The following is a 72,089-nucleotide window of genomic DNA, read 5'->3' as shown; positions in this document are numbered from 1 at the left end:
GAATAATTTCTTCGTCTAAATGGCATGTTTGGAGGCAAGAAAAACTCTCGTTGGGGAAGAAAATTTTGCCTATGAGACGTATTGATATGATATATTTTGTAAAATAAATTTTTTTCACTTGTTTGGGTAGCATGAGAAAAAAAATGAAAAATCTCAAAAAAATGATTTTTGCGGTTGGGTGGAGTTTTTGCGGCATAATTTTTTGAGAGGTGGTGAGATGGATGGTAGTGTTGGAAAATCATCGTGGGGTGATGGTGGGGTTTAGATGGTGGTGATGGATGATAAAAGGGGTGTTTTTTCAGGAGGTGGGTGGTCAAGGTGGAGGTGAGATGGATGGTGCTGAAAAATCATGGGGTGGTGGTGGTGGAGGAGCTTCTCTAGTGCATTTTTTGGGGAGGTGGGTGATGGTGTGAGGTAGCGGTGGTGGTGAGATGGATGGTGAAAAATTGTGGGGAGGGCATTTTTTTGGGGATGTGTGATGGTGGGTGGTGGTGAGATGGAGAGAGGGCCCACATATTTTCTATAAAAAATATATTTTTTAGAAAAACTCTCTCAGAGAAAAAGTATCTCGTTTGGAAGAGTTGAAAAAATTGTACGGATTTTTTCATTTTGTATCAATTTGACATCTTTCCTGCTTTCAAACTACCCACATATTTTCTATAAAAAATGTACTTTTTAGAAAAACTCTCTCATATAGAAAGTATCTCGTTTGGAAGAGTTGAAAAAATTGTCTTATTTTTTTTTTCATTTTGTATCACTTTTACATCTTTCCTACTTTCAAATTACCCAAAAGATCTGAAGAATTTTCTACATCAAAAGTTTTTTTTTTTTGCATTAGATCAACTAGATTCTATTGTCACTTTGCTGCCTTCTTTCTTCATCTTCTTTCAGTGCACTTTCTTTCTCTCTCTACCAGTGTGAATAGGTGTTTTCTGGTTATTTTTTTTACAAATCTGATCTTGTAGATGTGTTTGATTTACTAAGAAATGACACTTTGATCATGTTGTTTCGATAAAAAAAATAAGCATTAAATATTTTTAAAATTATAAAATATAAAATTTTAAATTTTATAAAAATCTAACTGTAAAATATATATATATATATATATATATATATACACACACACACACACACGTGTGTGTGAAGGGGGTCTGATGGATTCTCTTCTCCTTATCTTCCAATTAAACGAATAGTCTTTAATTTTAAATTTTTTTACACACAACAAACAAAAAAAAATTGTCTAAAAAAGTTTTCACATTAAAACTTCTTATAAGCATTTTTTTTCTTAATGAGTTTTTTTTTACGAAAAACGATAATACTATAAGACTAATTTGATATTTTTTTCTAAAAAATTTATAATTTTTGTTATTCTTCTGATGTTCAAAATCGTAAATACCCAACCTCGTTAGGACCTTTTTATCCTTCACACTTGTGAATTGATGGGATATTGCAATAAAATTGTATCGCCCGTCGATTAGTGCAAAGTCCCACTTAAATTCAGAATCACACATTTTTTTTATGTGGACCTCACGAACTCACATAAATTTATATGTGAACATTCTGTGAAATTAAAACCCATTAAAATCACAAATATTTTACGTATTCACATATTCTTCATGAATTCACATCAATATATTTGTGTAATATCTACGCACATCTAATTATACTGAAACTACTAAAATCATAAATATCTTACTTATTTCTATATACTTCATGAATTCACATAAATATTTTTGTGAACTTCCACTTAAACTGAACGTCACAACATTGTAAATATCCATAATAAATATTTACAAATTTATTACATATACGTGAGTTTTCTTATTATTTATGGAGTTCGTGAATCATATATAAAATATTTTTTTTTACCTAGGGTTCCTTATTTTTGTTTGTGTTTGTAAAGATCTTTCCTATAGAACCCTTTGCATTGTTTCTTTCTCCTTTCAATAATTCTTGTGTAATTTAGCAATACATTCCGAGGAGGTTGCGGTATCATCCTTGTCATCGACTTTCCTGTTTTTTACTTTGAACTTTCTTTTATAGATATAATCATTTAATAGCCCTACATGTATTTTTGTTTGGTTGTTGTTATAGATATTTTTTGTATGTTTTCATGTATTATCATCGACTTTCCTAACCACCGGATTTACCATTTAGGGTTTACTATGTTTAAGTTATATATATATATGTGTGTGTGTGTGTGTGTGTGTGTGTGTGTTTGTTATAGAAGATTTATATTTAGTTTTTTGTCCTTGAGTTAATATTCGATGTTTGTGTGTTGGTGTAATAGAGATAGGGTTTAATGTACACAAGAGTTTATTGTTGATAGTAGAGTGGTTGTGTAGTTATATTAATTGAATATATGAAGTGTATATGAATGATCTTTTCTCACATATTATTTTAATTAAATAAATGATATATTTTGTGCTTGGTGTAGGCAACTAATGATGAACTTTTAAATGATTAGAGTACATTATCGTAGCATTGATTATCCTACTTAGTGATCTATCATCTTAAAAAGTAGTAGTTATATGAAATTTATGGATTTGATGACTCATAAAATTGAATATATGGAAGAGTCAGTGATCCTTCGATATGGTTTTTCTTTGAACCTAGATATCCAACATATATGGATGGTTGTGTTGGACGATAATGATGTGAAATTGATATTTTCTGATGATGTTTACTTAGTTGCTCACAAAGATAAAGAAGAAATGAAGAATGTGTCTCCATCTATCGAGTTGAGTCATTTGTTGATCATCCAGTTGTCTCAAACAGTGAATGCTATTGATATTGTACATGATCAAAGGTTGACTGCGAGGGATTTGAAACCACATGGGCAAACCAATGCTAGTGATCTTTATGGCAACAATTTGGATGACATGCAACCTTTTTTAGCATACAACAAAGCTAGGTACAAGTTATAAATTTTATGTAATTTATAGTTGAGATATATGTGTAATCATGATGGTTAATCTTGAATGGTGAAAATACATGAATGTTGCATGCATGAAAGCAAATGAAGCAATATATACAATGAATTTTGATTTAGTATACAACCAAACAGTTAATTAGTTGTAGCAATGATCATGTTGACAATGAAGAATTAAATGATATCGATGATGATGAATATACCATGTCGATAGGAGAGGACGAAGACAATGATGACATGGGATACATAATGGCAGGTGAAAAAAATGCCTTATAGTTTTAGATCATCTGATGAAGGCTAACCGATGAGTATTTGAAAGAATGCTTTATAGTTTTTATGGTAGATGGCATGTTTCTAAAATAAAGATATGCAGATATATTATTTTCGGCCCATAGTTTTATTGATCCTTGTGGTGAGATGTTTTTGGTAGCATTTGAAGTTGTTTATAAGGAGCTCAATGAGTTATTGACATGATTTTTAGAGAGTCTAAAGCACGAATTGATACACTTTGATGAGTTTAGAGAGAAGTATTAATAGTTATCTCATATAAGCATAAATGTTTAAGATATATTGTCTGTCACACATAGTCTACATATCATGTTGGATTTTGCATGATGCATTTGATAGAAAACTTTTTGAAAGAAATTGGTTCACCACTCAGTGCACTTTGGTGGAGAGTAGCTTGAGCAGCTAGGAAAGAACAATGCACTTATTTTATTCAAAAAATTGATGAACAAAACAAAGATGTATACAATTATACTACTAGTAACATAAAACCAAAACATTAGGCTAATAATCACTTTTCTGTGCAATGAAGTATTTGACACATGACATGTGAGGACCTACCAATCTTTTATCATGGCCCTCTTCGCTGCATGACCGACTCAACACTGTAACACATAGAAATTCATAGACAAAGTCATGCATTTGAAATCTTTTAATGGATATGTACTCCCATATTCAAACCTGCAAGGACTAATACAATGATTAACAAAACTTTAAGATTAATACATAATATGCAAGTACAATGTTAAATAATATATGAGTATAAATAAAAAAAAATTGTACAATAAAAAAATAAATACTTCCAACAACACCAACATCCCCAAAATATTTTTTTTCACTCATCGCGTTACTCAAACTTGCATATAGGTGTGCAAGTGAGGTTGCTTCCCATGCATATTGACCAACGCGATCTAGGTCCACCAACAGTTCGATATACGATGCATGGACTGACTTTCTACTAGTGTCGATGAATAAGCATGAACCAAAGAAGTATAACAAGAATGCTTTCACCACCTTGTTCACCCTACTACTTCCCTTCCCTCTAACATATGGTAGTTTTTCCTTTATTTTTCTCTCCCTACTGGGGTCATTGTAGCTCCTAAGCCATGAGTACGTGATCTTTTTGCCTTTGAACACATCATCATTTGCTTGCGAGTAAATATCACACAAGTGCTTGAAATCTCTACATCGTTGTCAACTCACTGGCTTCTCATAGCACTCCAGTCCATTGATTCATGCCATGTCTTCCAACTTGATGGTCATCTCAAGATCTCTAAACTAGAATGTGTTGGTTTTCAGATTCTAAAACTAAACAATGGCCTCTAAGAGGGGGGCAACTGATGTTTCATAGTGTGATCTCTAAGAATTTTCCAAAATGCATCTAATCCAACAACTCTTTCACTTCTTCTGTTAGTGTTATGAACCATTAGTGTGCTTGGTTCCAGTAGAACTAATACATGCAGGATGTTGGCTCTTCTGAATCAATTAGTGGCGAAACCTGCAATTAAAATTAATTTTACTAGAATCAATCAAATTAATCATTGAATTGCATATACATACAAATATATATTTTTACATGTTTCACACATACATGAAAAAAAATCAATTGCATCTATTTATAATCGCAACATTAAACTAATCAATGATTGAATGTGTATATATATATATATATGATAATTTAATAAATGATTGAATATAAAATTAACAATGATTATAAAATAATAAATGAACAAAGTACTTATTCATGACTTATACTTTCTCTTCCACGACATCGACCTCAAATTCTTGAAGAAGGTCTATATTAACCTTAGTCTTAAGGTTCACATCTGATTCAGCCACATGACCCTCACTCACATCCACTTTCTGAGAAGGGACCACATTAACCTCAATCCCTTGTTATAGAGATGGCAGTGGACTGGAGGAAAACGAGCCCTCGCCTTGTCTCACCCCATTTGGACCGGGGATGGAGGACATGAAACAGGGATGGAGGTTAAAATCGAAACTCATGTGGGGATGGAGGTGGGGATGGACTTACATTTTCCCCTATCCCACCTTGCCTCATCCCTCCCGTCCCCGATCCCCGTTAGTAAAAATGCTAAAATACTCTTTAGGGATGACAGTGGACCGAGGAAAAATGGGGCCCTACCCTGCCTCACCCTGTTTGGATCGGGGATGGAGGACATGAAATGGGGATGGAGGTGGGGATGAAGGTTAAAATTAAAACTTGTGCAGTGATGGACTTACGCTTTCTCCCACCCTGCCTTGCTCTGCCCCACCCTGTCCCTGATCCCCATTAGTAAAATGCTAAAATACTTTTTAGGGATGACAGCGGACCGAGGAAAAACAGGGCCTACCTTGCCCCGTTTGGACCAGGGATGAAGGACTTGAAATGGGGATGGAGGTTAAAATAAAAACTCGTGCAGGGATAGAGGCCAGAGTTTTGAAATGGGGTGGGGGTGGAGACTTTGTCCCCCGCCCTGGTCCACTGTCATCCCTACCTTAGTGTGGTACCTCCTTTACCATCTTCATCTTCATCTCGCCACTACCACTGCAGATGGCCGCATATGCAGCTTCATCTATCTGAGCATTAAGGTTAGTAATAACCTTAGTGCAAGCCAATGGGTCGCCTTCTCCCTCCTTAGATGCTTTCGAGATGGGTGATAAGAATGTGCACACAAATTGATCAACCTTTTATAAACATGTTGCCTTAGATGTGGGTCACTTTGAAATTTGTAACTATTGTTTGTATGATATTGAAGTTTTTTCTTGCTCGTTTAAGTGCAACTTTCTGTGTTTATCGAGCATGCATTTTTTTGTGAAAACGTCAGACACCTACATTTTTGGCTTTAGATGTGGCTCCCTCTCTGTCCACTTGTGAACAATAAGTCGTGCCTACAAATGATCGGGATGACTCAATTCGTAATTCTTCTTGGATTTTGATATTGTGCTCCAACACTAGAAGATGATGTGGGTGTGGACCCTTCATCACAGTCTTCTTAATGATCATATTGTATTAAATAAATTTAAAATTTTCTACAATAACAAGAAAGAGAATAATGAAAAGAATTGCAAAAAATAAATAAACTAATTGTGAGGATGAGTAAATCTCCTAATAAAATAGTGGTCTTTTAATACAAGCTATACAACATATAAACAAATGAAGAACCGAAGGTAAGTAGGTTGAGGACCACTGGTCGGGAAGCATCGTTAATGATATGCTTTTCAGAAAAAAAAGTCATCGATAGTTCAACCATGATGAAGTGCCACCTATGAATAATTGCCGAAAATAGCCCCAAAGGGAAGCAAGTTGAGCACCACTGGTTGAGGACCACAAAGAACCTTAGTTTAAGCAAAAGTAGCCCTGGGTGTAGACAATGAGTTTATATAGAATTCACGACTTCACAAAAAATAAAAACACACACATATAAGTAGGATATTTGCGATGTTGCGATATTTAGTTTAAATTTAAGTAGAGTTTCACGCATATGTTTATGCGAATTCATGGACTATATGTGAACAAGTAAGATATTTGCAATGTTTCGAGTTTAATTTTCTCAAAAATATTTATATAAATTCATGAAGTATATGCGAATAAGTAGGATATTTGTGATTTTAGTGGTTTTAGTGGAACTGGATGTGCACAAATATATTTATTCAAATTTGTAAAGTATGAAATTCCACTAGAGGGGGGGGTGAATAGTGAAATACGATGCAAGTTGATATAATAAAAAATAAAGCAATAAGGCACAACACAATAAACACAGGATTTATACTGGTTCAGTCAAAACCCTGACCTACATCCAGTCCCCAAGCAAACCACTTGAGCTTTCCACTATAACATCCGAGTCACCAGATAAATAGTACAACACCCTCTTCCTCAGAGGTCTTCTTCTCTCAACAGAGAAGGGGCACACCCTCTTACACAGAGGTCTTCTTCTCTCAACAGAGAAGGACAACACCCTCTTTCACAGAGGTCTTCTTCTCTCAACAGAGAAGGGGCACACCCTCTTTCACAGAGGTCTACTTCTTTCAACAAAGAAGGATTACAGTGAATAACAGAAAGTTACAATACTTCCTATATAACCTTCAGGATGATATGAATGCACGAATGAAGGATTCTCAGAATGTTCTGTTTGTCACTCAGAAGATACTCTTTGTCAAAGAGTTATTTTTGACTTTTTCTCTTTCTTTTTCTCTTTCTTTTTCTCTTTCTTTTTCTCTTTCTTTTTCTAGGCTCTCTTTCAATTATCGAATAGGTATTTTTCTCGTTGTAAGCTCACTTGTCTATTCCATTCCCTTCTGTTTTGAATAGTTCATTTGAGTGTATTTTTATAGCTTAAAAAATAGTCGTTGGCTTTTTGAAATCGTAGCCTTTTTGAGATGTGAAATGTCATGTCATTTCAAAAAACATCTTTAGAGAAATTCGAGAAAGTCTTCTTTCCATAAAAGTAAAATATAGGGTACACTAGTCGTTGTAATATTTTAGGTAATACATATTTTATGAAAAAACTCTATTTCTTACAATAGTATATTGAACGTTGGATTGTAGGCTATTATGTAGTTTTGTCTTTATTCTAATTAATGATTTGAGATACATAAGTACTTCTTTACTTTAAATGAATGTAAGTACGATGAGTGCTTTGAGATATTTATTTGTGCATAGTCATGTCAAGTGTTTTCTTTATGTTGTGTTTTTCAAAGTCTACAAAGAGAATGAAGACTACAAGTAAGTCGACATTCTTGAGAAGGATATTTAACAAGGATTCTTTACAGAAGGTATTTAATGCTATACAAAGAGAATGATGACTTTAAGTAAGTCGACATTCTATGAGTTTGTAAAAAGGTAACTAGAGTCTTTTCAAAACCAATATTATATTTGTTTTCTTTGTGTAGCCGATTTCATGTTTTGTCTTTTTCCTATCTTTGAAATCCTTTCTTAAAGAAGGTAACTAGAGTCTTTTCAAAACCAATATTATATTTGTTTTCTTTGTGTAGCCGATTTCATGTTTTGTCTTTTTCCTATATTTGAAATCATTTCTTTAAAGAAGGTAACTAGAGTCTTTTCAAAACATATTATATTTGTTTTCTTTGTGTAGCCGATTTCATGTTTTGTCTTTTTCCTATATTTCTTTTCATGTTGTCTTGTATATGATATAAGGTACAATTATTACATTTTGAAATCATGTCAAAATACCTTTTTCATAAAGGGTTGTAAGAAGGTACAATCATTTATTTTCAAAAAGGAGCTTTTTGAAACTATCGTATACTTTTATGAAATAACTTTTATGAGTGAGTATGTAATATGCAATATGCAATATGCATCCTTCTGAAGATCCTGTTACAAATGACTCTAAAGAAGAAAAAATCTTCAACTTGAGAAAGCCGATCTCTTTAGATGGTCTTTAGGAGTGCATGGTTCAACAAGCTTTTTCTTCAAGGAGTATGATTGCATCATAGTTGTACTTGAACAAGAGGTCTCCATCCTTTTTGAGTGAGATATCCTTGCATCAAATACTCGTTAGATATATGGCAAAACATATCCAGTCATTATATAACATTTTTCAAGAAGACATATTATCATATCATATGAACTCAAATAAGACAGTGTATCATATTATGTGACATCAAAACAGAGTTTCTCAACAAAGTATATGCAAATACATAGAATATTTGCTATTTTAGTGGTTTCAATTTCACCGAATATTCATAAATAAATTTATGCAAGATCGTGAGGTTCGTGCAATTTTGAATTTAAGTAGGACCTTGCACTAGCCGAGGTATAATTTTATCATAATATTTCATCAATTTCTGATTGCAAAGGTTAAAAAAGTCCTAACAAAATTGGGTATTTACTATTTTAGACATCGAGATAATAGCAGAAATTGTAGAGTTTTTAAGAAAAACGTATCAAATTAGTTATAAAGTACAGTTATTTTTCTTTTTTTTTTCTTGCTTCCAAATGTTGCTAAAATGTAATGGTGAATCGAGGAAGACATGGCCTTTTACCATTTCTATGATGATGATGGGTACTTATGTGTTGGAGATGGATGGAATGGTAGATCGTTGGATGGTTGTTGCCTTTCAAAGAAAAAAAAGTTGTCTGTCCCATAAATTGGTGCACATGTTTGACTAAAATTTCAGCCTCACCCTTCATTCAAAAAAGAATGCTGAACACAGAATTTTATATTTTCAAGTATTTTTAATGCAAAAAAAAATTATAGCCTCTCTCTCTAGGGTCCCAAGATTCAAATGATGATGTTGGTGAGCATATAAAGGTGATTTACCCACTCAATAAGGCTAGAGGATCAATTAAGAAGACACAAAGTTGGTATATTGATAAACACATATTCGACACACAATTTCATACAAACTAACGTGGCTCACAAAACCAGTTAAAGAATCAAAGGCCACTAAGTATTTGAGGTGTTTATGGGTGGGGGGTAGTAGCTTACAATGTTTAGAAGTGTGTCAAGGCGCACCACTTATTTTCCAAAATACCTCATTCATGGTGGACTTATACTTGATCTCAATGAAATGTGTTACATTGTTCTTTGTCATTTATACTTATTTTAAATAATAACTTTTAGTGTTTAAATAATTTAATTTTATTTTTTAATAATATTTTATAAATTTCACCTTTTTAAAAATAAGAAGATACCTACTTTTTTTTAAGGATTTGTTTCTTCTATTCTACTCCATCACCACCATCACTACCACCATTACCAACCACTTCTACTGCCATTACCAACTATCACCACCACCACCACCACCAACATTACATTCATCACGGTTGCAACCACCACCATCACTATTACTATCAATGTTACCACTACCACCATCACTATGTCATCACCACCACCATTGTAGGACATAAATTTTTGATAATTATTTAAATCAACAAAGGAGAATTTTGTTGTAATTTTCAGTTTTTAAACTTTTCTTAAATATAATTAGAAGCAAATGAGAATTCAAAATATAAAATTGAATGAATTTAAAGGTTCTAATTAATTTAACTTGACATTTAATTCCATGAGAAATTAGAATTCGAAGATAATTTAGAATTTAATTCAATTTAGTGTTGGATCCAATTAAATTAGTTTGGAACTAATATTTGAATTTGGATTTTGAATAAATCTGAAATCTGAATTAGATATAGATTTGAATCTAATTCAAATAGAATTGGATCCAATATGGATCCAGGATGCGAAAGGAAATCTAGTTTAGGGTTTTAATTAGAATTTTAAAATTAAATAATAACTAACTTAAATATAGTAGGTAGGATCCCAAGGGTGGCTCACTCCCCATGTAGGCCCTCCTACTATGACAAAACTTATCAAAAAAAAAATAAATAAAATATCTATTTACTAAATTTTTTAAAATTAAAAAAGTAGTTTTAATAACTTACCTAAACACAAAACCTAGCATTAAAGAAATTAGAATAAAACAAAATGGGCAAGTGAGGTGTACCCCTCTCAAGTGGAACGCTCCTACTTAATTAGGAGAATTCAAAATTGTGGAAAGCAAAGAAATATAAATGAAGAAGGGAGGGTCGACCCCCCTTCTCTCTATAGAAATGAAATAAAATAAAATAAAAAGGGAAAAGAAGATAAGATAAGAAAAAAGAGTTTTGAATACCTTGTGAGAGAAGGGGCACTGAAAAGAAAATGAGGTGTGCCCCTCTCTCCCCAATTTGTGTGAGCCCCCCACTCCAGCTCTCTATCCCTCTTCCTATATCAATCTTTGTCTATTGATTCCTTCTTTCTCTCACTTCTCTTCTCTCTCTCACACATACCTCCACAAGATAGGAGTGAAAGAACTCCATTAATGGAGTTTGAATAGGGTAAAGAAACATACATGCATTTGAGGGCTGACCAACTATGCTCAATGTTGCAAATCAATCGATCTGTTTATGAGGTAGGGTCATCGACCATATAAGATCATGGTGGAACACATATTGATATGTGTATCGATCTACTTTAAGTGGTAAGATCGATAGCATATCACATGTGGCTGGATCATGCTAATGTGTGTGTGATTTGGTTTGAATAAAAGAGAAAAAATATACCTACATATATGTGTGTTAACATATTAGATGCATACACTTATCGCATGATTCGTTGTGTGTAGATCAGATTAAAAAATATATGTATATATATTATAAGTTGAAATGTTAGATCTACCCACTTTAAAACATGAAATAGAATTCCATGCATGAGTAATAAGTTCATTCATTAGATCATGCATGTTTTAATGTTGTCCTTTCGTATGTAGCATCAAAAAATAAATAAACATGCATATATGATCTTATGTCTTCAAAGTTCCTATGTCGTTTTGTTTATACGATCACTTATTCACACTTTACATGATCCGATAAGGTTTTGCTTGTATTACTTATTAAAAAAAATAGATATGCATGTACTGCCATAGCCCATTTATTTTCTGTTAGAAAAAGTGTACTTGTGACGTGTATTGGTGTGAGCAGACAGGGGGGTCTGTTCGATCCCAGCCCACTCCCCCATGTGACTTTGGGTTGCTGTCAGTTAGACCAGGTCTGCCTGACCCGACATGACCAGGGTCTGCCTGACCCTGATATGGGCACAGTAGGGCGTGCCACACCCTGCTGAGCATTGTTGCTGCTCTTTGCACCAAGTTGAGAACGGTAAGCTGGGGTCTGCTCGACCCCTAGCCTGCAACTCTCCGGTGTGCACTGCAGGGCGTTGCCCTCGGCTGAACAAAGCAGACTGGGGTCTGACTGACCCCAGCCTGTTGCGCCAACCAACTTGCTTTTCTCTGACTAGGCAACCAGAAGGGTGTGTCACCCTTCTAGTGTGCCACAATCATGGAAAGTGACTGAGTTGTGGGTCTGTCAGAGGTCTGTCGCAGCCCTACTGCAGTTTAAAAATAAATAAATAATATATTTTAAATAAAATGTTCATTACACATATGGTTTGGTTGCACGATTAGATCATCAAAAGTGTTATCGTGCACTCAGTCAGGTGGTTGTTCATCTTGGAAATCCGGTAAAATAATAAAAGAATATTTATTTTATTATTGTGTCCATCATGTTATTGGAATGTGTGTGCATGTATATGTTTTTGCAAAAATGCAAATTTTATCTTATGCATGTGAAAAAAATGTTGTGCTATTATTGAGCTTTGTAAAAAAAAAAGATATCAATAATGCTATTTATTTTGCATGTAAATTTGGTATGTGATTCGGATATGAATGTCTTGACCATGTCCAGTGTATGGACTACCGGTTGATAGATGCATGTACTTGATAATTGTGCATAATAATAGAATTTACAGGGTCATGATTATGCAAAAGCTTGAAACTTAGCATTTGGTTTAGCAAAACCTTTGTGGTGCGAGCACTTATGAAATTTGTATTTATGACATGCCATGAATGTATTATGATGCTACGGTGTGATGCGTACACTTTCTTGTTTGCTCAAAATTGAGCATGTGGTTGAAAAAGACCAATGTGGCACAATGCATACACCCAAACTTATAAAATTAAAATAATTGCATGCACACATAACCTAAATTAATGCCCATTTGATTTAAAGGTATAAGAGATTTCTTTTGGCGCTCAACTGGTTTAAATGCACCATTTGTTTCACTGGGTTATCATAATGTACTAAAAAATAATAATAAATAATTTGACTACCACACTCGAGTAGTATGTTGCTCCTGCCATGGAGGCAGACATGTTGTGTACCTTAAGGAGGTACTTGGACTCTTGAAGCCCTAGATGCCCAATGAGGCAGGTACAAGTGAGATTTCACATAAAATTTATGAAATAACTTAAAAAGATAGATACTCATCTAGTCTTGGGCTACCTTAGAGAGGGTAAATAGTATAAACTCTATTGGGCTATTATGTTTTTGTGCTATAAGCGACAATGTCTCGATGGTCCCCAACCCACATAGTTAGGGGAGCCGAACTACAAAATTTTGTCCTAGGTGGGTATGTCTCATGCGTTCTATAAAAGTCATATGCTTCTTGTTTAGCTCAACCTTCAAGGATTTTCTCTCGGTCATTATGCTACCCTTTTAGGAATCTGATTAAGATAATCATTTAGGGTATTAAAACACTTAAGTATGATAAACTCCTAAATGGTCTCATTTGTCTTGATGTAATCGAATTGTGCGTACCCGCTGGGGGTTAATCAAGTGAAACATAAATCTTACGTATACAACTTTACTTTACTGTAATTGGTTGTTTATGCTTGATTAAGCATAAAGTGGCACTACTACTAATTCAAATATGCTTTGAGACAAGTTTCGTATTCAATTTCCAAATATTGATATTTATTTCATAAATGAATTTATGCAACATCACAAAACTTGTGTGTTGGCATATTGTTTGCATGCCTTGAAAAATGTTTCCTATTAAGACGAGTGAAGTCTGACCCATAGTTACTATAAATTTTATAGGTAAGAAATGATCAAGCAGGAGCAGTTATGGGATCTTACTCTTGGTGCCATGGGGTTTACATTTTCTTGAGATTTTGGGGCACTACTTAATTATTATTTAAACAACTTTTAAATTCAATTTGATAAACTCAGTGTAATGATTAATTTAAATTCATATATTGAGTGACATTTAATTTCCATAAATTAATGTTTATGTTGGATGCTAACACCTAACTCACTCAAGATTTTAACCTATTTAGTTTATATATTTCTGTTGTGCTTATTTTTTAAAAAATGTTAAAAGTTTAGGTAAAATTTTAGGGCATTACAATTTTGTTATTAGAGCCAAGTCCTAGAAAATGTGAATCATGGTCCATTAAAACAACACGAGAATGCTCTCTAAGTAGAAATTCTTGTTTATTTAATTTTCATGATAACATAGATTTTTTTTCTTATTGTTGTTAGTTAGTGTTGGAAGATAAATATAGTGAATCATTACGACCCTGCGCGATCTCACCGGGGCAATACAACATCAAGCAACTGCTATACAAGACTTGCAAATGACCGTATGGGAAAGTACCAACCCCAGATCTATAGTTGAGTCCTAGATACATGCAAGACCTGACTGTTGGTGGTGCTACCACCGTCTTGAGGGACAAAGATACCCTCATAATGTGGAGGGTTGTCTATATTATGGTGAGACAAACCATACCATCCAGGATTGTCAAATGAAGAGGGTTGTAGATAGGAAGAGTACCGCGATACAAGCGCTCGCCGATGATGCTTCAAGTCACTCAGTGGAACAACCCTTTTTGGACAACTCGACAAGGGAGACAGATAAGTCTCTGTGGAAGCAAAGTCACATGGGCAATACGGGAGAGTATCTCAAGTTATACTTGCAACACCCATAGGGAGTAATAATTACTATGTGTTTTGATATGAGTCGTCGAATAAATACTCTTAATAATAATATTCTCTTTTCATAGTAGCAAATTTTGAGAGCCTGGAAGAAATATTGTCCTAGAAATTTAAAAAAATAGCTACTAATATGATTAATAAAAGCCTTTGAACTTTATGATGATCATGATGTTTCAATTACTTATGATTTAATCTTTTACTCATTACGAAACCCTAATTAATATGACAAATGTGTCATAAAAAAACACGTACGTGAACATGAACACTACCAATGACTGGCAACCATAAAGAGGCTTTGTCATGCAGGCTCTCAACAATTTGGCTCAGACCATGAACACACATATACAAAACTAGGTTGGATAGACTACACCAGCCCAGGAAAACCCTAATCATGGTGAAGTGACACACGAGAAGTTCTTGAAGTTGGACCCATATACGTACTCGTGAAAGGTTGATCCTGAGGTGGCTGAGAATTAGCTCAAGAAGATCAAGAGAGCTTTTCATGTTCTGCCAGTGCTAGAGGATCGGCAGACTGACTTCAGCACCTATCACTTGAAGGAAGATGCTCGAAAGTGGTAGGACATGATCTGAAAGGTCCAATTTGAAGGAGTAAAACAAATTCTATAAGGAGAGTTTAGGAAAGTCTTCTTGGAGGCATACTTCTCTCAACATGCTTGAGAATAGAAGCAACATAAGTTCGTGGAATTCACACAGGAAACGTGAGCTTGGTGGACTATATACCACCAAAATTTGGAGCCTAAAGTGTTATTGCCTGAATCTGTTCGCAAATAACAAGGGTAGGACTACAAAGTTTGTCAGAGAGCTCAAAGATGACTTAAGATACTAGGTAATGACTAGCCGACCTTCCACATTTAATGATGTTATTGAAGTGATCACCACTCTGAGTGAAAAGTGAGAGAAATACAATAAGGACATTAACAAGACTAATGGCAAAAGTGGGGTCCACAGACCACAGTTCACTGGTGGAAAGGGGCAACCTCCCTTCAAGAAGAAAAAACAATTGGGAGGGAACCAACCAACCATAACTGAAGCGGAACCAACTGCCCACAACTGAAGTAGAACCAACCATGTTTGAAGTGCAATTGCTTCCACAACAGATAACCATGCCCTCATAATATGGGCACCTACTACTATTGCAGAAAGTGGGTCACTATACTGGAGACTGTCAGAAAAGGATAGTGGACATGCAAGGGCAGATGAATGGAGGGATGCAACAACAACTACAACAATAATAGCAACAAAAGTAGCAACATATCGCCCATAAGAAAGTGTAGGGATGAGTTTATGCCTCCACGATAGAGCAGTTGAAAAAGGGTGACCTGGAGCAAGGTACAATATATGTTGTTGGTCAAATGACCTTTGCTTTATTTGATTGCAGTGCAACACATTCCTTTATTACATTTAATTTTGCCAAACAACTAAGTGTCATATAAAACCATTGAATCATGCATTGGATGTATACAACTCAATATGATTTAATTTTATGTGCATAACATATGTAATTGATGTAATTATAGAATTAGAAGGGCATAGTTTACCTATCGATTTGATTATGCTCGATATGACCGAATATAATATAATCTTGGATATGGACTAGTTGTACAAGCACTATACGTGTGTCATGTGCTGAGAGAGGAAGGTCGTGTTGTCCCGACCTGATGATCCGAAGGTAGAGTTCATACTCTCTAGACATGTTCAAAAGAGTTGAGTCATCTTTACATTAAAGGCCTAGAAGTATGTAAAGAAAGGGTGTACCACTTTCTTAGTCAATGTGACAGTGGTGGATCTCAAGTCTACACCAATTTAAGGATTGAAGATTGTATCTGACTTCCTAGAAGAACAACCTAAACTTCCTCCATCTCATGAGATAGAGTTCAATATTAAGTTGGTACCGAAAACAACACCTATCTTCAAAGCACCTTATCGCATGGCACCAGCGAAGCTCGAGAAGCTAAAGAAGCAACTGCAAGAGTTGATGAAAGAGTTTTATATGGCCATGTGTATCACCCTAGGGTATGCTGGTACTGTTCGTGAATAAAAATGATGGGTCAATGAGGTTATGCATCAACTATATGATGCTTAATCAAGCCACCATCAAGAACAAGTATTCATTGTTACATATCGAGGACCCGTTCGATCAACTGCAAAAAGCGAAGGTATTCTCAAAGATCAACTTCAGGTCAGGTTATTATCAGCTCCGGGTTAAAGATGATGATATCCAGAAGATGGCCTTCAGGATGAGTGGACACTATGAGTTCGTTGTAATGTCATTCAGACTCACGAATGCTTTAACTGCATTCATGGATTTAATGAATCGGGTGTTTAGTCCATATCTGGACTCTTTCATGATATTGTTCATTAACGACATCCTGATATATTCTAAGAGAAGAGAACAATATTGAGATCACCTGAGGACTATGTTGAAAACACTTTGGGAACATCATATATATGCTAAGTTTTTCAAGTGTGAGTTCTGACTCGAGCAAGTCATATTTTTGGGCCACATGATCTCAAAAGATGGTGTTTTGGTAAACTCTGTGAAGGTAAATATGCATTAACAAATTACTTAATGCATAAATATAATGATAAATAAAATAGTAGGCAGGATCCCAAGGGTGGCTCCCCCCGGGCTCTCCTACCATGATAAAATTGATAAAAAATCAAATTAAATTAAATATCTATTTACTATATTTCCTAAAACTAAAAAAATAGTTTTAATAACTTACCTAAACACAAAACCTAGCATTAAAGAAATTAGAATCAAACAAAATGGGCAAGTGAGGAACCCCCTCCTACTTAATTAGGAGATTTCTAAATTTTAGAAAGCAAAAAAAGATAAACGAAGAAGGGAGGACCGACCCCCCTTCTGTCCATAGAAATGAAAAAAAAAAGATAAGATAAGAAAAAGGAGTTTTGAAGACTTACCTTGTGAGAGAAGGGGCACTGAAAGAGAAAGGAGGTGTGCCCTTCTATCCCTTCCAAATTCGTGTGAGGCCCTACTTAGTAGTGATCCTCACACATCACTCCCTCTCTCTATCCCTCTTCCTATCTCAATCTCTCTCCCCCTCTATCGATTATCTCTCTCTCACATACCTCCGCACAATACGAGTGAAAGGACTCCAATAACGGGGTTCAGATAGGCTAGAGAAATTTACACACGTCTGAGGGCTGACCAATCATACTCGGTGTTACAAATTAATCGATTCGTTTATGAGGTAGGGCCATCGACCATCATACATGAATAATGAGCCAACATATAAGATCATGCTGGGATGCATGTCGATATGTGTATCGATCTACTTTAAATTGTAAGATCGATAGCATATCACATGTGGTTGGATCACACTAATGTGTGTGTGATTTGGGTTGAATAAAAGAGAAAAAAAATATATACCTACATATATGTATGTGTTAACATATTAGATGCATACACTTATTGCATGATTCATTGTGTGTGGATGAGATTCAATATATATATATATATATATATATATATATATATATATATATATATATATATATATATATATATATATATATATATATATATATATAATAAGTTGAAGATATATGTGTGGATGAGATTAAAAAATCTATGGACTTTAAATCATGAAATAGAATTTCATGCATGAGTAACAAGTTCATTCATTAGATCATGCATGTTTTAATGTTGTCCTTTTTTATGTAGCATCAAAAAAATAATAAACATGCATACATGATCTCATGTCTTTGAAGTTCTTACGTCATTTTGATTATATGATCCCTTATTCACACTTTACATGATTTTGCTTGTATTAATTGTTAAAAAAAATAGATATGCATGTACTGCCATAGCCCATTTATATTCTGTTAGAAAAAAAATGTACTTGTGATGTGTGCGGGTGTGAGCAGACAGGGGTCTGTCCAATCCCAGGCCTCTACCCCGTGTGACTTTGGGGTGTTGTCAGTCAGACCAGACCTATCTGGTCGGCCTGAACTGACATAACTAGGGTCTGCCCAACCCCAATCTGGGCACAACAGGGTGCACCGCACCCTGTTGGGCGCTGCTGCTTCTCTTTGCACCAGGATGAGAACAACAGGTTGGGGTCTGCCCGACCCCCAGGCTGCAGATCTCCAATGTGCACTGCACGGTGTTGTGCCCTGCTAAGCGTAGCAGGCCGGGGTTTGACTAGCCCCAGCCTGCTGTGTTTTGGTGGTGCACAGCTGTTGCTGCACCCATATGGGTGCAACAGGTTGGGGTCAGCCCAACCCTAGCTTGCCTTTCTTTCACCAGGCAACCAAGAGGGTGTGCTACCTTGCTAGTGTCCCACAATCATGAGAAGATACCAGCTGTAGTTCAATATATATATATATATATATATATATATATATATATATATATATATATATATATATATATATATATATATATATATATATATATATATATATATATATATATATATAATGGAATGCTCATTATGGTATGGTTTGGTTTCACGATTAGATCCTCAAAAGTGCTAACGTGCACTCAATCAAGTGATTGTGCTTTTTGAAAATTAGGTAAAATGATAAAAGAATGTTTATTTTATTGTTGTGTTCCTCATGTTATTGTAATGAGTGTGCATGTATATGTTTTTGCAAAAATGCAAATTTTATTGTATGTACATGAAAAGAATATTGTGCCATGAGCTTTGCAAAAAAAAAAGATATCAACAACGCTAGTTGTTTCATATGTAAATTTGGTATGTGATTCACATACGAATGTCTTGAATTTGCAAGGTCATGACTATACAAAAGCTCAAAATTGAGCATGGTTCCATATAAACTTTTTTGGTGCCACACGAGCACTTGTGAAATTTTGTAGGTGTGACATACCATGAATGAATTATGATGCTACGTTGTAATGCGTACACTTGTTTGTTTGCCCGGTATTGGGCATGTGATTGAAAAAGATCAATGGGGTATGATGCATATACTCAAACTTATAAAATTGAATAATTTTATGCATGCATAACCTAAATTAATGCCCGTCTGTTAAAAAGTACCGAAGATTTCTTTCGGTACTCTATTGGTTTAAATGTACCATGAGTTTCACTGGATGGGTTATTGTAATGTACTAAAATAATAATAATAATAAAAATAAATGATTTGACTACCACACTCGAGTAGTTTGTTGCTCTTACCATAGAGGCAAACATATTGTGTATCTTGAGGAGGTATTTGGGCTCTCGGAGCCCTGGATGCCCAATAAGGTAAGTGCAAGTGAGATTTCACATAAAAATTTATGAAATAACATGAAAGGATGGCTTATCATCCAGTCTTGGGCTACCTTAAAGAGAGTAGATAATAAAAACTTTGTTGGGCTGTTATGTTTTTGTACTACAATCGACAATGGCTAGATTGTCTCCCGCCCATAGAGTTAGGAGACTCGGACTATGAAATTTTGCCAGATGCATTCTTTTTAACTCAGCTTTTAGGGGTTTTCTCTCAGTCATTATACCACCCTTTTATGAATCTGATTCAGATAGTCATTCAGGATATTAAAACACTTAAGTATAATAAACTTCCGAGTGGTCTCATCTGTTTCGCCGTAATCGAACTGTGCGTGCTCGCTAGGGCTTAATCAAGTGAAACATAAATCTTACCTGATTGTTTATGACGCACTACTGCTAATTCGGATATACTTTGAGACATGTTGTGTATTCAATTTTTAAATATTGACGAATGCTCAATATATAGTTTTGTAATATTGCATGAATTCATTTATGAAATAAATATAATGTCTTGAAAAATTATAATTCCAAATGTTGCGTACTCTTATGTGTTGGCACATTTTTTGCATGCTTTGAAAAATGTTTTTTATTGAGACGAGTGAAGTCTGAACCACAAATTTTACAGGTCAAGAATGATTAAGCAGTAGCAATTGCAGGATGCTACTTTTGGTACCATGGGGTCTACATTTTCTTCAGATGTTGGGACACTGCTTAATTATCATTTAAACAATTTTTAAATTCAATTTGATAAACTTCGTGTAATGATGAATTTAAATTTGCATATTGAGTGACATTTAATTTTCATAAATTAATGCTCATGTTGGATGCTACACCAGTAACTTGCCCAAGATTTTAACCTGTTTAGTTTAGATATTTTCGTTGTGCTTATTTAAAAAAAAAAATTTGCTGGAAATTTTGGTAAATTTTTGAGTAAAATTTAAATAGTTACTGATCCAAACATTCATTTAATTAAAATAATTCAAGTATATTCTTTATAAAATGTGCCTTAATTTATTTTTGTAAGCAATAAATAAAAACAAATCCAAGCATAACGTACGAGACTGCTGAACACCTAGCGGTACTTATATCTCTAGCCTATCCAAGTTCTGTTTATAAACCTCATACGTGAACTTTAAAAAGGTTGATATCGTCCTCTCAAACACTACTCCTATCTCTACCTAATTAATTAAGACCCCGTTTGGATAACAATAGACAAAATCAGGTTTTGCTTTTCCAACCTGGCTTATGGTTTTGCCAAAACCAGGTTTTATTGGTGTTTGGATGACCCAAAACTTAAAAAAGTAGGTTTTGAGTTTCTAAAATAAAAAAAAAAGATTAAAAAATAATTGTGGTCCATTTTCAAACAAAAGAACATAAAAAATGTTAAGAAACATAGAGAAATAAAAATTTTGATTGGTCTATTTTCTAGTCAAAAGATAAAATGATGTAAAATAACAAAAAAAAAATGGCCAGGCTAGTGCCACTCAGCAAGAGGCACCAATCGAGCTGGTGACTGGCTAGAAAATGGCCTGAAAGCTTAAAAAAAAACACTTTGAAAATGTCAAAAATCATAAAAAAAGGTTTGGGCTATTTTCCGGCCAACTACCGCCTGAGAAATGATTGGACTGGTGCCACTCGGCAAGGGAGGCACCAGTCTAGCTGGTGGATGGCTAGAGTCTTAAAAAAAAACTTTAAAAAATCATTCAAACAAGAAAAAATGGCTGGACCATTTTCTAGCCAGCCAGCAGGAGAAAATGGCCGGTTTACTGCCACCTGACAAGAGAGGCATCAGTCAGCCAGTGGCTGGCAAAAAAATGACCGAAAAGCCTAAAACCAAAAAATAAAATTAAAAATCATTAAAAAATACAAAAATGGTCCAACCATTTTCTGACTAGCCACTGATTGAAAAAAGGCCAGGCTGGTGCCACCCGGCGAAAAGGCATCAGTGCAGCCATTTTTTGGCTATTGGCCAGCTGAAAAATAGCCGTAAAGGCTAAAAGAAAAAATATAAAAATTTATTAGAAAAAAAGAAAATGGCTGGCTAGCTAGTACCACCCTAACTGGGCAGTATCGACCTAGTCATTTTCCAGCCAGTGACCAGCTGAAAATGGCTGGCCTAAAATACTTCAAAACTGATACCCAAGGGGTTTGACATAGTGGGATGGGGTCTAGCACGTTTGACCGACAGTCTAGGTTCAAATCCCCATGGCCCATGGGCATCAACCCCCCCCCCCCCGCGCGCCTTGTAAGCTGAAGTTTGGCGATTCCCTGGGGTCGAGGGGTAAGCCCTCAGAGTTTTACGCCAACATGGATAAAGACCTAAGTATGGCAGGTTGAGCCAGCACGGCTAGGTCTCTGCGCCTAGAGAGGTTTCTCCGAGTAAAAAAAAAATACTTTGAAAATAACTGCAAAATGAAGGGTTGGGAAGAGATAGGGCGCTAGGACGAGGTCAAGATGGGTAACCTGTTGCCTGTTGAAATACTGGGTAACCCCAGCTTTTTCAAAACCTGGTTTAAACCAGGTTTTATTCGGTTTTTACTAAATTCAGGTCTGGTGTCATTCAAACATGCACCAAACCTGGTTTTTAACTGAAAATCAAGTTTAAAACATGGTATTTGAAAACGGGCGGAGTCAACCCAGTGACTTGGCTCATATCATCCAAGTACTGGGTCAAAATCCAGTATAACTAATTGTTTGTGTACAAAACTAGGCCAACTCATGGGCCGAGTTTTAGCATAACTTGGCCGAGTGCGCCCATGACTCAGCCGGGTCATATGTATATATATAGTTTATACATGCATTAATAGTATTATAAAAAATATCATATGATGAATATATATAAACTTAACATGACCTGATCTAGTTGACCAGCCGAGTCAAGTCACTCAAGTATGAGCAGAGTGATGAGTCACCGGGTTTTAAAACCATGAGATTTTCATTTTTTTTTTTAAATTGAAAGAGAGAGACACTGTCTCTAGTTTCTTACGTGGTTTAAAAAAAGAAAACAAGCATCACGATGACAAAGTACTGTGTTGGCACTAGTGGACTTCAATACTTCAATTTTCCCATCAATGTCCCTTTTCATGTATAGTTCTTTTCATACCTCTCATGCGAAAAAACTTTCACGGGAAAGCTGAGTTGGCCGACTTCAATTTTCCCATCAAGGTCCCTTTTCATGTATAGTTCTTTTCATACCTCTCATACGAAAAAACTTTCACGGGAAATAAAAAAAAATTCATTCATCAGTTGGATTTGGATTGGTAGTTCCTACACTAATACTGGAGGTTGGCTTCCTCTTATTTTTCATAATTTTTGACGTCCGTAAAAAAGAAGGGAAAATAACTGGCAGTCTTTCTCGCTTCCATTATAAATTAAACCTTTTCTTGTTTGTTCGTTTTGACGTAAAGGAGCGGAGAGAGGTAGAGAGACAGAGCGGGCGAGGTCTCTGGCTCGACCCTCGGTTGGACCATCTATCTATCGTCGCCCTCTGCCCCTCACCCTCTTCCGGTGAACAATGGCTGCCCGAAGGCGCATGCTCCTCAAGGTCATCATCCTCGGCGACAGTGGGTGCGTTCCTCTCTCTCTTACCTTTTCTTCTCTCCGATCTCTCGTCCTCTTGTTCCTTAGTTTAGGTCCCTTATCCGGTTCCTTTCGTTTTCGTCGTGATCTTTCTGAGACAATCTTTGGATCGCGTTGCTTTTGTTGGTTTTGATCTCCTTGAAGAATAAAGCCCTGATTTTGTTTTTTTGTGATCTGTGGCAGGGTCGGGAAGACGTCTCTGATGAACCAGTATCCTTGAACTGATGATTTTTGATGTGGCTTTGTGTGATGAAATCGTTATAGCAGTTTTTTTTTCCCGTTTGTTTGATGGATCTGATCACATGATCTGGTATTGGATTTTGAAGAATTAGGGTTGCTCTGTTTTCTCATGGAGAAAGGGGTTTGGGGTATGATGAGTTTTTTAGTTTTTCTCCTTGAGATTGCTTCTTCAGATATGTGAATCGCAAATTCAGCAACCAGTACAAAGCAACCATCGGGGCGGATTTCTTGACGAAAGAAGTTCAATTTGAAGATAGGCTTTTCACCTTGCAGGTGACCCGCCTTTCAACGTTGAGTTTTTTTGGGGGGCTTATATATGCTGTGGACATCTTTTACCTATCCCCAATTACTTTGCTGCATCTTTCTTAATAGCGGTGCATCACTCTTTTCTTCTTCTTCTTCTTTTAAAATTTGTGAATGACTTAAAATCCTTGATCAGTTCTGTTTCTGCCCACACGATCCAGGTAGGCATCTGTATACTTTTCTTCATTCTCGCGGAAACTTGATTTTTGACAACAGTGCAGAATATTAGGTGTACTGGTTTGGGATTTCTGTTGGATGCTCTTAGATGTCAATGATGAGTTCTGCTCTTACTAGCATGAGATGGGAAATATGGGCCCATGTCACAGTTCAGGTGACATTCTTTATGGAAGCTGATCCTGTAGATTACATATGGCTGGGAACAGATAACAGCTAGAACAGTTATAAAAGTTCACGACTTTTAGGGGGCGTTTGCGTGTCCGTGTCACCCTCTTCCGCCCTTTCCTTTCTGGGGAAGCGGAATTGGGGCCACCCCCCACGGGAACCCTTTCTGCTGAAAGTGGGGGGTTCTTGTGGATTTTGGTTTCCTTTTCCGTGAGGAAAAGGAAAGCTCAGTTTTTTTGGTCATGGTGGGGCCCACTGAAACACACACCGTTGATGTGTTTCTACGGAAAAGCCCAGTTTACGCCCCCTTAGGATAAGTACCATGTACGTACTTAAGCGATACAAGTGTTTGATTAGGAGAGGAAGTGTTTTCTCCTAGAGAAAAGAACTTTCAGATGTTTGCAAATTTTACATTGCCAAAAGTTACACATACTGCATGCTGAAAATTGCATTACACTATTCACCATATGCATCATATGTAACATATGTTACTTGTTATATTACAATACAAAAAACAAGTTTCATGAATATGATCTTCGTTGAAGCATAAAGTTTGCCACCCTGGTGAACTAAATCTCAGAGAATAAAATTTATAATGGTCAACAAGCAATAAAGGCTCTATGCTTGATTTGCATGAATTCAGAGTTACTTAATCTTAGAATAAAAAAGTAGTGCAATGATATCCAATGTAGCTTATTGATGATTGACTGACATGTGATCTGGTACTAGTTGTCATTGCACTCATTTCTAACAGCACACACACTTGTTAATGCATGCCAACCTAATCTTGTGTGACATCTAGTTTAACTTTGACTTTTAGCTGTGTTAGCACTTAGCATCATTAGCAGGACTGTCACAGAAGTTCAATAGTTAGTAATATGTGGTGTTCTTAGGCACTTGTTAGAAAATGATGGACAAGGCAAGCTAGACAAGCAATATGAGCAAATACAATCAATCGTTCATTTTATGGATGTCCATGCTCACACACAATGGCTGAAACCACATTATTTACATGAGGAAACCAAAAGAATGCTTGATGAGCTCTGATCTTCAAAATGGGCCTCAAGGTGCATTGCTAAGAGAAATGATGCATGTGTGCTGCATAGAGCTATGTGCTATAAGAGAGGGGTATGTACATGGGGTATGTACATGTATACAAGTCATCTAGGCCATTCACAACATACACAACAACATTGTTGACCACAAGTATGGCAGGCCATCACTATTCCTCTTCTGTGTAATTTGTTAGTCTTTGACTATGCTGTACTTGTAGTATTCTTCTATCTTTGATTGGGTGTATCTTGAAGATTGTGAGGACTTCCAGCATGTTAGCAACTTCTTCTATATTTTTCATGAAAGGAATGGCCTTTGGTGTCTCTTGATGAGCCCTTCAGTAAACTGCATAATGCTCTATATTTTTGCTACTATTACTTGATATAACCAAGTCATCCATTTGGTACTCTTAGTTGGCCTATTTCTCATTTTCTTGACATTCTTGGTGAGGTATTCCTTTGCCATGCAATCTTCTTTTGCCAACCTCTAGCAAACTAATGTTTTGCAGGGCTCTTCAGTAGTAATTTGCTACTACCATGTGTTGTACAAGTGGCTACTATCCCATGACCACTTGATCTTGCTGTTGTTTGACGCTTCATCCTCTGCAAATTGTAGCGAAATTGGATGATGTCAAACAAGTAGATCTAGTTGTGTTGATTGGCACCGACAACGTGCCATTGGATATCCTTTGAGTATGACATTCAACCATTGAACTTGTTCATCTGTTTGGGGATGGAATCTACAGGCGAAGGGTAGCTTCTATCACAATGATAAAAATACTTTGATCCACAAACATCCTGTGAACCTTGGTTGTGATCACATTACTTGTCTTTGGGATGCCCCAATTCTTCACCACAATTTTAATGAGCAGTTGGGCCACAAGTTACATGCCTGTAGTTGGTGCTATTGTGAGTATTGCATACTTTGAGAACTTGTTCACTACCATTATAATAAAACTCTAAAGTTTGAACCCATTAGAAATGCACGTTTATGGTCAGTGTGGGATCAGTAGTGTCTCTAGCATTCCACTTGACTTTAAGTAGCTGGATTTTTCTTGTTGATAAATGAGAAAAGTCTATACATATTTCTTCACTTCCTTTAGTTGTTGAAAACATGAATATGCGAGCTTATGGTGGAGCAAAGACATAAGATGGTTGCTCATGTTTCAATCTAGGAGCTAGTTAATAAGGTAGGTGCTAGTGGCATTCTCAATTACTGTAAGAGTTTTATGTCTCATCATGGTGCACTTTGTTTTGAATTTGTTGAGATAATGAATCTTTAGAATCTTTCGAAGCTAGAAGTAAACAAACACAAGGAAGTTGAAAGACAGAGAGAGAGAAGATAAACGCTAGAAGAGGGAAACAAGAAGGCGAAGAACCATTAGAAGGGAGGAAAAAGGATTTGTAGTATGTCAAAGCTTGTACTTATGCTTGTCATTTTTGTAAAAAGTTGTTAGACATGATTTAGTGATACAGACTAAGTCTCGGGTAAGCTCAATCCAGCTCCAAAGCTCCAAATGATGCAAACGTGTCCAAGCATTGCCGATCCGGAATCGTTATCCGAGCTCCATATGGTGCAAGCCACCTCAACCACATCGGACCCATGCCAAGGAGATGCCACCCCATCCAGCAACCACCTCAGCTAACAACCACATTAGTCATGTGAGATCCGCCTTTGGGTGTTCCCTCATTTAAAACATGCAAGTGAGACCTACATGGGGGCATCCCCTCTAGAAGCCTCCATGGAAGGCGTGTGGGCCCCACCTAGTTGGCGCCATGCAAAGGCCATCAAGCCCCCTTTATGGAAGTCATGTAGACCCTTGGGCTCCCTCCTTATTGAGCCTTGGAAGCCCAAGTGACCTTTATGAGTTTGACCCTCGTTAAGTGGCTTAGGGGAGGTAGTACCTAAGTAGATGTTATTGTTTTTATTGTGCTTGGATAATTGTAATGCTTTTATGAGAGCTCCCTTGGCCTATAAAGGGGCTCATTTTGGACGTTGAAGATATGAAATGAAATTAGAACTCCTTTAACTCAAAAATGTCTAATTATCTCTCTCTAGTTAACGTCCTCTCTTGTGGACGTGTTTCTCTCTCCTTCCTTATCCCGACGAGTCCCTACTCCCTGACTCGTTCACCCTTCTCTAAGGGCTCATCTCTTCATCAACTTAAGGTGCTTTAGACCTTGCTTGGGTTTAGAATTGCCTAAGTACCAATTATGACCACTTCTACTTGGTATTCGTGTGCACTGCATCAACAACGTGGAGGAACTGACCCAACTTAGCCTTGTACGAAGAACCTTGGCCAACCCCGGATGGACTAGACCCTTCCTCAACCTTAGAACACTCACTCTAAATCGTGTAAGTCATTGAAACCCCTTCCCTAAGCCCCTCTCAAGCCTTAACTTATCTTAAATCCCAACTTGTCCAAAATATGTTTGCTGACAAAGCTGAATTTTTGTAAGACTTGCAAAAGTCACCCAACCCAAACCGTTAGTCATTTGGGGTCTGAAACTTTGATCCAAACACCCTTAAGATACCTATATCAAACCTTCAAAAAATCAGGATTTTATCGTATCTTGGTGCAAAGATATTGATTTTATAATCCAGGTTTGGTTTATCGTAACCCAGTCTAGTTCGCTCTGCAGAAAATCCTATCTCGACCTGCAACTTGTCAGAATTTTAATTCCTAAAATACAAATTCCTTGACCCTAAAATTTGGCACGTTAATTCCTTAAGGTGTCATCATCCTCTACTTTTTAAGATTTTTCCTACACCATTTGCGTTTTTTACCTGAATGGACTTTTTGACTTAATCCTGAACCTAACTTTGAATACTTAAACCATTGGTATCAGAGCAACATTCTTATGGCTCCAGAAAGCCCCAAGACAAAATCTTTGAATTGACCCTTGAAACCTTCAACCAATTCTCGTAAGACACCAACTCGAAACTTGGAGGTGTCAAAACCTGAATGACCACCTTAGAAACTAGAGTAGCCAACCTTACCCCAGATGGTGCAACAACTCCACACCACTGTTCATGATGCCATCTAGCTCCAGCATATCAACATCGAAGGCAGAGGCAACAAAAATCACGAAGAGCAAGATGATCGTGATGAAGATGTGCACAATTCCATCCTCAGTTGGTGCTCGGGAGATCATGGATTCGGTTCGAGGACTTCTAACCTTGGAGTCTCTCTTCCACGCTACATGAAGATTCTAATTCTTATTTTTTTGAGGAAAGACCCCTATGATTGGTTGTATAAGTTGAAGCAATACTATGTAAACTAAGGAATCTCCCACGAAAGTAGATTATGATGCACCATTGATCACTTGGAAGGTGAAGCAATTCAATGGTACCGTTGGCGCAACCAATGCTACGAAACACAAAGTTGAATAGAGTTCGAAAGAGAACTCTTGAAAAGGTTTGGACCCTCTCTATATAACAATCATAATGTGAATATGAAGAATTTGAGATAAAAAGGGTCTATCCAAGAATATCAAGCTGAGTTTAAGGACCTAAGCACGATATGTAGTGATTGGTCCGAACCCGCCTTGATATGCACATTTATGGGAGGTCTCAATGATGAAATCCGAATCGACCTTATGACTCTGGACCCCCAATCATTGGAAGTGCTTTGTAAAAGCACAAACAATAGAAAAAAGGTGAAAGAAGTCCAGCCACATAAGGAGGCCTACTTGACCCCCCGATAGGCTAGAATCACTCACCTAAGTCAAGGATATTGGTACTAAAAACAAATTCGGACCCCCCCCCCTCGTTAAGGCCGAGTTTGTTAGTAGATCCCAAATGGCGTGTTGACACAACAAGGGACTGTGCTATAAATATGTTAAGATGTGGAGCCTAGGGCATATATTCAAGGCCCTTAAAATATATGTTGTTTGTAAAAGTGAAGATGAGACAAGTGAGGACAAACCCGTCCACACTTTGGGTGAATCCGAGGAAATTGATCCAAGCCTTCCATACCCTCTTTGGAGTTCCTATTCCCAACTCCATGCGTGTGATCCCAACTACAAGTGGAGGTGTTGGTTGACATCAGATCTACCCACAACTTCATGAGGGACAATCTCATATCAAGTATTGGATGTGACATGAAGGAACAACCTATGTTCAAGGTTGTAGTAGGAGCTGACAACCGCCTCTAATGCGTGAGTGTATGCCCCAACACGGATCTCAAGATGCAAAGATCTAAGTTCAATGTTGATCTATACATGCTTCCCATAAAGGGAGTTGACGTAGTCCTAGGGATGAGTTGGCTCTGATCCCTAGGAGAGGTCCATTGAAACTGCAGCAAGATGAAAATGAGTTTCGAGAAGGGCGAAAGAAGTGTGCACCTCAAGGCTCATAGGCATAAGGGAAGGGAAGTGACAAGATAGGCTCGGAGGAGGCTTTTAAAATTTTCAGAGCAACTCGTGTAGCCTTATTGTGTATGGTGAAAATAACCGAGCAAGCGAAAAACAAAGAAGATGAAGAGGTCCCTCTGACGTATTCGCGAAACCGACGTCCCTACCTTTGGAACGGTCCCAAGATCATCATATCACCTTAATTCTGGGTGAGGGACCTGTGAGCATTAGACCCTATCGGTATGGTCATTCACAAACGGATGGAACAAAAAAAATGATTCGAGAAATGCTCGATAGTGGGGTAATTCAACCAAGTTTTAGCCCATACTCACCAGTCTTGTTGGTGAGAAAGAATGATCATACTTGGCGGTTTTGTGTCGATTACCATGCTCTCAATGCGGTGACCTCGAAAGACAAACACCTCATACCGGTCATTGATGAGTTATTGGACGAATTGCATGGGGGTGCGGGTGTTCACAAAGATTCATCTAAGAGCTCAATATCACCAAATCCGGATGGCAAAAGAGGGTATACCAAATACGGTGTTTAGGACTCATGACGACCAATTTGAGTTCCTAGTAATGCCTTTCGGATTGACAAATGCCTTAACCACCTTTCAAAGGGTGATGGACGATGTCTTCTGGCCAATGCTTAGAAAGTTGGTCCTTATATTCTTTGAAGACATACTTGTCTATAACCACACTTGGGAGGAACATCGGGAGCATGTTAGGGTCATCCTATGAACCCTAAAGGAGCATCAATTTGTGGCTAAACGAACCAAGTGTAACTTTGGACAACCCCGTGTGTCCTACCTTGGCCACATCATAGATGATAACGACGTTAGCGAGTACCCTAAGAAGGTTGAAACCGTGATCTCTTAGCCTAAATCAACTTCCATCAAAGCCTTCAGAGGGTTCTTCGTTCTCATTGGATACTATAGGAGGCGGAGATACAAAATCATTGCTTCCCTATTAATGAAAATGTTGAAGAATGCCTTTTCATGGTCAAACGGAGCCGAGCTTGCCTTCGAGAAGCTCAAGCAAGTCATTGCGAAGCCCCGGTTCTTGCCCCGACTTCTTGAAGGAATTTGTTGTGGAAACCGATGTGTGTGACATCGGTATTGAACCGGTGTTAATGCAAGAAGGCCAACCCTTGGCTTTCCTTAGCAATAGTCTCGCCAATAGAGCCAAGGCGCTATCAACATATGAGAAAGAGATGCTTGCGATCATCCTATCCCTCGAAAAATGGAGGTCTTATCTCCTTGGTTGGCATGTTTTGGTTTGCACCAACAAAAAAAGCTTGAAATACCTCATAGAGAAACACATCACGATTCCACTCCAGCATAAGTGGGTCGTTGAGATGATGTATGATTTCGAGATCCAATATAAGAAGGGGCTTGAAAATTGAGTTGTCGATGCTCTATCTTGGTGAATGGAGTCAAAACCGAAAACAAGAGAAAGATTTTTGCCTAAGCAACTAGGCAGATCTCAAGGGGGAGGGGATGATGCAGACCAAGTCTCGGGTAAGTTCGATCCAGCTCCAAAGGTCCAAATCATGCAAATGGGTCCAAGCATTGCCAATCCGAAATCGTTACCGGAGCTCCATATGATGCAAGCCACCTCAGCCACATGGGACCCATGCGAAGAAGACGCCACATCAGCTAATCAACCACATCAATCATGTGGGACCCGCCTTTGGGTGCCCTCTCATTTAAAGCATGCAAGTGGGACCTACATGGGGGTGTCTCCTCTAGAAGCCTCCATGGAAGGTGTGTGTGCCCCACCCGGTTGGCGCCATGCAAAGGCCATCGAGACCCCTTATGAAAGTCATTTTGATCCTTGGGCTCCCTCCTTATTGAGCCTTGGAAGCCCAAGTGACCTTTATGAGTTTGGCCCTCGTTAAGTGACTTGGGGGAGATAGTACGCAAGTAGATGTTATTGTTTTTATTGTGCTTGGATAATTGTAATGCTTTTATGAGAGCTCCCTTGGCCTATAAATGGCGCTCATTTTGGATGTTGAAAATATGAAATGAAATTAGAAATCCTTTATCTTAAAAACATCTAACTCTCTTTCTCTCTAGTTAACGTCCTTCTCTCTTGTGGATGTCTCTTTCTCTCTCCTTTTCTTTATCCCGGCGAGTCCCTACCCCTTGTCTTGTTCACCCTTCTCTAAGAGCTCATCTCTTCATCAGCTTAAGGCATAATTGGCAAACCCGGCGAGTTGACTCGGGAATCGCTCGAGTCGTCCCGAATCGGACCCCAACTGAGTCACGATTCAGGACTGCCGATCCAACCCATTAAATATATATTTTTTATCATGTATTTTATTATTTTAATGCATAATTCTTATATAAAGTCACTTGTTACAAAGAATCTAATATTGTTCAATGAAAAAAGTTAATAATCATGTATAATTATATGACTTTGTAACTTATCTATTGACATATTAGCTTGAAGTTTAGTTATTTCCATGTCTTAGACATGTGCTTACACTATAAAATAGAGTCTTGACTCGTCCGAGTCATGGAGTCAACCTGCTGACTCGGTGACCCAGTAGGGGTCCGATTCGAGCCCGAGTCATGAGTTTCCCAACTATGGCTTAAGGTGCTTCAGACCCTACTTGGGTCTGGAATTGCCTAAGTACCAATTATGACTGCTTCTACTTGGTGTTCATGTGCACCACATCAACAATGTGGAGGAACCGACCCAACCCAGCCTTGTATGAAGAACCTTGGCCAACCCTAGATGGACTAGACCCTTCCTCAGCCTTAGGACACTCACCCTAAAGCGTGTAAGTCATTGAAACCCCTTCCCTAAGCCTCTCTCAAGCTTTAATCTCTCCTAAATCCCAACCTGTCCAAAATAAGTTTGCTGACGAAGCTGAATCTTTGTCAGACTTCCAGAAGTTGCTCGACCTAAACCGTTAGTCATTTGGGTCTGAAACTTTGACCCAAACACCCTTAGGATACCTATATCAGACCCTCAAAAAATCAGGATTTTATCGTATCTCTGTACGGAGATATTGATTTTATAATCCAGGTTTGTTTTACCCAAACCCAGTCCAGCCTGCAGAAAATCCAATCTCGACGTGCAACTTGTCAGTTTTTTAATTCCTAAAATAATAATCCCCTGACCTAGAAATTTGGCACGTTCATTCCTTAAGGTATATAGAATCATTCCCTAATTTTGGGATTTTCTGTCACACCATTTGGGCATACCATATTTTTTTACAGAACCATATCAGAACCAGCCTATCTTGTCACCCGAATTGACTTTTTGACTTGACCATGAACCTAACCTAGCCTACCTAAACCATTAAATCTAACGCCGGCCCACCGAAACACATCTCTTTAGTATTTTGAACTTGAATGGTTTTCCTCAATCATTGAGTTTTTCCAACTATTTTAGAGTTTGCTATAGTATTTATTCAAGAGGATGCCTATTTTCCGGAACTAGAAGTTTGGAACAACAATATATATATATATATATATATATATATATATATATATATATATATATATATATATATATATATATATATATATATATATATATATATATATATATGAGTCTGTAGGCATTTTTTTCCACAAGTCATCGCTTTACTTGTTCATTTTTCTGTTTTATAATATATACTGCTTTGCATTGAACATGGATTGGTATAGTAAGGAAGAGTTTCCCCTGCCACCATATATTCATTAACTTACTCTATTGATGCGTGGAATATTTATAGATATGGGATACGGCAGGTCAAGAACGATTTCAGAGTCTTGGTGTGGCTTTCTACCGGGGAGCAGATTGTTGTGTTCTTGTCTATGATGTAAATGTGATGAAGTCATTTGATAATCTGAATAATTGGCGCGAAGAGTTTCTTATTCAGGTAGTATTAGATACTCTCCATTATTCTAGGGCTGAGGCTTGGATGAATCAATCGTTGCACTTAACTGCTTGCAGGCCAGTCCATCAGACCCAGAAAATTTTCCCTTTGTGGTATTGGGGAACAAGATAGATGTGGATGGTGGGAACAGCCGAGTGGTAACTATTTTGGTGTCTGAGCAATGATTTTTACCATCCTTGTGTTTTGCATGTATTTAACATCTGGGTTTTCAATATATCAAGCTTGTACACTCACACGTGTCTGTCTTAGGTATCTGAGAAAAAGGCAAAAGCATGGTGTGCTTCCAAGGGAAACATCCCCTATTTTGAAACCTCTGCAAAGGAAGGTTTCAATGTAGAGGCTGCTTTCCAGTGTATAGCAAAGAATGCACTGAAAAATGAGCCGGAAGAAGAAATGTGAGTAATGTATCATAATTTATTATTTTATTTCTCTTGAATCCACCAGAATTATGATTGGATCACGTTTTGTTGAAGACACCACTTTCATGTTTTCCAGCTGAGTTCAACATACTTGCTAGGATATTCGGACTTTATGTTTTGTGCTTCTAGTTATTGGTATTAAGTTTTACATAGAATTGATCAAATCCCCACTACGATTATCGTTTTCCTGTTGGCTTCAGCTTGTTTCTTAAAACATTTTCGACTTTAACATGTTTTTCACTGCTAAGTTTTTGGACCTGCAATGCAACATGTTTTCTGCTGCTAGTTGTCATTGTGTTGTGAAAACCCTTTTCTAATGAGACTAGCAATGATGGGTTATCATCCATGGGATTTGAAGTTTCAAAGGGTTTTCTTGATTTTTTCTTTGTGGTACTGATGACTATGTTACTGAGTTGCTTGAGCCCTTGTTCATTTCTTCTCTGATGCGTCACTGAATTTTTTCATACTCATTTTCCTTTTGGTTTCTGCAATCATGAAGATATCTTCCGGACACTATTGATGTTGCTGGAGGGAGGCAGCAAAGATCATCTGGATGCGAATGTTAAATCAAATGAGGGGATAGAAGTGCAATTGCATTGTTATTTTATTTATTGGAGTAATAACGTGTGGAATATTGTGATGGGATTTATGTATGTGGGATATAAAACTGGGTATGGTGTATATTATGTCTTCTAAAAACTGAATAGTTCCTGCCTACTGTTTGTTTTCATTCAGTTTTAGTCCTTGATCTTCTCCAGACTTTCTTTTTAGTAAACTTAAATTCCCTACTTCTGTTTGAGATCCGGATCTGTTACTCTCTGAAATTTGCCTTTTTCTTTTTTTCCTTCTTTTTTGCCTTCAACTTGATTAGTGAATTGTGTTCTTGCTAAAGCTTAAAGAAGTTGCAACTTTTAGATATTCATGTCTATTCAACAGGAAGGATTCAAAAGGCTTTATCTATGATGTAACTCCAGAAATATATATATATATATATATATATATATATATATATATATATATATATATATATATATATATATATATATATATATTGCAGCTGGTGAAACACATTTAGGCTCTTTTTGGGAGCCCTTGCATTGAGATGGAAACATCATTTTCATGTGTTGCCAAAATATTGTTTTGCTAAAAATGTGGTGTTGATGATGGAGTTGCCAAGAACATCCTCTTGTGAATGGTGTTGAATTGTGGTGTTGGTGCTGCCAACTCTGTCCTCAATGCCATGTTTTAGCAATCACTGCTTCCAAACAGCAGAGAGCATATGAGGGCTTGGAGGATTCAAGGTTCCCAATCAGAGCCTTAATGTAATAGCAGCTTAAGCAAACCCATTGGTGGGTTTCAGAAGCCAAAAAATTAGGTAATTTGTCTGGCAACTTAAGTCTTTTACCACGCAGTGGATTAGATAAGAAACAAATAATAACTATGATGTTTTTTTTCTTTGAAAGGCAAGCTGGGGTTAGTCCGATCCCCACCAATTATTATTAACGTACCACGGGTTTGAACCTGCAACGTCCCACCACATCGAGACGTGTACTGACCGCTCTTGCCAACAACCAAAAGATAAGCTGGACTTGGATGATTTCTTGATTCGTTTAAGCTGGGTTGAATATATGCATCCAACCCAGATGATAGATGCATCAAAACGTTAAGCTTTTTGTTTTCAGTTTACTTCAATGTCTGTGCTTTGCCCTGGAAGACGTATGTCTTGCCTAGATTTTAGAGGTTCAACTTGTATGTACCAGCCCAGCTATTTCCAACTGATGATTGCCTAAAAAAATGGCTAGATAACAAACATCTTATAAAAAAAAAACACTTGCCAAAAAAAATGGCTGGCCAATATAGTGGTGCGTGAAAGGTGAGAGGAGGCAGGAGGTGGAGAGATGCGCAAGGGGTGAAAGACTCTCAATAAACCAGGTTTTTTCAATAATAAACCTGGATGATACTGGTTTACGAGAGAACCAGGTTTTGCGTCTCTCATACAAGCAGAGCATATTTTTGAGTTTTAAAAACAGGTTTTCATCCAAAACTAGGATCCCTCGTTTTGAGTGTCATCTAAACAGGCCCTGAAGGTTTAATATACTGCATTTTATGCTTGCAAGCATGGCATAGTTACTTCACAAAATGTTTAACCTAAACGTTCATATTTGTAGGCCCCTGCTTTGAAAGCAGCAACCTTCAGTTCAAGGCTTTAGTGGTCCTCGTTCAATCCTCTTATCTGCATTTGCTAGACATGAACGGCTGCTGCACCATCCAAATGGGAGAACCTTCCTATTTCAATTCAATAAAGCTCTTTTGTTATAAGACATGGTTATTTCATGCCCACTTTCCAGGTGCACTGGAATCACTTTGGAAAGTAAACGAGTTAAAGGCGCACATGAAAATGATTCAGCGTTTTCATCTCAGCAAGTTGTAGCAATGGCACCAACGGGGGCTCCGCTTGTCTGGCAGGAGCAGTAAGTGCAAGTCACCTTGTGTTGGGACGTTGCAAGTTCCAATCCCAATGGTATGGTTGTATAACTGCTAGGGGTCGGACTAACCCCAGCTTTCTCTGTCGAAAAAAAAAAGTTGTGGCAATGGCATTTTCGGACAGATTTTTAAACAAAAATAACTTCAAACCAGATGAAATCCATAGCCTGGTTGATAAATTAATTGGAACACTAAGCAAATAACACCGGGTAAACAACTTTTAAGCAATTACACAGTTAATGTTTTCACACGTTCATGAATAATGTGGGGATCAGACATTTCGAGAAAGCAGAGGATAAGATAAAAGCATAAGCTGCTATTAGCTACGCCCTTCCTCTTCTTTCGTAGATATGAAAGAAGTAATCCACTGTTTCCATGGTGCATCCTCTTGCTGCTCAACCCATGACAAGAAAGCACTGTCCATCAAGCAAAATACATTGACATACAGGAGTTGGTATCTAACCGGAATGTAACGGAAGTTTGCTGTCTGTGCAAGCGGCCACACAGCACCTTCTAGAACGAATGCCGGCAAAAAATCTCTTTTTACATCTTCCTTTACCTGGTCAACGCTCTTCCCCAAGGAGACACCCATATATGTGAAAAAAAATAATAAATCTAATGGTCCAAAGAGAAGTCCATCAGCAGCCACTTTTGCAGTAACAAAACGCAGTGAGTTAGGTGTCAATCGAAGTCGATGTTTTATGAATCGGTCCAAGCCTTCATACCTGCATGCATAATGTGACAAATATAAGACTAACAAAGAGAATAAAAGATTTTACCCCTATTTCTAAAAACACCTATAAATTACATGAGTTTAGTTTCGTTGGAGCAGTACCAGAAACTGAATATATTCATGGATTGCCAATCTCCAAAGGAGAAATACAAAGCCAAATTAACCTGACTATAATATCCCTCATAGATTTTCAGGTGAACTTTTCCCCATTTAGTTCACAGGAAATCAAATAGTGTTTCTATTTACAAAACTACAGCGGATAGCAGAATGAAAACTACCGAAACTCCAACAAGTGGCGAAAAGAATCAAGCCCAGAAACTTTAAAAACAATCAGTTTCCAAATAAAGAAGAAAAAGGAAAATTTGAAGCTGGGAGTACTCTCTGGTGGGTGGGGGGACCCTCAATGGCTTTACCAACCACCAGCATGCTGCCAATGTGCAGTCGGTCATGACGGTGTTTTTTCCCCTTGGCCTAGCCAAGAAAGAAAAGGAAAAAGAACACCACCTTCAGATAAAAGCCCACTCAATTTTGGTGTCCTAATGCAGTTGAACTTGAAAAGGTAACCTACTTTAAATTGTAACTTGAGATATCAACTTGAAACTAGGATTCCCCATTCAATTTTAAGAACATCTTGGGGGCAATTTTAAGAACATGAAAGTTTATATTTTGAAGAGAAGAGCTATTGACAATTAGTTAGCTAGTAAGGACCCCGGATCAGTCAATGTAGCAACAGCCTCTTCCACACAATCAATTGCAAAAAGGTTTCTAAAGGGCAACAGTTCAACATATGGGCTCGACTATCTTGAGTTGAGCAGCTTCTTGAGTTCAAATGGGAAACAAACCCATGGCATGCTAGTCAATCAAACAACTTTGATAAGAACTTACATGGCTCACTTAACAAGCAGCAAGTAGACTCAGAACTCAGTTAAGCTGATTTATTAAGTCAAGTTACATGCACCACTTGATGCCAAAACAGCAATCATGTAAGATCCAACACAAGTCCTTAACCAACTTAGCTAAAATCATGAGTCCCAATTGATCCAAGAGACTGCTGCAGTTGAATTGAATTATCCAAGTTGCCAGGTCACGTTAAATGCTGTCTAATGATCCTTAAAACGACAGCTCGTGCTTATTCAGTCATACATGCTTTTGAAGAGAAATGAACAGTTACCAGTAATTGCCAATTGGTCCAACAAATGCAAAGCCAAACATGCTAGTAATAGCCACTCTTTTCCAACTGATCTTAAAATCTCCCCTTTCCTGTGCAACAGAAATATTTATTGTCAACAGAAAATGGTTTAGAGATTCTAATTGATAGAGATAAACTGACACTTGGTTTGTGGGAACCAGTAAGAGTTATATTCCAATTATACAAGCCTACTGAAAGAAAGATGCAGCATAGACGTCTCATCACAGCTAAGACTTTGAATCATATTGTGGCTCAAGAAATGAATACATCATTTTCATCTTATTCTAACTGCTACAACCTTAAACATGGAAGGCACTACCATGAACATCATAGCAGTTGAGTACTAGTCAAGTAAGCATAAAGCTTTTCTCTTCTTCTCTTAAACCCTGTGCTTTGTTATAACTTAACAGAAAGTTCACAGAGCCTATGTCACATGGACACAGGTGCATACAGGGATATGGCTATTTTTATGAGCTATCCTATATGACTAGCATACAAAGGGATATGTCACTGGACCAAAAATGGAGTATCCATGTAACAAAGCCCAGAAGCTCCATACAAGTTGGCAATCTAAAATGGGAACATCTATTCAACTAGACTGCAAGAACATAACCTGTTGGGGAAAGATTCATGTCATCAGAAATAGTAAAAATGATAAGGTACTTCAACCATACATTATCTGGTAAGTTTTTTTTTGCCATGAGGATCAGGGAAACCACCCCAGGATCAGAGGCCTAGTTGCGCTGGCTCAGCTTGTCATACTTATGGTCACTTTCCCAACGGTGTAAACCTGTGGCACACCCCTTGCCCCAAGGAGTCACCTTGCTTCAGTAATGAGTAAGGGGCATAATTCCCTTGCCCTTTCTTACATGCAAAGGGCTGACGCCCATGGTAAAGGAACCCTGACCACCCATCTAGCAGCCAAGCCCCCTCCCACTATGCCAAACCCCATGGGTAAGTTACTGAAAACCCCAACAAGGAGTAAAAAATGATGTCTGACCAAAGTCTGCCACCATCTGGTGCTTCCTTCACCTAAACTGCTCCTGAAGATGTCTTATTAGCTTCAACCATACATTTTCTGGTAAGTTACTGCAAACCCCAACAAGGAGTAGCAAATGATATTTTCTGACCAAAGACTGCCACCACCTGGTGCTTGCTTCACCTAACTGCTCCTGAAGATGTCTCAAAAGAGGTTTTAGGAGGTCTTTCAAGGGTTTGATTTCCTGATGAAAACAAATAAAGATGGATAATGGTTATCCTTTTCATTGTTTACTCTAACTTATCACCTTCTTTCCTAATCAAGATGAACAAACATGGATAACAATTATCTTCCATTTTTTTACGTGTGCTTTTAAACCAAACTTATCACCTTTGTGCTATAACACATGGATACATATGCAAGACGGGACACGATGTGGACACATTTGGTACGACATGAAGTTCAAAAAAATTAGGAAATGGGGATACAATTGTACTCACATACAGACACACATAATTCTTGAAGTTATAAAACATGAATCTCATCTCAAGTGCAAACTTTTGAACAACAATATCACTATAATTAAAAACATCAAATAACAAAACTAAGTTGAAACTGAAATGCAATGTAACTGACAACAGATTAAAAAAGAAAAACACAAAATAAAGATGAAAATCATGAAAAGAGATAGATAAAGTTAACGATACAATGTTGACTGTGTCTATGAAGTCTCCTAGTGTGTCAGACTGTCAAGTTGACATCAATATGGGATACACATGTTAAATGATGTCTGGGTGACATAGCCTCCTATTTTGACAAGATCTCTATCTTTTTTTTTTCTAAGAAACCCAACCAGGCCATAAGAGGATAATATACATCAGAACTCTTCCATGGCTTTGCAGCAAAGGGACAGCAAGGGGAAAATAGTGATATAAAAGTAGAAACTACACAATCTCAACTTACTGTTCTTTCCTTTTGAACATAAGGGATGCTTTCAGTGGCTAGTAGTCAACAATTTTCATTAGTAAGTGGTTGGTAATTTCATAAAAATGCTTTTCTTTTAACAGGAGAGTTGATGGGACTTAAGAATGGGATGGGTTTCCCAATGGAGAAATGTGGAGAGAGAGAGAGAGAGAGAGAGAGAGAGATTCTAGTGAAGGCAAAGTGGATTGGCTGGACCATAGTTGCATTGGCACTCGTATCACGTATCAAGCGTACCAGTACTAGATACCGATACGAAACTCGTTTCGAAAACCATAAACAGAAGTATCAAATGTTTAAGCAACTCATTCCTATTATTTGAGAAATGTGTACCATCTTACATAGAAACACGTTTCTGTCATATTATAAATGAGTATCAAGCTAGTTTCTATTGATTTTTTTGCATATCAACAACAATTTCATTTTACAAAGTCATTGTTTTTATTAAGATTTTTCAATATTATAATTTATTGAAAATTTATCATACAACAATGATTGATTATATATGTATATTTAACAATTTAAATTTATAAGTATATATATTTCGTATCAACTTTTCATAAACTCGTTTTAATTCTCTTAGAAAACGTATCAATGTTTATAAGAAACTCATCGATATTTTTTGAAATTGTATCAATATGTGTTTCAAATAAAAACATACTTGAAACTTTTTAAGCCCTCACCAATGTTGTGAAAAGCAGAGGCATAGCGAAGCACTCAAAAAACTGAAGCGAAGCATAAAGCGTAAGCCTTTTTTCTTTACCTTAAAAAAACTTTAAAAAATATCTAAAATTACAAATATATAAAAGAAATGCTTTATTGATGAAGCAACAACCAATGTGAAAAGATATGTTCATATTATGAATAGATCCTTTTTTATATCTTACTTTAGTTTCAGGACTTCTTTTCAAGTTCAAAGTGTTTTTTCTTTCCATGGAAAATATTGAAACCCCATTAAACAAATACCACCCTCCTATGTGAGGGTATAGGAAGAAGAGAATAGAGAAGTAGAAATACCACAATAAAAACAACATAACTGAAAGGATCCTACTGATATCAAATTATTCAAATATAAACATATGTTTGGTACTAAAGATCAGTAATAACTAAAGGAAAAATCGAAAAACTAAAGATCAAATTTCTAACTATTCCCAGATATTACAGCCACAGCCACTTAATATTTAAACACACACATAATCCCAAAAAATAGCCAAGAGAGAGAGGGAAAGGCAGAGAGAGAGGTTGAGGAAGGTCGAGACACGAGAGAGGGAGAGGCAGAGAGAGACTCTGAGAAGGAGAGACCGAGAAAGAGGGAGGTCAAGAGACAAGAGAGGGAGAGGCAGTCAGAGATTGTGAGAAGGAAAGGTAGAGTGAGAGAACGAGGTCGAGTTACTATGAGAGGGAGGGCGAGAGATGAGAGAGGCAGAGAGATTGCGAGAGGGAGAAGCAGAGAGAGAGAGGGAGGGACAAAGAGAGACTGCGAGAGGGAGGGGTAGAGAGAGAGAGGGAGGTCGAGTGATTGCGAGAAGGAGAGGCAGAGAGAGCGAGGTAGAGAGATGAGAGAGGCAGAGAGAGACTGCGAGAGAGAGAGGTAGAGAGGGAGAGAGAGAGAGGGAAGTCGAGTGACAGTGAGAGGAAGAGGCAGAGAAAGAGGGAGAGGCAGCGAGAGGGAGAAGTAGAGAGAGAGGGAGGTCAAGAGACGAGAGAGGTCACGAGAGGGAGCAGTAGAGAAAGAGGGAGGTCGAGAGACGAGAGAGGGAGATTAGGTCTCCCTCGCCCTTCCTCTCTTAACTTGAGCCCCATTTGACCTGAAAAATGTTTTGAGTGCACCTCAGTATGAGGCACGCCTCATGCCTCATGAAATTTGCGCTATTTTACACCGCCTCAAGGCATAAGGGGCCTTACCTTGTAGTGAGGCGTTCCATTTGAGCCTTGAGGTGTGTTTTTAACAACTTTGGCCTTCGTGTACTTGTACCTGTTTCCGACAACTATGGGCTGGACATTTCTCTCTCTCCTTTTTTCTTTTTCCTTTTTTTTGTTTTACCTTGCTTTTTTCTATTAGTCTTTTTTTTATTCTTAAAAATAGGGCTTTAATCCAGAAAGGCACTACTATGGGAATTAAATGCCATATGAAACCAAGAAAGCCAGGTAGAATTACACACACTAAAACATGTATGTGTGCATGCATGAGTACGTGCGCGCGCGCGTGCACACACACACGCACACATGCATATGCTAGGATGATGACCACCCAAACTACATTATTTAATAATATCTTGACAACTGGGAAACTGGTTCAAAGCCAAAAGGATCATACTGATATCTGCTTCTAAGAATAAAAAGATAATCAAGAACTATCAACTACAAGGTATTGAACTATGGATGAGAAAGAATAGTGGAACAATGCCCAAGAAACACAGCTATAGAGAGGAAAACCAATGGTTTTTGCCAAAGGTCATTTCTTGCTAAGGCAACTTTTTGAACAAGTTTCAAGAGATAAGGAATAATTTGCATGTTCGTTTACCTACCTAAAGAGTATTTCTGTAAGCTCCTGATACGACCATGGCTAATGCAAAAAAAAAAGGAACCTCAAATAGGTAAAAGGAACATGTTCATCCCATGTGAATATAAGAACTATATATCAAGAGACAAACACATTCCCTTTATAAGAGGGTTGCTTTGACGATCTTACTTAATCCCTCCTTGCTTTAGTTATTATAAAGAAGGATAGCTGAGGTCATAGATCAGCTAGAGAAAGGGTAAACAAGACACTAAACCTATAGAACAAAGGCCATTGAGTTAAAGGCTCTAAAGTCAATAGTATTTTATCAGAGACAATTGAATAGAAGGTCTAGGTTTCCTATACAATGGGTATATTTTGAGTTTGTATAACAAGAAGAAGACCTGCAATGACGTATGGTGTAGAGACTTGGGCAACACAAATGTAATAAGAAGATAGAATGAGGCAAATTTTGAGTGAATGTCGTGGGAAAAAACAGATAAATGAATATTTTCATTTGATATGTAGAAAAAGTCTAAAACATCCTTATGGATAGGTCAAGTATGATAGTGTAATGAAATACCAAGTGCACAAACACAATGCCACAAAAGGGCTACAAATGTGCACATCCACAAATACACAAGCCACTTATGAGCCAATTACAATGAGCCACTAAGGGCTAACACATAAATCTGTTAAAAGAGAGCAAGAACACAAGTAAAAAATAATCACTTGTTCAAATTTGCTTGCAGCAAGCATTAAACAAATGTAAGGGAGGAGTGCCTTTAAATAGGCACTCCAATACACAAGGTGCTGGACTAGTTCAACAGCTAGTTGAACCAGCTCCCAACAGCTACTTTTACAACAGTCAAAAAATAGGAAAAATAAAGAAATAAAAAGTTGTCAGTGTCCCTAGTGGACTGAAACCTATTACAATGATGAAATGACAGAAATACCCATGATAGGCATTTTAGTTTACATACACAGAATATATATATATATATATATATATATATATATATATATATATATATATATATATATATTTCAACACTCCCCGCAAACTTATAGTGTGATCACCGAAAGTTTGCCAAGAAGAAAATAAAATCGAGGTAACGAAAGCACCTTGGTGAAGAAGTTTGTTAGTTGATACTCAGATATAACATAAGGTAGGGTGATGGCCTGTCTCAGAAATTCTTCACGCACATAGTGGCAATCTATTTCTATATGCTTAGTTCTTTCATGAAATGTATAGTTGTCAGCTATGCATATTGCACTCTTATTATCACAACACCGCATGGAAGGTGTTTGATGTTATTGTAGTCATTGCTCGATACTTGGCCTCAGTGGATGATAAAGATACTTTCTGATGTTTTTTGCACTTCCACGACACTAGAGAATCACTTAAAAAAACACAAAAAACAAAAATTGAGCATCGATCATTTGGATCGCCTCTCCAATATGAGTCAGAATAAGCAATCAACTCAAGAGAGAAAGAAGTGAATAATAAAAGACCTTTAGAGGTAGAGGTTCGTAAATATCTAACAATTCTCATCACAACACTCGTGTGAACTGTGGTGGGAGAATATTGAAATTGGCTAGCAGTATGAACCGAATGCACAATATCAGGCCTATTAATAGTTAAATAAGTTAGGGCGTCAATCATTTGACGATATGGAGTATGATCATCCAGAGGTATCCCATCGTCAATCTTCATCTTGGCATTAATAACTTCAGGTGTGTACTATTTTTTAATCAGTAATGCCTGACCTGTCAATGATATCATTAGCAAACTTGGTTTGAGAAAGCAAGTATCCTCTAAGAGAGTAAGCAACCTCAATTCTAAGGAAAAATCTAAGAAATCCAAGAAGTCATTTCAAAATATTTTTTAAGAGTACATTTAATATACTTTACTCCCTATCTGTCTTCACTTGTAATGATCATATCATCAACATAAAGGAGAAGTATAACAATCCCTGCATCAGATTTCTTAGAAAACACGACAAAATCAATATAAGAAGATTTAAAACCAGGCTTTAACATAACAGAACTAAAGCAATATACTAGGCTTTGGGTGCCTGTTTCAAACCATAAAGAACATTTCTCAATCGAAGTACCGTACCAGAGGAGACTTCATATCCAAGAGGTGAATCCGTATAAACTTCTTCTTTTAAGTCTCCATTTAAAAATGCATCTTTTACATCCATTTGATAGATAAACCAACATTTAATAACAACAACAACAATAAGGGTTTCAACTAAAGTCATCCTAGCTACTAGTGCAAATGTCTCATTATAGTCTATCTGTATTCTTGTGCATACCCTTTGGCAACTAGCCTGACCTTGTTTCTTTCTAGGGTCCCATCACTCTTAGTTTTGACTTTATACACCCATCTACAACCTATAGTTTTGTTTTTGTTACCTTTAGGTAAATTAGATATTTCCCAAGTCAGAGATTTTTTTAGTGCCCCTAATTTTTCACTCATAACTTTTATCCATTCGAGATATTCTTTTGCTTGTTTATATGTGGTAGGTTCAAAATAAAACAAAATTTTAGCTAGACAAGCCCTACATTATAATGAAAATGACTTATATGAGACAAATCTATCAGGGGATCTAGAAGTCCTATATGATCTGACTCCTTCAGATTGTTGATTTTCTAAGGTGAAGTATCTTTCTAAGGCATTTGGTTGACTATCATTTTCTCGTTTTCTATATTGAATTATGCTAAGTCCTTCAATTTCAATGTTTTCATCGTCCTGATTTGATTGAGACTCTTCATCTCTATCAATCTTAAATAAAGAATCATCCTTATTTTGAGGCAGTAATTCAAGCAAAAAAGAATACTCAGAGTCTTTCTTAAGCACATTTTGAAAAAAACTTTCATCTTCCAGAAAACAAACATTCTTGGATATATATAGTTTGTCCTTGTTGAATTTAAAACATCTAAATCCTTTTTGAGTCTCTCTATATCTAAAGAAAGCACATAGTATAGATTTAGAAGAGAGTTTATCATTTTTGTCAGTGAGAACAAAACATTTACATCCAAAAGGTCTTAGTTTAAGATAATCGGGAGAGATTTTAAAAACTTTTTCATAAAGAGAAATGTTTTAAAGCTTAAAAGACAAGTCAATTTAAGAGATACACATCCATCAAGCATGCTTCGGCCCAAAAAAATTTGGGACATCTTTTGCAATTAAAAGAGTTCTAGTAGTTTCAATTGTGTCTATGTTTTCTCTCAAATAAATTGTTTTGTTGGAGAGTATAGGCACATGATCTTTGATGAATAATTCTATTATTTTCAAAATAAGTTTTGAAATCAATTGACATAAATTCTCCCCAAGAGTCCGAGCGCCAGATAAAAATTTTGGTCTTAAATTGGTTTTTAATAAAGTTATGATATTTTTTAAAGTTCTCAAAAAACTCATTTTTGTGCCTAAGAAAATATATCCATGAGTATCTTGCATAATCATCAACAAATATTACATAATAAGAGAAACCACAATTAGATAAAATAAGAGAAGGTCCTCATAGATCTGAGTGCACTAATTCAACTGGTTTAGAGGAGGAGAAGGGTTTTTTGGGAAAGGAAAGAACCTTCATTTTGCCAAAAACACAATCGTCACAATAGAATTTTTTATTACAACATTTTTTTGAACCAGAGTTACCAGTCCAGGAAGCGGAAGCGGGAAGCGGGAAGCGAGGCACTTTCAAAAATTTAGGAAGCGGGGAAGCATGGGACTACCTAGAAGAAAATTCCGAACCGTCTCGGAAGCGACCCAGGAAGCGAACCGGAAGCGAGGGGGAAGCGAAAAAAATGGAAAAAATGGGGAAGCGCGAGGGAAGCGTGGGGGAAGCGTGCTTCCCATAAATGGGAAGCGTGTTTCCCATAAAAGGGAAGCGCGCTTCCCAAAAAAGGGGACGCTTCCCCTCACGCTTCGGGGAAGCGCGCTTCCCCTTTTACCTAGGCGCTTCCGGTAACTCTGGTTTAAACGGGGTACATGAGATAATTTTGATAAAGTAGGATGTCCAAATATTTGATACCATAAAGCTAAATTTACATTTTGAACATTATAACAAAAAATGCTTTTTAGAAGAAGAAAACGATTCATGTAGTAAAGGTCTCCTTCTCTATGTCCTTTCCCAATATGCTTCTCTGACTGGAGAACCTACACAAAATACTTTTTGGATGAGAAGGAGACATTACACCCATGCTCGGTAATTTGTGAAAAAGAAAAGAAATTTAAATTTAGTTGTAGGACAAGCCTAACTTTTGGAATAGAGAATTTTAAAGTACTTTAAAAAATTTCAGTACTTTTTATGCTAAGAGAGGATCCATTGACGGCAAAAACATTATTTTGTATTGAATTAGTGTAACACTCGAAAAGTAAAGAGGAATGTGAAGTCATGTGAAATGAGGCTCCAAAATCCAAAAGCCATGAAGCCTTACCAAGAGGTGATAATGTAGAGGCTGTAGCACCAAAAATAGAGGAGTTTTTGATTAGTGGATGAAGGACCTCCATGATTTGAGAGAACATGGTTCCAATAAATTTTGAATTTTCCTTGATTTCACTTCTTTCTTCGTGAGACGCTCCCACAGATGTCACATTTTTGTCTTTTCTTCCTTTGAACTTAGGGAAAAATGGCTTAATATGACCCGGTTCTCTACAATTATGATAAGTCAATATAGTTCTTTTTTTGTTGTCATCGTATTTAGACTTCTCATAGTAAGGTTTTGAAAAATATGGTGGTTTATAAACATTTGTATTGGCACCCGATCTTGAGACGACCAACACATTGTCCTTTATCTCCTTAGATTTGAACATAGATCTTAATCTTGTCTCCTCCATGCATATTTGAGCCAAGACTTCACGTAAAGGAAGAGGTTTTTCCCTATGAATAATATTGACCCAAACTTGTTGAAATTCAGGTCTAAGACCTCTAAAAAATTGGAAAAATTGTTACTCATGCTTGTATTTCTTTCATTCTTGAGTATCATTAAGAGTCTCCCATATAGGTTCAAGTTTACCTAATTGATCCCAAAGCCTTTATGGTACTATAGTATTCCCTCACAGTTTTATCACCTTGTTTGCAACTATGTATTTTGTCTTTGAGATCTCATTTGTGTGCCACATCTTTTTGGGTTTATATTTGTCTAACATATTCCCAAGCCTTATCGGTTCTTTCAAATTCAAGGATATCGGAGCAAGACTCCTCATGTATACTACCCATAAAGAGGGAAAGAAGCTTGGCATGGCCTACTTCCCACTCTTTATAAGCATTTTTGTATTCAAACATAGTCTTTTCTCTTTCAATCCCCTTAAGGCTCTCTTCTTTGGATTCACCATCAGTTCTAACAACCAATTTTATAATAATTGATTGTGGTTCCAATGCAGATCAATCAACAAAATACCACAAATCTTTACCAATGAGGATTCTTTTCACCGTCGCAGCCCACATGTAGTTTTTTCATCAAATTTGATGAAAACAACCGTTACAAATTTTTTATCGACCATAGTGGAGGAAAGAAAAGCGATAAGAAAGAAATGAAAGAATAGGAGAAGATAGCAAGAAAAAAGTGTTGCAGAAGTTTGATGGCACACTTCTCGAGGCAACTAGCCAATGTTCCACCAATCCCACAATCCTCGTTTTCACGTACAAGCTTTCACCCAAGAGCACCGAAAGTTGTGATACTACATAATAAAATACCAAGTGCACAAACACATGTTAAAATACATGTACTCGTTCACACATGTTAAAATTGTAATCTCATAGCTAATCTCATATGTAATATACCACTATCATATGTAATCTCCTTTGTTTAGTTTAGTTTATCTTTTTAGTTTAGTTATCTTTTCTTTTTTAGTTTAGTTAGCTTTTCTTTTTTTCAGTTTTGGACATGTAATAGGCTTTATGCCTTTTTGACTAAGTCAAAAAGCATAAAGCATCATTTCTTGCTTTTTGGACATATAATAGGCTTTATGCCTTTTTTGACTTAGTCAAAAAGCATAAAGCACTAAGAGAGTCGTTGGACTCCCAATAGCTCTAAATAGAGCCGTTGGGAGCCCAACGACTCCCTCTCCCTCTTCTTTATTACTTGTATAAATGTGGGATCTCACCCCATTGTAATTGTATCTTTTTGTGTGGGTTATATCCCACTTGAATGAAATTATATTTGCATTCTTTCTTGGGTGGTGTTTTTACGAATCTTACTGATTCTTGTGAGTGAGCTTTGCTTATGAACCTTTGTCGTTCTTGTGGAAGATCTTTTGTGAGAATCATTTGAGGATTCGAATTATGGGTTGCATCTTCTTACATGGTATCAGAGCCACGGAATTTTTTAGATTTTGAAAAGCTTCCGCCTCGATTTCCATGCTTCATTTGCAAATGTGTGTTATCACCTTGTTCTTGCAAGGAGTGTTTCCTTACTTGGCTAGGTGTGTTTCATCACTTGCCAAAAGGGTGTTTTATCATGTCTCTATCGGCTACAAGAGGATTTGGTTGGAAGGGACTTGAGCAACATCATTGTATTGTATTCTCTCTCTTCTCCTTAGAGTTACTTGGCATGTGTTTTTACATTTTTCAGGTATTTAGTCCATGCATTATGCATGAGAAAAACACTTCTTGTTCTTTATCATTGTGTGTGTGTGTATATATATATATATATATATATATATATATTGTATGATTAAAATAAAAAACAAAATGTATGTTTTTTGAAATTTTTAGTATTTTAATCATCGATGAACTTGTTTTAAGAAAACAAAATATATGTATCATGTTTGAATCTCGAAGCTTTTTCGAAAATAACTCTAATATATATATATATGTATATGTATATGTATATATATACGTATATGTATATATATACGTATATGTATATATATAATCATGAATTATTAATTCTAGATGGTTCATCAATCATATTCTTATCTTAAAATAAATTGATAATGATGTCTTATTTCACAAAATATATTCTTGTTTGAACTTGCATTTCACACACACACATTATATATATATATATATATAATCGTCAATTACAATTTGTATTTCATCTTTGATACACATGCGTGTTCATGCTTAAACTCCTTGACTCATTACATGCTTAAACTTGCATATATACTTAAACTTGATTGGAAGCATGTCTTTTGTATGAGACATGTGGCTTTAATTTTTGCATGAGTGCTTTTGATCTCTCTATGAGAATGTATGCATTTGGTCTCTCATATGGTTTCTTTTATCTATTCATATGCTTCGGTTAAACTCTCTTGTGGTATTTTTGTAATGAGTATTTTTTATATTTCATTACAATTGATAACTTTAAGATGTTTTTTCATAATACAAAACTAATTCTTACATTGATAATTTTTTAGAATGATCCTAGATTTTTGTTCATCTCTAGCTTGATTTTTGGATATCTTGAATACATTTTATAGTGTTAACTCAATTTTCTCTAAAAATGTGTCATAATCACACAAAATAGATTGCATTATGAATAAATGATTGGCATAATTTCATAGCCTCTATATAAATTGTTGGATTATCTTTCAAGTATTCATGATTAGTAATAATTGTGTTATAAGAGGTCCTTCTAAAAACAATTCATATGCATTATTTGCTTAATATTTCTTGTTGTGTTTGTCTCATAATATACTTTTTTAACTTCATTTTGAAGAATTGATTATGTTAAGCATGATCCGTGTTTATGCAAAATTGTTGTCATAAGGCATTTTGTTGTGCATATGAGTGCACTTTATCTAAAATTGATTATCTACTATTGTTGGATCTTTGATTTGACTTTTTCAAATCGACTCTCTTTATAAAATCACCTATTTGAAAAATGATTTTCGTAAGTACTTATTGCCTTCTTATGACATTTGTATTGTCCATCATAAACTTTATATAATGCATCAATTTTCTTGGCCTTATTATTATTAAAGAAATATTTGTTGGGGTGAGTTATGTGCACCTCGTGTTGTCTTTTTAGATTGTCAACTTGTAGTTTGACTCTAAAAGACATGTTATGTGATCTCTGATTGTGAGTGTGTGGTATCACTCGTTTGTTCTTTGGCCATTAATTTTATTATGAATGCTCTTAATTATATATACTTGTGATGGATGTCTAACTTTTGAAACCATAGTGCTTCTAGATATATTGAAAAATTGATATTTTTTACAAGCTTTCTTGTCTCAATTGTCTCTCCTTTTATGCACCTCATCTAAGTGTCATCATATGTAGACAAGAATTGTTTGTACACACCTTTGTGTGTGTGTGTTTAGCCCATTGTTGGTTGTTTGCTCTTGCTCTAGTAGCTGATACACTTGTTTTAAGTATCATTATATGTAGACAAGAGATGTTTAGTCACACTTTCGTGTGTGCTTTTTGCCCATTGGTGGCTTTGTACTCTTCTAGTCGCTGAACATATTTGATTTTGAGTGTCATTATATGTAGACAAGAGATATTTATTCACACTTTCATGTGTGATTTTTAGCTCATGGTTGTCTTTTGTACTCTTGTTCTAGTCGCTGATACACTCATTTCAAGTATCATTATATGTAGACAAGAGGTGTTTATCCACACCTTCGTGTGTGTTTTTGGCCCTTTAGTGGTGTTATATTTATATTGTTGTTCTAGTCGCTTATACACTTGATTCGTGGGTTTTGGAGGTCTAATGAGATGATTGCTTGTAATAGGTTGAATTATTATTGAGATTTGCAAAATTCCATATTTGTGGGAATTCTTAACCTAGTCTTGATTTGCATGTATCATTCCATTTATCATATGGGATTTCTTTCTAAATTTTAATCCTTACTACTTGTTTCTTCCTTGCATAGAAAAATATTTATCGATAAAAGTTCATATCATTTATATGCATATTTGGAAATCACTTTTACATTTTTGAATTTATCCTATAGGGAATTTGGGTATTTTGCATATCAAGTGCTTGTGGTTCTTCGGCTTTCTAAGTGGGCTTTTGTATTTTCCCAATATTTCATTTTAAGATGTGTAAGTTATTATTAACTCATCTTTTATTGATAAAATTAATTATCTCTTCATTATTGATTTATGGGTATTGAACATGATTTAACTATATAATGTGTGATCTACTTTGTGAGCAATTTATTGTGCCCAAGTGCACATATCTTTCGTTAAGAATATAGAGAATTTATCAAATTGTGTTTAAGTTTGATTATCTTAAAGACATTTTCACATAGTGCACATTTTTGAAATGCTTAAACTTTTTTTTTGGATAACTAAAGATTCATTTGTCTATTGTGATATTCCATTTTGTATATCCTTTTATAGGATTTGTTTGAAATATCTCTAATAGACACTCGTTCGAGAGATTAATATGACTCTTAGAAGACCACTATTTCTTCTAAAAACATTTTTTTATGCATAAGTAATTATCTTGTCTTAATGGATCATGTTCTAAAAATAAGCTGATTGTTATTTAATCTCGTCCTTGAGGGATGTGCCTCTTGTCTTTCTTAATATTGAATGATTCAAAAAGTTATTACTATTTAAACCATGTTATTCTTGCTTTACAATATATTGCGGTTAATTTTTTTTGCAATTCTTGGGCTAGAATATTTCTCTTGTGTACTTGGAGTCTTCTTTTGGTTTGTTCTTTCTATACATGATCGTTAAGATGTGGTGCCTTAGATACATCATGGATTCAACCAATGAAGGTACTTGGGGGATGATCACCAATAAAGATATTTTTGAAGACTTATATTTGAAAGAATTTGCTGAGATGTCATAAAGATGGAGATTTCCCATAAAGACTTTTGAAGAATTTGATTTCTTCCCAAGATTCTTTTTGTATTTCCTAACTTTCGGGATAAATTTCCCCGTAAAGTTTGAGGAGGGGTGTTAAAATACATGTACTCGTTCACACATGTTAAAATTGTAATCTCATAGCTAATCTCATATGTAATATACCACTATCATATGTAATCTCCTTTGTTTAGTTTAGTTTATCTTTTTAGTTTAGTTATCTTTTCTTTTTTAGTTTAGTTAGCTTTTTTTTTCAGTTTTGGACATGTAATAGGCTTTATGCCTTTTTGACTAAGTCAAAAAGCATAAAGCATCATTTCTTGCTTTTTGGACATATAATAGGCTTTATGCCTTTTTTGACTTAGTCAAAAAGCATAAAGCACTAAGAGAGTCGTTGGACTCCCAATAGCTCTAAATAGAGCCGTTGGGAGCCCAACGACTCCCTCTCCCTCTTCTTTATTACTTGTATAAATGTGGGGTCTCACCAGAGTTACCAGTCGAGGAAGCGGGAGCGGGAAGCGATACGGGAAGCGGGAGCGGGAAGCGAGGCACTTTCAAAAATTTAGGAAGCGGGGAAGTGTGGGACCACTTAGAAGAAAATTCCGAACCGTCTCGGAAACGACCTAGGAAGCAAACCGGAAGCGACCTAAGAAGCGAACTGGAAGCGAGGGGAAGCGAAAAAAATGGGGAAGCGAGGGGGAAGCGTGGGGGAAGCACGCTTCCCATTTATGGGAAGTGTGTTTCCCATAAAAGGGGGACGTGCTTCCCATAAAAGGGAAGCGTGCTTCCCAAAAAAGGGGGACGCTTCCCCTCACGCTTCGGAAGCGCGACGTTTCGCGCTTCCGAAGCGCGCTTCGGGGAAGCGCGCTTCCCCTTTTGCCTAGGCGCTTCCGGTAACTCTGGGTCTCACCCCATTGTAATTGTATCTTTTTGTGTGGGTTATATCCCACTTGAATGAAATTATATTTGCATTCTTTCTTGGGTGATGTTTTTATGAATCTTATTGATTCTTGTGAGTGAGCTTTGCTTATGAACCTTTGTCGTTCTTGTGGAAGATCTTTTGTGAGAATCATTTGAGGATTCGAATTGTGGGTTGCATCTTCTTGAGGATTCGAATTGTGGGTTGCATCTTCTTACAACACGATGCCACTAAAGGGCTAAAAATGTGCATATCCACAACTACACAAGCCACTTATGGGCCAATTACATGAGTCACTAAGGGCTAATACAAAAATCTTTTAAAAGATAACAAGAACACAAGTAAAAAATAATCTCTTGTTCAAATATGCTTGCAACAAGCATTAAAAAAATACGTAAAGGAAATAAAACCCCAAACGGAACTTCAAAAGAAGCACACAAAAGATCTTTCTCAATGAACACAAAGGTTCAGTCAACACACTCGCAAGAACCGAAATATTCAAAAGAGTGCACACACGAAGAGAGAAAAAATATATCTCATTAAAGTGGGATAAACCCACACACAAAAGTCCTACAAATACAAAAGTAAAAGCCCATATTTATAGGGCTGAAAAGAGCTAAGAGAGGGGGAGTCGTTGGGCTCCCAACGACTCTAATTGAAGTTGTTGGGAGTCCAACGTCTCCCAATAAATGTTTTATGCTTTATTGACTGAAAAGTCAATAAAGGCATAAGCCTATTTGAATGTCCTAAAAACAGAAAATAAAAGTGTTGTATGCTTTATTGACTGAAAAGTCAATAAAGGCATAAGCCTATTTGAATGTCCTAAAAATAGAAAACAAAAGTGTTGTATGCTTTATTGATTGAAAAGTCAATAAAGGCATAAGCCTATTTGAATGTCCTAAAAACAGAAAATAAAAGTCATTCTAACTAGCCTAATTCTAACTAAACTAAGAAGCTAAACTAAAGAATAAGATTACATATGATATAGTTATCTCACATATGAGATTAACTATGAGATTACAATTTTAACACTCCCCCTCAAACTTACGGTTGGACAACTAAAAGTTTGTCTAAGAGAAAATGGAACCGGGAAGCAACAAAAGGTTTGGTAAAAAAGTCGGCCAACTGATATTCTGAGCAGACATATGAGAGATCAATGGTGCCATGTAGAAATTTCTCTCGTATATAGTGGCAATCCATTTCGATATGCTTCATTCGTTCATGGAATGTCCGGTTGATGGCGATCTAAATAGAGCTTTTGTTGTCGCAGAATAGTTGTGATGGCTCCGTAGTCGTAACACTCATGTCTTCAAACAGTCTTCTTAACCATACTACTTCTATAGTGGTTGTATCCATGGCTCTATACTCAACTTCAGTTGATGAAAGAGAGACTTTTTGTTGCTTCTTGCACCGCCAAGAAATCAATGATTCACCTAAAAACACATAAAGACCAGTAGTTGAGTGTCGATCATTGGGATCATCCCCCCAATCTGCATCAGTATAAGCAGTTAATTGTAGTGAAAAGACGCAAACAAAAAAAATCCTCTACAAACGGAGGTTTTAAGATATCTGATAATTCGTAATACTGCTCCCATATGAACAGTAGTGGGAGCATGCTGGAATTGACTTGCTGTGTGGACATGTACGATGTTCAATCGTGTGATGGAAAGGTAAGACAATGCCCCAACAAACTGTTTGTAAGGTGTTAGGTTCTTAAGTGGTTCTCCATCATCGATCTTCATTTTGGCATTGACCACTTCAGGAGTGTCAACATCTTTTTTATCTGTGATTTCGGACCTGTTAACAATATCAAGAGCAAATTTCGATTGAGTTAGTAAATAACTTTTAGGAGAATAGGCCACTTCGATTCCAAGGAAAAATCTTAAGAAACCCAAGTCACTCATTTCAAAATTATTTTTGAGAAATTTTTTGATATTGTCAACTCCCTGTTTATCACTCCTTGTGATGATCATGTCGTCCACATAAAGGAAAAGAATAATAATACCTGCATTAGATTTCTTAATAAACAAAGTTGTGTCAGGAAGACAAAATTGAAAGTCAAAAGTAAGCATAACTTGACTAAATTTGTCATACCAAGCCTTTGGGTCATTCTAGCGATGCCATTTCTTTACTTCTTTACAGAGGCAAGAGCAATCAAAGTTCTTACAGTGGTCATTCTAGCGACCAGTGCAAAAGTTTCCTCATAGTTTATTCTATATTCCTAGAAATAGCCTTTAGCAATTAGTCGAGCCTTAAAATGTTCAAAAGTGTCACCACTCTTGGTTTTGACTTTGTATACCCAACAGCATCCTATACGTTTTTTTACTAATGGAATATCTTGAATAGTCCATGTATTCACCTTTTCTAAGGCACATAACTCTGCTGACATGGCTTCAACCCATTCAGGATGTTCTTTTGCAGTATCATAATTAGAAGGTTCTACGTAGGAATGTAACAAGGCAATATACACTTGGTACTTTGGCGAAAAAGACTCATAAGATACAAAATTTTCAGGCACCCTAGATGATCTTCTTGTTTCTATACGATCATGTGCTTTAGTATATTTTTCTAGAGCACAAGATTGCTCTAGGTTACCTTGTCTGAAGTATTGAATGCATTCTGAATGAGATGATTCAGTACTTATCACATTTTGATCTTCTTGATCAACATCTTCCTTATCAATCTCTGGAACTAAGTCCAGTAGAAAGGAATATTCATCGATTTCTGTAGAGTTTTTAATTTCAAAAAAACTTTCATTTTCTAAGAAGGATACATTTCGTGACACATATAGCTTTCTAGTTTCAAGATCAAGGCATCTATAACCTTTTTTATTGCTTGCATAACCAAGAAACACACATGGAATAGCACGAGATGAGAGTTTGTCATTTTTGTTGAAGAAAACAAAACATTTACAACCAAATACCCTTAACCTTGAATAATCTGGGATTTGTTTGAAGAGTTTTTCAACAAGTAAAATATTGATTAACACAGAGGATGGCATTCTATTAATGAGATATACCGCGGTTAGAGTGGCTTCGGCCCAAAAAAAATTTGGTACTAGATGAGTGACGAATAGGGTTCTAGTTGTTTCTATAATATGCCTATGTTTTCTTTCTGCTAGGCCATTCTGTTGTGGGGTATACGAACATGATCTTTGATGTGAAATACCATGTAAAATTAAGTAATCATTAAATTCTTTTGACAAAAAACTCTCCCCCTGAATAGTACGAAAAATGGAGATATCATTCTTAAATTGATTCTTAACCAGTTTATAAAATATTTGAAAATGAAAAAATACTTTGAATTTATTTTTAGAGAAAATAAATCCAAGTATGTCTTGTAAAATCATCTACAAAAATGACATAATATGAAAAAAAAACCCTTCGGACATAACAGGTGCAGGACCCCATACATCTGAATGCACTAACTCAAAAGGCCGAGAGGAGACAATTTCTTTCTTGAAAGGGTAATCTCTTTATTTTTCCCAGAATACATTTTTCACATTTAAATGTTTCAGAATTACAAAAGTTTTTCATATTTGGAAAAAACTGAATCTTGAATATGTTAGGATGACCAAGTCTCCTGTGCCATAGATTCAAGTTCATTTTTTGAACATTACAACAAAATGTATTCTTAGGAATTTCCAAAAAATCCATGTAGTATAAGCCTCATTCTCTATTGCCTTCCCCAATCAGCTTCCCTGACTGGTGATCCTACACTCGACAACCACGAGAGGAGAAGGAAATGTTATATCCATGGTCAGATAGTTGAGAAACACACAAGAGATTGAGATTTAATTTGAGAATATATCTAATTTGTGTAAAATATGAAATCCTTTTAAGTTTTGAGAATTTTTTTCAAAATTTTATATTGCTTTGATTTCTAGTGATGTTCCATCGACAGTAAAAACATTAGATCCATTTGAGTTATGACATTCGGATAATATTTCAACATTCAGACTCATATGAAAAGAAGCACCTAAGTCAAGAAGCACCTGAGTTTTACCTGGATCGGAGGTGCTCACAGAAGAGACAACAACTCCCATAGATGAAGATGCTCCCTTGAGTAGTGGCCCGAGTGCTTCCACCAATTGTGCAAGAGATATACTTTCAATGGAAGTTTCGCTTGATCTTGATTCTTGTGGTGGTCTGACAGAGGCAACCTTTTTCTCATAAGGTCTCTTTAATTTTTGGACAATGAGTTTTCACATGTCCAGGCTCACGACAATAGTAGCAAATAATTTTCTTTTTCTCAAAATCATCTTTTCCTCTTCTATAGTTGGGAGGTTTGTAAGTTTTGACAAAGTTTTCAGGTTTCGAAACGGCTAGAACTAAGTCGTCATCGCTCTTGAAAATTCTACTTTTTAGTTTATTTTCTTCCATACTCAGCTCCTCTATTGAAGACACTTTTTCACGATGGAGAAGAATAGACTTAGTGGATTCAAATTCCGATCGTAATCCACTAATAAAATGAAAAAAATGCTCCACATTGATTTGGTTTTAGAGGAGTTCAATATCTTGTGGACAATGCCACTTTGGTTCAAGAAGAGCTAATTCTTCCCACAATTCCGACAAGCCATTGTAGTATTCTCTAATGCTCGTCCCCTTGAACCATATTCCGAACTTTAGTTTGTAGATTGCACACATATGTAATATCCTTAAGAGAATACATTCTCTTAAGGTAATTCCACGCATCATTAGCATGCTCGAATTTAGCAAGACTCGAGCATTTCTTTATGTCAACACTTGTAATAAGCCAAGACATCATTTTGGCATAACCCATTCGCCATTCCTTCCATTTTTTTTCATAAGTGGAAATGGCATTGATCATTTCTACTTCCGTGAGAGGTATTTCTTTCTCGCCTTCATCCTTGGTGAGGACGAGTGTAGGTTTCATATTGGTCCCGTCTACTAATCCCCATAACCCCTTTCCCAATATAAGGTGCTTCATAATTGAAGCCCATGTGACAGTTTGAATCATTAAGCTTAATGGGTTTAATGGTGACATTATCATTGTCATCCATTTTACAAGGCTTAATAAGAAGAAGAAAAAGAAAGACTTAATGAGTGTAGAGAAGAGAGATGTACCCTACCATGAATGGTAGATACGAACACACCTCCAAGCTTGTTGATCACTCTGTTATATATACTTGAAGAAGAGCACCTCTTCTCCAAAACTTGAGTGTCACGCTTCCCAATGCACCGAGATAAGTAGCTTGATCACAACCATAGCTTTGATACCATGAAAGGAAATAAAACCCCAAACGGAACTTCAAAAGAAGCTCACAAAAGATCTTTCTCAATGAACACAAAGGTTCATTCAACACACTCGCAAGAACCGAAATATTCAAAAGAGTGCACACACGAAGAGAAAAAATATATCTCATTAAAGTGGGATAAACCCACACACAAAAGTCCTACAAATACAAAAGTAAAAGCCCATATTTATAGGGCTGAAAAGAGCTAAGAGAGGGGGAGTCGTTGGGTTCCCAACGGCTCTAATTGGAGCGGTTGGGAGTCCAACGTCTCCCAATAAATGCTTTATGCTTTATTGACTGAAAAGTCAATAAAGGCATAAGCCTATTTGAATGTCCTAAAAATAGAAAACAAAAGTGTTGTATGCTTTATTGACTGAAAAGTCAATAAAGGTATAAGCCTATTTGAATGTCCTAAAAACAGAAAATAAAAATTATTCTAACTAGCCTAATTCTAACTAAACTAAGAAGCTAAACTAAAGAATAAGATTACATATGATATAGTTATCTCACATATGAGATTAACTATGAGATTACAATTTTAACGAATACAAGGGAGGGAGTGCCTTTAAATTAGTCACTCAAATACACAAGGAGCCCAACTAACTGGTGGACCAGCCCCAACAGCTAGATTTATAGCCATTGGGACTGATCCAACAGCTAGTTGAACCAGCTCCCAACGGTTACTTTTACAACAGTCAAAAAACAGGAAAAATAAAGAAATAAAAAGAAGTCGTCAGTCTCTAGTAGACTGACACCTATTACAAGTCGTCAGTCTCTAGATGGGTATTTCAATTTATATACACAGAAATATATATATATATATATATATATATATATATATATATACATTTTAACAGATCACAGGACAAGGTGAAGGGGAAGATCGACAGGCTGGTGTAAGAAAAAGATTCATAAAGGTTTCAAAATAAACAGAAGTAGGACCCATCGTTCCAATCACACATAAATGGATGAGGCTTCTCAACAGGAGTTAAAGAAAATTAGGAAAAGGCGCAGTCAATAGAGCCTCAGAGAGAGTAATGCATGAAAGATCATGAAGTATCTCCGCATTTAGCACCAAACAGAAACAAGGGAGAGACAGGACCCCTTCCCATGGTGAGTGAGCTAGAAAATAGCAACATGTACACGAGTACACATGCAAGCACACATGAGATTCCTGCTCATACACACTTACAATTCGTGAAAGCAAAAAACAATTTTCATATACAAAACATCTCTGTTCATATGCACTACAAATGTTGCAAGGCAATAGCATAGCGTACAGCTATTGATGCTCAACATAGTCAAGTAGGCTTGCCATTCATTAGATTTTCTTGTACAAAAGAAAAAATAAAGTATCATCTTCTGTTATAGTTTTTCGAAGGCCTGTTCACCACTAAAAGGATGTTACCCATGTGACTCTTGTTTCAAATATCTCCTGTTGTCAATGCTGGTTGGTGGAGAACAGAGGAACACTTGCAGGAAGCTGTTTGAGCTGATGACAGATGTCAAGAACTGCTAAGCTTTATGGATCACCAATTACCATAGCACTGTCCACTTGCAGCCTTGATATCCATTAGTTGGTGGAAACACTCTTATATGCAGACATGAAGTCATGAACTATTGCATGATAGATTCTATTTTATGGCAGCACAAATTTCCTACACAATGAAAGCTTATATCGTAGGACAAGATCAGTTACGAGCGACCATAAGCTTGTGGTACAGAACAGCATTTTCACAGATTGACATAAGCATCAAAGTTTCATGACAATAAAAGTTGAATCTAAGAAGTCTATAACTGACGGTTGAATTGATGAAATATGTCCCCCTGATAGCACCATTACCCCTTTCTTTTTTTCATCTTAAACCTAAATATAGTGCTGATTATTGTAATGAAATGTGGTCAACACAAACAAGTGCCTCTTATGGGAAAGAACAACATACACAAATGAAGACCACTTATGGGTCAAGATACAATCACAACACAATGCCACTTATGGGCATAAGAAACAACATAAAAAATATAAGGATTTTATTGAGACAATGCTTGAGAACAAGCTTGTGGTCAACACAAACAAGTGCCTCTTATGAGCAAGAACAACATACAGAAATGGAGACCACTTAAGGGTCAAGATACAATCGCAAATACAATGCCACTTATGGGCATGAGAAACAACATAAAAAATATAAGGATTTTATTGAGACAATGCTTGAGAACAAGCTTAACATACAAGAAGGGTTACATGTTAGATTTTCAATCTACAGGTCCTTCCACGCGTGAGAGCTGAGAAACAGAGAGAGAGATAGAGAAAGGGAGAGAGAAGTTGGGAGAAACCGATACCCTATTGTGTTAGGGTCGGCTGCTGTGTATACTCCTTTATATTAACATGTGATTACAAAATTAGGGTACTAAAATTCCCTCATTACTATAACTTATATTACACAATGCCATTAATGAGAAGTGGATGTCACGGGTCTGGATCTCCAGATCCATGACCCGTAACCAGAAAAAACACTTCTTTTCACCCTCCCTCAAGTTGTGCATGATCTTGAACCATGAACAACTTGCCTTTTAACATCCAAAATCTGTCTTTTGTCAATCCTTTTGTAAATATATCCGTCACTTGATTTGTAGTTCGAACAAATTCAGGCTCAATCTCTTTCTCTTCTACCTTTTGTCTCACAAAATGCTGGTCTATTTCAATATGTTTAGCACGACTGTGATGAATTGGATTAAAGGACATACTAATGGCACTCTGGTTGTCACACAAAAGAAGTGATCGAGATATCAATTCTCCGACTTCTGTTAGTAGATGTCTAATCCAAGTAGCCTCAGCAGTGGCGGCTGCCACTGACCTGTATTCAGCCTCTGTACTGGATCTGGCAACAGCCTTTTGTTTCTTACTACTCCAAGAAACCAAATTCATCCCAACAAATACACAATAGCCGGATACTGATTTGCGTTCATCTGGATCTCCTGCCCAGTCCGCATCAGAATAAATAGTGATCTCATGTGCATTTTGCCCATTTGTCTTTCGCTTATATATGAGACCATCCCCAACCGTTCCCTTCAGATATCGTAGTATCCGTTTAACTGCTTTCATATGCCCTTCACATGGTGCATGCATAAACTGAGAAACTTGATTCACCGAATAAACTATATCAGGGCGAGTAAAAGTGAGGTATTGTAACATACCCACTATGCTACGGTACTGTGTGGGATTATCAAATGGATCTCCATCTTGAGAGCTAAGCCTTTGATAAAGAACGCTAGGAGTGCTCAAGGGCTTGCAGTCTTTCATACCCGCTTTATTGAGAACATCAATGGTATACTTATGTTGAGTGAGAGTCATTTCTTCAGAGGTACTGTCGACTTCAACTCCAAGAAAGTACCGTAGTTTGCCAAGGTCCTTCATTTTGAACCTCTGATTCAAGAGATGTTTGACTTCTTCAATGTGCTCATTGGAATTACCAGTGATGATGATATCATCCACATATATCAACAACAGAGTAATTGTGTCTTGGTTCTTAAATATAAATAAGGAGTGGTCAAGAAGAGATCTCTTAAAACCATATTTTTGTATTTCAAGAGAAAAGCTGTCGAACCAAGATCGAGATGCCTGCTTCAATCCATATATCGCCCTTTTTAGTCTGCAAACATATTTTGTAGGATTACCTTCTGCGTAACCAGTGGGTTGTTCCATGTATACTTCTTCTCTCAAATCTCCATGAAGAAAAGCATTCTTCACATCAAGTTGGCTAATGGTCCATTGGTGTTCAATAGCTAAAGAAAGTATGACTCTGATTGTCCCCATCCTCACCACTGGACTAAAAGTTTCATCATAATCCTGTCCTTGCTCCTGTGTAAAACCTTTGGCTACAAGTCTCGCCTTGTATCGCTCTATAGTCCCATCTGGTTTATACTTTATTTTGTACACCCATTTCGAACCAACAATGTTTCTGTCAGGTGGTCTTGATACGACATCCCACGTACCACATTCATGTAGAGCTTTCATCTCCTCATTCATTGCTTCAATCCATCTTCTGGAATTTGATGCTTGAGAGAACGTTGTGGGTTCATCTTCTTTATTCAAGGCTGTTAGAAAGAGTTGAAAATCTAATGAGAAATTTTCATAACTGACCCACCTTTCAATTGGATGGCGAGAACGTGTGGATCTTCTAGTATCAACGATGTTGGATGTAGAGGATGTGTCCATGTCTGAATTAACTATGGTGGGCGGCTCTCTTTCTCGTCGAGTGTAGACAAGGCCTTTATACCTTCCTGGATTCAAAGTTGGGTCTGTATTTTCATGAGTAATCATTCCATCAGTAGACAGGTTTCTTATCCTTTTGAGTGCAATTTGAGCAAACGTCACTAGCTCCTGAGAGAAGTTCATAATTCAACCAAGGATAATAAGCCTCAACTTTAGGTTCTGATTCTGAAGAACTAGTACATCGATAATCAAAATTCAATTCATCGAAGATGACATTTCTTGATATTTTGATGCGCTTGCTCACCGGATCATAGCACCTGTACCCTTTATAGTCATCAGCATAACCCACAAACCTGCACTTCAGGGCCTTGTCCTGAAACTTATGTCTCCTTGAGAACTGTAACATGAACATAGCATAAACAACCAAACACATGCAAATCATAGTAGTTGGGATGTACACCAAAAAGAGACAAGTAAGGAGACTTGTTTTCCAAAATAGTCATGGGCAATCGATTTATCACATGAACTGCAGAATGAAAAGCCTTTGTTCATAAAGTGATCGGAAGACTACTGTCATGCATCATGCTCATCGCACTTTCAACAATATGGCGATGTTTTCTTTCAGCAATCCCATTCTGCTGAGGTGTGTGTGGGCAAGACACCTTTTTTCTTATCCCGTTACTTTGAAGAAAGTTAGTAAAGTCAATGGAAGATAATTCACCTCCTCCGTCACATTGGAAACTTAGGATGTTTTCAGAAAATTGGTTTTTGACAAAGGAATGGATGTTACGGAACAACTTGAAAGTCTCAGATTTATGTTTCATGAAAAATATCCAAGAATAGCGAGAATAACTATCAACAAATAAAAGATAATATCTAGTTCCAGATATGGAAGCAACTGGAGCAGGCCCCCAAACATCAGAACAGATAGTCTCAAAAGGTCTTGAAGCTCTTTTATTGATAGAATGAAATGGTAAAACATGACTCTTACATAAGAGACAACTAGAACATTTGTTGTCATTGACATTTATTCCTAAACTTGACTTGGGAATGAGGTTATTTGAAACAAGCTTTTCAATGAAACTACTACTGCAGTGACCTAGACGACCATGCCAAAGGTTTGGCTTATTGATTTCAGAGACACTAAAAATGCAGGTAGGATTTTCAGAAGGCAACGATGATTGGAGCTTCAAGTTTGGGTCTGCAGAGCGAATATGTGCTTAAGGGTCTTCTTGAAAAACATACATATTGCCTTGTCGTTTTCCTCTAGCGAACGTCTCCTTCGTGCAGAGATCCTTGACAAGAACAGAAGAAGGAGTAAATTCAACTGAGGCTTTGATATCATCAACAAGTTTAGAAACTGAAACGATGTTTTTCTTGATATTAGGAGCATAAAGAACCTTTGAAAGGTTGATGGAAGATTCGGGCAAGGGTATAATGGAGTTTCCAATATGCGAGACAGATTGGTGTGATCCATCTCCAGTAACTATACTACTTCTACCAATGTAAGGAACAAGTTTTAGGAGCTTACCTGCATCACCAGTAACGTGAGTCGCTGCACCAGAGTCCACATACCAAGTACCTTGCTCATTTTGTTTCAGATTCAATTCTGCTAAGGCTGACAACAATAACTCCTTTACTTCTTCGTTGGTCCTTGTATTGTCTGTGCCTCTTTTTGCTTCAGTTTGTGTTGATTTTCCTTTATTTAGGGGATTGAACCAGCAATTAGCTTTGATATGCCCCTTTTTATTACACAGAAAGCAGGTAGGAATTGGCCTTTGTCTTTGTGGATTGGTATATGTGTTGGGTGTAGGCAATAATCCACGACCTCCATGACCACTTCTCCCTTGTGCTCTCTTTCCCTTGATATCATAGCTTCTTCGTCCTCGTGCATAAGTAACCCCTGTAGCAAGAACTTCTTGTGCCCCAGTATGCATAGATGATTCTTCAGAAAATCCCTTTAGATTCATCTCATATTGTAACAATTTTGCACGCAGATCTTCAAAGTTGGGCAGCTCAGGTAAACATAGCAGGGAAGTGACAATCATATGATAGTCGTGTCCCAATCCATTGAGGGTTTGCTGTACCAAATCTTTATCAGTAATTGTACTTCCAACAACTGCTAGTTGATCTGTGATAACCTTCATTTTGTTCAAATATTCCATGATGGTCATGGAATCCTTTCTTAACATTTGAAATTCTCTTTTAAGAAACATAATCCTGGCCTGAGAAACCTGTGAGTATGTCTGAACAAGTCTGTTCCAAAGTTGCATGGCAGTGCAGTCATCTGGAATGGCTACAAGCACCTCTTGTGACAGTGTAGATGTAATATAAGCAACCAGCGCTTGGTCTCTTTTCATCAAGCCACAAATTCAGGATTTCTAACATATACTGTAGTAGATTCCCCTTTGTTGTCCCTTTCTTCTTGTGATATGAACTCAGGAGGAACTGGAATAGATCCATCCAGATGTCCAGAAAGATCCTAACTCCTAATTAAAGGTATGATTTGCCTCTTCCAAGTCAAGAAGTTACCATTATTTAATTTTTCAGACACGAGTTGGCTGAGGAAACTTGAAGAAAGAACCGACTGGCTAGGAAGTGAATCCATGTTTCACAGTATTAAGAGTGTGTTCAGCACAATCTGCCTATGCCTACAGTTTCTGTAATCCCTTTTTTTTTGCAGAAACTAATTCAGATCAATGGCTATCAGATTGCAGGAACTAATTCAGATTGCTGATTTGAAACAGAAATTGAATATCTATCAGATTTCTGATTTGTATATGAAATGGAATATTGGGTATGAAAATCACCAAAAAAAAATCGTGAACATTGTATTGACGCAATGCTTTCAAGCTAAAGGAGGTAAAATAGAAGAAATGAGAATGTATCGGCTTGATCAGATCTGATCAAGGATGCAGCTGAATCAAAATAGGGCCCTGCGTGATTAGATCACGCTGCTATCAAGAGCGATAAACTGGGTATGTTAGTGACTGAATGAGGAATAAAGAAAAGATATTTTCAACAAAGGATTTGGGTCGAAAATCTGGTCGAAAATCAATCCTCTCTGAGTTGACTTAGATTAGGTAGGGAGATGGTTTGATCAAATCTGATTAACGTCAGATCTGATCAAGTTCAAGAGACAGAAAGGAAACTGTAGGGAGAAGAAGTCAGATCTGATTATCGTCAGATCTGAATGATATCAGGTCTGATTGAGAAGAAATGAATGGAATGGGTCAGTCGTGAACCAAAAAAAAAATCAGATGAGATAAGGAGACAGAAGAAGAATATTTTCTTGACTTAGAAGAGGAAATCGAGAAGGGATAGATCTTTCAGACTTACCTTTGAGATCGATTCTAGTTTCAACTGAAGTGTGGCTCTGATACCATGTTAGATTTTCAATCTCCGGGTCCTTCCACGCGTGAGAGCTGAGAAACAAAGAGAGAGAGAGAAAGGGAGAGAGAAGTTGGGAGAAACCGATACCCTATTGTGTTAGGGTCGGCTGCTGTGTATACTCCTTTATATTAACATGTGATTACAAAATTAGGGTACTAAAATACCCTCATTACTATAACTTATATTACACAATGCCATTAATGAGAAGTGGATGTCACGGGTCTGGATCTCCAGATCCATGACCCGTAACCAGAGAAAACACTTTTTTTCATTACACCCCCTATTTATACACAAAAGAAAGCAAAGAAGAGCCATCAAAAAGTGCTCCCAACAATTAGAAATATAGATGTTACGAGCACTCCCAACAACTAGAAATATAGATGTTAGGAGCACTCCCAACAACTAGAAATATAGCTGTTGGGAGCACTCCCAACAGCTCTATTTCAAGAGCATTATAAGAACTATAATGCCTTTGATAAAAAGAATAAATTACAAAAATAATAAAAACATAAAGTGTCCCTAATGAACACAACTAATTATATAAGGGGAAATAACTAAAATACCTCTAATGTGTTTTACTTATTACATCAAGAAATACATATATATATATATATATATGCCACTGATATCGCTGATATTTTGAATATATCGTGATATTATTGGCAATTTCAAGGTTGCCGATACTATCGGGAATACTATCACGATATTTTCAAAATATCGGCAAATAAAAAATATTGTGATATTTTTGAGATGTTTTATTTATTTTAAGTTTGCATTTCCTATTTTTTTGTTTCTTTTATATTTTAAAACCTTTAAAACATGTTTCTTTATATTTTTGAAAGAAAGATAATACAAAACTTATTATTTTCTTAGGTTTTTTGTTGTTATTTATAATTTTTTCAATTTTTTAAACTCTCGAGATTTTTCTGAGATTTATCAACTTTTGAAAATCTCGCCGAGAAATACCCTTGCCCAGAAATTACCTTTAACGATACAGATGACTATGTTACTCCGTGTGATGACACCAAGCATTTGTAGGGCTCAAATCCACAAATATTATAATTGTAGCACAATAAAACCACATTTTTCCGTTATTTCATTGTAAAGGAGGCAACTGTTTGACCATCTACACCTCATACTCTAATAAGGGAAGCTAACACCATCTAGGCCAAGAGAATATAAAAAAGTAACTGAGAACCGCCTACAGACCAATTCCACCAACGGTGATCTGGATTCCATCTAAACAAGTGCCTCCCCTGAATTAAGGAAAGGAAACATCGGCACCCTATATTTTAATGATCAACATAGTTAGAACCAATTGAAATCTAAATTTTGATGACTGTGACATGTCTAAGATAAATATGAGGAACACCATTAGCTAAACCGGATTAATGCAGAAACATAACCACTGACTGATCAAACTTATTAATCAACCTAAACCTACCGCAACTCTACCCTAACAGAAGGATAATTGGCAGAAAACCAAATCAAACCTGCCTGACAACCCCGATGGAAAGAGGATTTTATCATTGTACATTAAATATTCAGAAACTAAAAAGGGTCTGAACAAAAGAAAGATACTTCAAAGCACAATATCAAAACTATCATCACTTCATGAAAATTTTCCGAATAATAGACAACACAGGGTTCTTTCTTTTTTCTTGAATGAAAGAATCACATAATTTATTGACCCTTTAATTTTTTATCTTCCAATGACAGAAACACCAATAATAACAACTGAGTTATTAAAAAATAACAATGGCGATTATGGAAGCAGCGAAAAGAAAGAAAGAAAGAAGCAATCGGAAGGATTGGGCAATCAAACAATAACGATTATCCACTACTCAAAAGCTAAAAACAAGGAAAAATAAGGAAAGGGCAAGAACTGTATCGAGAGAAAATGACACAAGTGCGCAGTTTTCGGATGCTTTGCTTACCTGATCAGGGTTGTGAGTTTTCTTGGTGAAATGGGTGACAGCCTGAGCTGAAACATCTCCACTTCCCCAAAGAATCCCAGAACTGATCACCTGTGTCCTAAGTGGGTATTGGGTGAGGCATCTTTGGTACCATTTCCATAGTCTCACCACCATGGTACGAGATACGATTCCAACGATGGGTCAGAGAGAGAGAGAGAGAGAGAGAGAGAGAGAGAGAGAGAGAGGTTTACTACAACTCCCCTTTCATAATCGTGCTGATGATGAATCTTCCACCATCTCCTCTGACCCAACGTTTTGTTTATTCCCTTCACCTGTCTTGGTTCCCGTCTCGACCCCCTTTGGCGTCTATGTTTTTACTTTCACAAAAAAGACTGCGGTTGTTTGGTCCACGAATTAGACCAACACAAAAAAGAAAAGAATAAGTTTCCATTCAGCGACCCACCTTTTCTTGATATTTCAAAAATAATCATCTCTCAACCAAATTTAAAATGGAACTTTAAATGGAGACTCGAAATTAATTTCATAGTTAAGATCTTGTATAAAATATTATTTTTAACCTCTGATTAAAAAAATCTATTTGATTATTTATTATGAATAACTCATGATGAACCTGAATTACCAATTTGAGTAGGGCCAAGCATGAGGTCTCTAAGCTTAGGTTTTTTTGTAGCAAGCCGAGCCAAGCTTGAGCTCATGACAAGTTTGGGATAAACAAACTGAGTTCGAGCTAGCTCACATATAAAAGAAAAAACATTATTATTTCAAAGCTGAAAGTAATAGGATTTGAAATTTAGACCTATTGAGCCAAGTTCAAGCTGACTTTAAGGCTGGTAAATGGATTGAGCTACTCATGGCTTGGTTTGGTTCCACTCATGTGAAGCTTGCTTGGACTTGTTACATGGGCTCGATGAACGAACTACGATCAACTAGTAAAGTGTAAGTGAGCCAAACACGAACAACGGGTGTTCAGCTTGGCTAAGCTCAACTAGGCTTGTTTAGATGAGCTTGTATGAAAGTCATGCATTATATGTATCTTGACAAAAACATGGCAGAACAAATGGTTAGGTGGGAATATTTTTAACCAACAAGTCGTGGGTTTCGTTGTCACTCTAAGCGTTGTCAAAATATATAAACGAGCCAGCTCAGGCTAAATTCATCTGGCTCAAGCTCGCTCGGCTTAGACGAGCTAGATGAGCCGCGAGTCCAAATTGTGTTTGGCTGTGAGGGAGGAGTTCGGATAGCCTCCTTTTGGTTCCTTAATTTGGCTGGTTTACCAAGCCTAGCTGACTTGTTTAAAAAGAAAAGAATATAAAGTTTAGGATTTAAAAACTTAGTGCGTGCATGCCAAATACTTTGACTATTTATTTTACACTATATTATATAAAATAAAACATATTAAGAATACATCTATTGGTATTCGACACAACATGAGGCAAGCCTAACTGAACACATATTTTAGAGTTTAGACAATGAAAAATGATGGTACTTAACGATAAAAATGTTGCATTTTTAAAATGTCTTATAATTTTTGAAATCTGCCTAATATTCAAATTGGCAAATTTTTAGATATAAAAAGACCTTTTAACCCTTCAAAGTGAATTTTTTTCGATATGCGAACTTTTTCTAACATATCTAAATATGCAAATTTTCTCTTATATATTTTTCAAAAATGTTTGCACCTTTTTTAACTAAATACTCTCATATTTGTGAATGTCCTCACATATTTGTGATTGTCTTCATGCCTATGCCCCTTATGCAATTTTAGTAAAAGAAATTCACACATTTTGTAGATCTTTGCAACTCATAGTTGAGAATGTTGTACTGTATTTGTGAATGTTAGGACATATCAAGCAAAGGGCCTCGTGCATGGTATTTGCAAAAATGTTACTAAAGTAAAAAAAAAATTAGCAATGCTCATAAAACATTGCTAATGCCTTTAGCGATGCTTTAAAAGTGCCACTAAAGCCTTTATGAAGAAATTCATATTTTGAAGAAAATTCACATATTTGGAAAAAAATCACATATTCTCATATTTGAGAAAAAAATAGCATATTTGAGTGAAAATTCACATATTCTCTTATTTAAGAGAGAATTCACATATTTGAGTGAAAATTCACATATTTGGGTGAAAATTTACTTATTTAAGAAAAAATTCACATATTTGGATATTTGGGAGGAAGTTCAAATATCTGGAAAAAAAATTGCTTGCGGTAGATTTTAAAATTTGTAGGTCATTTCAGAAAACATGTCATTTTTTGCGTAGAATAAGGTCATTTTCCATTTAAACAAGCTGAACATAAGCCAAACCTAGCAACTTGTTTCATTTCTCATCCATACTACTCAGGGCATTTGACAGCTTTAGCTAAAAGTTCATTATAGAAAACACTCTTTTTTAAAATTATCAGAACAAAAGTGGGCTCAAAATAAAAATTTCTCAAAAAATTGGACCATGACTACGTCAAAGCGTTTCAAGAACCCAAACCCTAGGAGTTAGCATAGTTGGAACCGGCCTTAGCAGTTAGACGGACAGTCAGGGTTCGATTCCTGCGAGCGTTATTCTCCTTCCCTAGGCCGAAGCCAGTGGCTCTCAAAGGACAAGGGGTGCAGTCGAGTTTACACCCGTATGAGTTGGTTTCACCGTTACTCTATAGAAATAAAAAAAAAAACTCCCACTTTTTCTCACGTATGAATATAATTAAGTTTGACCTTTACCATCTAGGCCATTTTTCTTCACACCAAGATTTTCATGCCAAGTTTCCGTTGGTCAACCATCTCTTCAGTATGGAATTTCACAAGAAAGAAAGCAATTTCTTGATCTCTTCTGAATAGAGGAAAAGATATGAAGTTGTAATTATGATATAAGCATGTGCTTGGGCCAAAGAAAAACTTTCTCCCTCTTATGGGGAATTCAAAATTGGCTGGTGGAGCAATTCTTTTTACCCATCCCCTGAGTCAACATTCCCATCTTTCTACATAGATGGTCGAGTTATACCCAAGTAAAAAATTTTCTTTTCCATCTAAAAGAAAGTAATTTTTTTCCTTTTCCATCGAAAAGAAAGTAAATTTTTTTCTTACGAGAATAGCTTTATTGGCACAACTATTGCATGCAACCCCAAGAGATTTTTCTCAATAATTTTAGGAGCTCAAGTTTGTTCAATGTTGCCACTATTGCAACTCCATATGTTTCTCTTGTATTCGTAGATGATTTGGTACCTTACCTCAATAAGGACATAGGTCCTTGCATGAATGATTGTACTCGGAGGCACCCTATTTATCTAGAAAAAGTGGGATAAGTTTAAAAAATTTATACCCTAATGTTATTTCCCAGATTTTTACCCTTCCATTTGAAGGAATGCAACCAAACACTGCCAAAGAATGCTTTTTCTTTTCTGAACTTTGAAAAAAAATCACAGCACCACGACCACCCTAAGCTAACTAGGGCTGGTAAATCAACTGAACTAGACTCGCTTGAAGTGTTCAAGCTTGGCTCATTCTTGTGCCGAGCCAAGCCCAGTTAAAGCTTATAATGAGCCAAGTTTGAGCTGACTTGTACATAGAAAAAATGCATTGATCTAGAGAGAGAAGAAATAGGATTACAAAAAAGTACATGTAAAGTATATGTAAAATACATTTTTTAATACCTAACGAGCTTATACGAGTCCAGCCCGAGCCGAGTAACCTCTTGTTCATATTTAATTTATCTAGACT

At 36.6% G+C, this 72,089-nt stretch overlaps 2 protein-coding genes across 2 annotated transcripts; one reads left to right on the top strand and one right to left on the bottom strand.

Moving 5' to 3' along the window:
• Positions 1-23,229: 23,229 nt before the first annotated feature.
• On the top strand, positions 23,230-34,813 carry LOC149830220 (ras-related protein Rab7). Its single transcript, XM_090016390.1, has 7 exons — positions 23,230-23,395; positions 23,591-23,617; positions 23,821-23,920; positions 33,433-33,579; positions 33,654-33,734; positions 33,847-33,992; positions 34,516-34,813. The coding sequence occupies exons 1-7, from the start codon at positions 23,343-23,345 to the stop codon at positions 34,580-34,582; spliced, it is 621 nt and encodes a 206-aa protein (XP_089872516.1). The 5' UTR covers positions 23,230-23,342; the 3' UTR covers positions 34,583-34,813.
• Positions 34,814-36,683: 1,870 nt separating this feature from the next.
• LOC149830219 (Peroxisomal membrane 22 kDa (Mpv17/PMP22) family protein) lies at positions 36,684-68,616 on the bottom strand. Its single transcript, XM_090016389.1, has 3 exons — positions 68,382-68,616; positions 38,405-38,493; positions 36,684-37,225 (listed from the first exon to the last, which is right to left on the bottom strand). The coding sequence occupies exons 1-3, from the start codon at positions 68,532-68,534 to the stop codon at positions 36,820-36,822; spliced, it is 648 nt and encodes a 215-aa protein (XP_089872515.1). The 5' UTR covers positions 68,535-68,616; the 3' UTR covers positions 36,684-36,819.
• Between the last annotated feature and the right edge of the window lie 3,473 nt (positions 68,617-72,089).

The sequence above is a fragment of the Nuphar pumila genome, chromosome 8, assembly GCF_984573655.1.
Source record: "Nuphar pumila chromosome 8, dmNupPumi1.hap1.1, whole genome shotgun sequence".
NCBI classification, from domain to species: domain Eukaryota; kingdom Viridiplantae; phylum Streptophyta; class Magnoliopsida; order Nymphaeales; family Nymphaeaceae; genus Nuphar; species Nuphar pumila.
This window is presented reverse-complemented; position numbering and strand designations above follow the sequence as displayed.

Bases quoted from the DNA above. Each gene is read 5' to 3' on its own strand.
- LOC149830219 (XM_090016389.1), bottom strand. From the start codon at position 68,534: ATGGTGGTGAGACTATGGAAATGGTACCAAAGATGCCTCACCCAATAC. The intron at 38,494-68,381 runs GTAAGCAAAGCA...TCTGTTGCACAG, and splicing joins AAACTCACAACCCTGATCAG to GAAAGGGGAGATTTTAAGAT. The intron at 37,226-38,404 runs GTAACTGTTCAT...TTATGCATGCAG, and splicing joins GGACCAATTGGCAATTACTG to GTATGAAGGCTTGGACCGAT.
- LOC149830220 (XM_090016390.1), top strand. From the start codon at position 23,343: ATGGCTGCCCGAAGGCGCATGCTCCTCAAGGTCATCATCCTCGGCGAC. The intron at 23,921-33,432 runs GTGACCCGCCTT...GAATATTTATAG, and splicing joins ATAGGCTTTTCACCTTGCAG to ATATGGGATACGGCAGGTCA. The intron at 33,993-34,515 runs GTGAGTAATGTA...GCAATCATGAAG, and splicing joins AATGAGCCGGAAGAAGAAAT to ATATCTTCCGGACACTATTG.